Below are 72,089 nucleotides of genomic sequence, written 5' to 3' on the forward strand. Positions count from 1 at the left end.
TTTTGTACAGCGTTTTCCTCCACGAGTACTCGAGTACATCATGTGATCAATCGATCTGGATTATTTTTGCCCATCCCTAGTTTATCCTGTGCTGAAGTCTCCATTCCAATAGAGATAGTATATATATATTTTGGTGTTTATTTGATTATTGTTTCACTGCCTTTTTATTTATTACGTTTCCAGTTTTTTCCTCACACTTTATTAACATTTTGTACATGGTACCGCGCGCAAGGTACATTAATAATACATGTACATGTTAAAAGGATGACACAAAAAGCCAGACAGAGGGCTTGTTTCCAGTTTCAGTTTGTTTTATAATAAACAATCAAACTGAGCATTTCTTTTATTTAGGATATTTAAAATGTCTTCCAATGTTAAATAAAAGTTTATTGCACTTTGAAACAGTGTCCTTGCATTATTATGCTATTATCATTATATTAGTGAATTTTTTAAAGAAAATTGAGAACTTTTGGGAAAAAAAATTATCCAAAAGAAAATTCTCTAACCGGTCGCAATAATATCGCTTATCGCGATATTTTCGGGGGAAATTAATCGCCCAGCAAAATGTGTTATCGTGGCAGGCCTAGAAGGGACCCTGTGTTTTCATGTTCAAATACATGACCAGCAGCAAAATGTGTATTAAAGGCTAATATCTTTCATCTCAGATATTAAACAGTCAACCTCACACCAGCAATAACGACCATCTATGACTGGAATTGTTTCAATACTCTGGCTAGTGGCTGACTGTAGATCTGAAATAAATCAACCACAAGGGGGAGCCAGTTTACCTGACATATTCTGCTCTTGTGTAGGAGAATGATGTTACTGCATCAAGTCATGGGCTTTTAACCCAATACTTCTGTTATAAACTAGAAGACTAAGAAAATAGTAATTGGTGTGACCAATGTGAAAATAGTTACCACAAGCTTATCACTCAAAAAGTAATTTTATAGGTACCTTTCGGAGTAAATATTTTGCCAAACTGGAGGGCCCAGGTCTACACACTATGACTTCTTGTACATTTTCACATTCCCTTTATCTCTGAACCTGTTCCAACTAATTAAACAACTACAGAGTTTCTCTCCAGTATGACTTCTCATTTACAGAACCCCTTTATCACTGAACCATTTCCACAAACTTAAACTTCAGGGTTTCTCTGCTGTATGAGTTCTCATGTGGCTCTTCAAACTTCCTTTCTCACTGAACCCTTTTGAACAAACTGAACAACTAAATGGTTTCTCTCCTGTATGAGTTCTCATGTGGCTCTTCAAACTTCCTTTCTCACTGAACCCTTTTGAACAAACTGAACAACTAAATGGTTTCTCTCCTGTATGAGTTCTCATGTGGATCTTCAAACGTTCTTTCTCACTGAACCCTTTTGCACAAACTGAACAACTAAATGGTTTCTCTCCTGTATGAGTTCTCATGTGTCTATTCAAACTTCCTTTCTCACTGAACCCTTTTGAACAAACTGAACAACTAAATGGTTTCTCTCCTGTATGAGTTATCATGTGGATCTTCAAACTTCTTTTATGTCTGAACCCCTTTGCACAAACTGAACAACTAAATGGTTCCTCTCCTGTGGGTTCCTCTCCTGTATGAGTTCTCATGTGGATCTTCAAACTTATTTTATGTCTGAACCCCTTTGCACAAACTGAACAACTAAATGGTTCCTCTCCTGTATGAGTTCTCATGTGGATCTTCAAATATCCTTTCTCACCGATACCTTTTCCACAAACTGAACAACTAAATGGTTTCTCTCCTGTATGAGTTCTCATGTGGATCTTCAAATCAACTTTCTGTGAAAACCCTTTTCCACAAACTGAACAACTAAATGGTTTCTCTCCTGTATGAGTTCTCATGTGGATCTTCAAATATCCTTTCTCAATGATACCTTTTCCACAAACTGAACAACTAAATGGTTTCTCTCCTGTATGAGTTGTCATGTGTCTCTTCAAATTACGTTTGCGAGTGAACCCTTTTCCACAAACTGAACAACTAAATGGTTTCTCTCCTGTATGAGTTATCATATGGATATTCAAATTTCCTTTCTTACTGAACCCTTTTCCACAAACTGAACAATTAAATGGTTTCTCTCCTGTATGAGTTCTCATGTGGGTCTTCAAATCTCCTTTCCGTGAAAACCCCTTTCCACAAACTGAACAACTAAATGGTTTCTCTCCTGTATGAGACAAACGTAATGTTTTTTGTTTCTTGTTTGATATTAGTGTCTTTAAACCTGACTGAGGTTCCCCACTCTCATTCCAATCATCACTGTCATCAGTCTCAGAACAGTCTGAAGAGCGAAGCTGGACATCTCTAGTTGGTTCTAAATCACCCGCTGGATCTAAGTTACTGGCTGGTTCTGATACACCACAGTCCTCCCCATCAGGTTCTGTTTTCATCTGTCCAGTTGAGGTGCTGGGTAAAGAGTAAGCTTCTCTGTTTTTCTCCCTCTGGGTTTGAAGAGGCTGGAAGGACAGAGCGTTCTCTTGACCATCTTCACATTTCACTGAGTCTACTGTGATCTTGGAGACATCAGCTTCTTCCAGCCCTTGATGTAGTTCATCTTTAATCTGTAGCTCTGGGTCCTGGGTTTGGCTGAGCAGTGAGGACAGAGTATTCTCTCCACCATGTTCATATTTCACAGGGTGTAAGGTCATCTTGGAGCCATCAGCCTGCTCTAGATCTTGACATAGTTCCTCCTGTTCCTCTTTAATCTGTAGGGACTCTGGGTCCTGGGTTTGGTTAAACCACGAGGACTGAGGTTTCTCTTCATCATGTTCACTCTTCACAGAGACAGGATTGAATGTGACCTTCATGATGTCAGCCTCCTCCAGTCCTTGAAGCTGCTCTCCCTCCTGACTGCTCCAGAGTTCCTCCTGTTCCTCTTTCATCTGTAGGGGCTCTGGCTCCTCCTGGCTCAGACTGGGGCTCCTCTCCTGCTGCTCAGGGGGAACCTCCTCTTCACAGACAGAGAGCTGTGGGGGGTCTGCAGGGAGGAATAATAATAATATGAATAACAAACATTAAGATGCAGTAGATAACTTTTCAGCATTAAGTGAAACTCTGCAACTGAGAGTAAAAACACAAGTGCTTTCAATCAATTACTGCTTGGCTACAGAATTAGCCTATTTAATACAGTGAGGACATGTCCTCATCACACTGTCAATCACAACTTGGAGATTGATCAGATGTTGTCAGGAGGTGAAAATGTAAACAAACAGAGTGAGACTTGCGGTTCTCCAAACTAAACAAGGTAACTATGGATAGCTGAAATACTTATGGATTGTTAGCTTGACCAATTACTTTATTTTCTTTATACTTGAGTTGGGGCACATGTAGAAACTCCTACACCGTTCACCTGATTTGGTGAATACCTTCAAATTAAATCTGAAAGTCTGCACTTGAAGCACACCTTGATATCATTTGAAGTCCATTATGGTGTTGTACAGCGCCAGAATATAAGCCCCGGATGTATAGAACACACAAGCATGATATGGCACCAGATTCAATCAGCCAAGATAGAGAAAAGAGATTTACAGGTGGTATTTTTAGACCTGGCAAATGCGTTTGGCTCGGTACCGCATAGCCTTATTTGGTGCCTGCCGTGATTGTAAACTTGATGAAAGCATACTTCCAAGATATTATAATGTGCTTTAGTACTACAGAGTTTACAACAGCATGGCAGAGACTAGAGATAGGCATTATGGCAGGGTGTACAATTTACACGCTAGCGTTCACAATGGCGATAGAAGTAATAATTAGAGCCTCAAAATGGGGGGTGGGTGGGGAGAGACGGCAGGGCGGGCTGCGCCTCCTGGTGGGGAGAGAGGGCAGGGCGGGCTGCGCCTCCTGGTGGGGAGAGACGGCAGGGCGGGCTGCGCCTCCCACCTATTAGGGCGTACATGGATGACATGACATTAGTGACCAGTGCCTTGTACAAAAAGGTTACTAGAGAAGTTAAATGATAATCTCAAGTGGGCTAGGATGAAGATTAAACATAGTAAATCAAGAAGCATTTCATTGACCAGAGGGAAGGTAGTAGAGAGAAAGTTGTACGTAGATGAGGAGGAAATTCCATCTATAAGGGACAAGCCAGTGAAGAGTTTTGGTAGGTGGTATAGCGAGGAGTTAAATTACACATTTGCATAATGTATATAGCATATTGGCATGCCACTGTCTACAGATGTATTTGTATTATTTATGTATGTTACATTGTGTATATACCTTTTGTACAGTTTGATGTGTGGATTGGAGATTATTGAAGAGAAAATAAAGTCACCAGTATCTGAAGAACCATGGCGTTGTGTGTTACCTGGGGGGAGTGAGTCAAACTCTGACCTGCGTGAACCATACCTACCTACCCTGCTCATGCCGACAGCTCATCAAGACGTGAAACACAGATAAGCCACACACAACACAAGTTTATGATGAATACAGAAGAATGGACAGCCCAGCTCTTTGTGGATCTAGCCCTGAGAGTGAGATGGACCCTACTTACTATAAGTTGTAATGAATCCTAGACTAAAATGCTCAGACCTGTAGTTGACTAAAACGAAAAATAAATGAAGGTGACTAAATATGATAAACGAAAAAAGGAGCATTTTACACATGACTAAGACTAAAACTAAAATAAATATAGCTGACAAAATGAACACTGCACCAGTCAGGACAGCCGAATCCTGACCAATCTTTTGCTGTCGACTAAAAACACACTTCTTCAATCAATATCTGAAATGAAAAAAAAACGAACCTTCTTCTATACTACCATACACTCCTCCTACTATAGTAATATGTCTCATGTCTATGCACTCAATACTGCAGCACCCAAGTTTCAAGTTTGATCATTGGGCCTCATTCACCAACATTGCCAAAAGATTTATCTTAGATTTCTCAAAAGGCCTTCGACACTGTCAATCACTCCATTCTGATTGACAAGCTAAAAGCAATTGGTTTTGATAGTCGATCAGTGAACTGGATGCAATCCTACCTGGAAGGGAGAGAACAGATGGTGGAGGTAAACGGTATCCTACCCCCCCCCCCCCCCCCCCCCCCAGTGAGCTGTGGTATTCCACAAGGAAGCATACTAGGACTGCTACCGTTCCTAATTTATGCAAATGACATGTCATCAGCTTGTGACTGCAACTTGGGGTGTTTTCTCACTCACCATTCGGGTCCGTTCCGGTCCGTACGTCCTCATTCCGGGTTAGGGTGCGAACTTCCCCCCTCCCTCTCCCCCCTCTAGTTTGCGTACACACTGAGTCTTGGTGCGCTCTGGGTTTTGTTTACGGTTTGAGCGTGTAAGCTTGCCGTAGGCGATGTCACGCTCGAAAACGTAAACACAGGAAGAGTGTTAACACGGCGGTGGAGACTGGATTGCTGATATAAAATAAACAAATAACCAATAAATATGAAGTTATATTTGAACCTCTGTTGTCAAGCCTTGTCAATATAACCCACCCCCTTTTCTCACGAATGGAACTGGTGTTGTGGAGTCCGCTTTTGAGCGTTTTGCAGGGTTAATGCTAATGCTAAGCTAACGGCTAATGCTAGTTAGCTTAGCCTATTACTAGTAACATTGCTCGCATCAATTATATTGAATGTCATTGATCTACCGGTCGATCACGGCCGACTGGTTAGGCACCACTGGTCTAATAGAAATAAATGCATTCGAACAAGAAACCAATGTATAGACATAGCAATGGCAAAAGAAATTACCAGGCCTAATGCGAGCCAGGGAAGTGTTGTGCTTTGTAACGTGGCTGGTGGCTTCATGTTTTCATCCACTGAGCTGTGAGGCTCCACATGCTTGTTTGGTTGAGGTCTGAACTCGCAAATTGCCCATAAATATCGTTTTTGTGGGTATTGTCCAGTTGTTGCTGCATGGGCTTGAACTATGACCTCTGCTAGTGGGTCTTGGACTTCCTGACTGGCAGACCCCAGGTGGTGAGAGCAGGCAACTGCACCTCCTCATCCATCACCCTCAACATAGGGGCCCCCCAGGGCTGTGTTCTGAGTCCCCTCCTCTACTCCCTGTACACACACGACTGTGTGGCTCAGCGGAGTAGCAATACAATCATCAAATTTGCTGACGACACAGTGGTGGTGGGCCTGATCTCTGCCAACGACGAGAGGGCCTACCTGGAAGAGGTCAAGGTCCTGGCGGGATGGTGCCAGGAAAACAGCCTCTCCCTGAACGTCAGCAAAACAAAGGAGATGATTGTGGACTTCAGGAGGTCGGGGGTCAAGGACTACAGCCCCCTCAGCATCGACGGGGCACCGGTTGAGAGAGTCAACAGCTTTAAGTACCTCGGAGCCTACATATCCGAGGACCTGACATGGACCACACACATTGACAGTGTTGTGAAGAAGGCACGACAACGCCTCTACTTCCTCAGGCGCCTAAGGAAGTTCCAAGTCAGTCAGAAGATCCTTAAGAACTTCTACTCATGTACAATAGAGAGCATCTTGACCGGCAACATCACCTCCTGGTTTGGGAATAGCACTGCACAAGACCGAAGCAGACTACAAAGAGTGACACGTTCAGCCGAACGCACAATTGGAGGGGGGCTCCCCACCCTCCAGAACATTTACAACAAGCGTTGCAAGGGCAAGGCTAAGAGAATCATTAAAGACTCCAGTCACCCGAACAACTGCCTCTTTGAACTGCTGCGGTCAGGCAAGCGATACCGGAGTCTCAAGGCGAGCACAGAAAGACTCAGAAGAAGCTTCTATCCCCAGGCCATCAGGCTGCTAAACGAACAATGAATGAACACTACACAACAACAACCACCAAACGCACATAGCACACACATCCACACGCACACACTCACTTTAAACAAACACACTGTAGCACCCACTCCACACACTTTATAGCACACACCCACTTTAAACAAACACACTGTAGCACCCACTCCCCACACTTTATATTTATTGATGAAGGATTGCACTACAACTCGTACACCTTACTGTAAATTGTACCTAAATTGTACCTCATCCCATTTCTGCTTTGCACTAGATAGTACTGTACATTAGTACACTGCATAGTATTGTATATTATATGGTAACTCAGAACATTGTACATATGTCTATACCGAACACTGTGACCTCATTTTCTTCTTCTAAATTACATGCTATACTATGTTATTTGATACTATCTTGTCTAGCACAGTCTCTGGAGCGTAACAGTAAGAAGCATTTTGTATGAAAGTATTCTGTACTTCTGTATGACAACTATTAAAGAAACTTGAAACTTGAAACTTGTTTTTATCTGTAACAACGTTGTGTGTGTCAGCAAGTTGATACAGAAGCCCCGTGTTTTGGTACAAGCTACGCCCCCCGCTCCCACTGGCGCGCACCCGGAACCACCTATTTCAAGCGGTCCAGGTTCAGCGCCCCCGGGGACGAATCAGCGTCCCCGGGGACGGGGGACAGGGAGCGTTCTCACTAGGACAGACACACCCCTTTTGGGTGCGAAGCGGCTCTGATTCGACCCTGAATGGTGAGTGAGAAAGGGCCCTTGTTCCTGTTCGCGGACGATTCAGCCCTGCTGGTCTCTGACAAGAACAAGTTACAGGTTGAAAAAACCCTCAGCTCAGAACTCGGCAGAATCTGCACCTGGCTCGCTGATAACAAAATATCATTACACCTGGTCCATTCTCTTCGGATCAAATAACAAACTCAGCAAGACCGAGGGCTTCTCAGGGTGTGTTCACACCTGAAAGTCCGGGGATAGTCCTTTCTGGTGGACCAAATGTGAAAATGATACATTGTTTGATTTTGGTCTGCGTTCACACTACCCTGTTTGGTGCGGATCTAATTAGTAAACAAAGGACATGCTGTCGCCAAGTCGTTCATCTATTGGACTAGCACTGACAAACGTAAACAGTTGCAGACAGCGTCTCTTGTGATAAAGCAGAGATACTGTCATTACGAGCGTGGCGCAAGTCGACTAGAGAGTAGAGATATAGAGAGGCAGAGAGGCAGAGAGGCAGAGAGGCAGAGAGAGAGGCAGAGAGAGAGAGAGAGAGAGAGAGAGAGAGAGAGAGAGAGAGAGAGAGAGAGAGAGAGAGAGAGAGAGAGAGAGAGAGAGAGAGAGAGAGAGAGAGAGAGAGAGAGAGAGAGAGAGACTGCGGTCATTCATTTGAGTTGGGTCGCACGACCGCCGCCACTAGACACCTGTCACTCATTTGCTCTAGATTAGATACTATATAAAGTTCGATCTCGTTCACACCAACAGCAAACGAACCATGGTCCACTTTGAAACGAACCGAGTCCCAACTTTTCAAGAGGACCATGGTTCGGTTGTTTGGTCCCTTTGCCCCTTTAATTGGCCGTTGCGATTGGTAAATATTATCTGGGGGCGGGCTTGCGAGTAGTGCTTTCAAGCCTTGCATTCGCATTTCACTCCTAAATTATCCAAGGCGTGTGATGACGCGATGACGTCACTCACGTGAGCTGAGCAGTGAGCACTCAGCAGGTATGATCAGCGGGAACAATCGACTGAGCACTCACTCTGATAGACTGGCTGACTGTCTGATTTAGCTATGAAGAAAAGTAAAGTTAGTATTGCTTCATATTTGACGCGTTCGACCTCCTATAGTGAGCCGAACTGAACTGAACTCAGACACACGGAGAGAGCTGCGGCGTCTGCTGCTCCTCCTCCTCCAGCCCTCCCGCACCCGTGGCTGTTGTAAACACTAGTCTCTAGTGGGACACTGGGACCTCGGTGAGCCTGCCAGCCGGCTAGCTACTGATATCAACAAATGCTCCAGCAAGTCTAGTAGTGCATGATAGCTCGCATTAGCTCACTGTTCAAAACGAAACGTCCCATTAAACTAAATAGTTCACTGAGGAGTTGTCTTATATAGCAGTAGCTACAGATAGCTCCTGATATCAATGTCTTATGAGTCGATTCGTATTCGAGCTGAGGGCACGCTGAATATAGTCAATAGGGTCCAGCTGCAGCGCCGGAGAATCCTGGCCGTAGCTGGAGGCTACAGTATAGGGTCCAGCTGCAGCTCCGGAGAATCCTGGCCGTAGCTGGAGGCTACACGAGTACACACAGACAGTGGAGCTGGTTGCATATAGCGAGCATTTTGACTTGTTGCGTGGTGGCGATGTCTCGCAGATAATACAACTACAAGTATGATTATATTATATATATATTTTATTAAATTAGTAAATTGTTATTAAAAAATTTGCCCCTAAAAAATATTTTTTGCCCCTAAATTTCTCATTTAGGGGCAAGTGTGCCCCTAGTGAAAAAGCTTAGCGTACAGCCCTGGGTCCACTTAAAGTGGACCAAACAGGGTAGGTGTGAACGCGCCCTCAGTTACAGTGGGTGACAATATTGTCACAAGGAAAGATGAAATTACATACCTGGGTTCCATCCTAGAGGCAAATCTTTCCTGTGACAAAATGGCATCCAATGTAATAAAAAAAGTCAACCAACGACCTGATGCTGCTCTGTGTTAAGGAACCTTAGAGGAGCTCATATGACCTGATGCTGCTCTGTGTTAAGGAACCTTAGAGGAGCTCATATGACCTGATGCTGTTCTGTGTTAAGGAACCTTAGAGGAGCTCATATGACCTGATGCTGTTCTGTGTTAAGGAACCTTAGAGGAGCTCATATGACCTGATGCTGCTCTGTGTTAAGGAACCTTAGAGGAGCTCATATGACCTGATGCTGCTCTGTGTTAAGGAACCTTAGAGGAGCTCATATGACCTGATGCTGCTCTGTGTTAAGGAACCTTAGAGGAGCTCATATGACCTGATGCTGCTCTGTGTTAAGGAACCTTAGAGGAGCTCATATGGTCTGATGCTGTTCTGTGTTAAGGAACCTTAGAGGAGCTCATATGGTCTGACGCTGTTCTGTGTTAAGGAACCTTAGAGGAGCTCATATGACCTGATGCTGTTCTGTGTTAAGGAACCTTAGAGGAGCTCATATGACCTGATGCTGCTCTGTGTTAAGGAACCTTAGAGGAGCTCATATGACCTGACGCTGCTCTGTGTTAAGGAACCTTAGAGGAGCTCATATGGTCTGACGCTGCTCTGTGTTGCATCTTCAACTTCCAGTGCTAGACCTCCAGGCTCTAGCGCTCCACGTCTACTTATTTTCACTCTAATGTATCCTCAGTCAGAAGACAAGAAGCTGCTGCAGAGCACGTGGCTACAAGCTGTATTGAAGATAATGGAGCAAGATCACCAACAAGAACAACTGCAAAGACTTGAAGCTGAAAATAAGCAGATAGTAGCAGAACAAGAAGCAGCTGCATTAACTTGACGTATTCAAGGAGAAAAAGAAGAAACTGAACGAAGGATAAAAAAGGAGATACAAGAGGCTGCTCTCTTAACACTTTGGATGCCAGCGACGCGTTGTCGTTAGTTCATGCCGCCAGTTGAGTGCCGGCAACGCTATATAGCGTTTGTTTGTCGTATTTTTTTTTATTGGAGATTTGAATTCATATTTCATCAATCGAGCCTCACACTAGTGTTGCAGAGTCTCTCTGAGCTCAATTGGGAAGATACCGCCCCCTATCGTCTCTCCCTGTGTAACTGCACCCCATTAGTTTAGACTGATGAAGGGGGGGGGGGGTTTCCTCATTTAACTTTTCCGTCAAGCCAACTGAAGAGACCAAGTGATCGCCGGCCCTCAGAACAGCGTGGATTATGTATTTCCAGCACCCAACGCTGAATCAATAAACGCGATCGATATTTGGAATGGCGATCAGGAATTGGAATCATCTTTTTGGATAACATCTGATCTGAGGTAAGGAATCTATTTGACCAGTCTTGGGGTAATCAGAGCTTTTTTCACAGATATATCAACGTGTCCCATATGTGTGTGTGTGTGTGTGTGTGTGTGTGTGTCTGTGTTCGCTGATCAGGAAATGAGAATATACTTTTCAGATCGCTTCTATAGCGTGCATAAGTACACATACTATCGCTAATCTAGCGTTTATTTGAAAACGATTCATAAATAGGCAGAAAAATTACAACTAGGGATGCTCGATATTGGCTTTTTTACCGATACCGATATTCCGATATTGTCCAACTCTTAATTTCGATACCGATACCGATACCGATATCAACCGATACCGATATATGCAGGGTTTCCCCCCAAAAAAACTGAATAATTTCAGGTAATTAATAATTTCACTGGATGCATTCAAAAGGCTTTCTAAATGTAAGCATTATCTGTGCAAAATATGATAATTAAAAAAGTAAAAATTAACATTACATATCTCTTGTTGTTGAATTAAACCAACATGCATACTTTTGACAATAAATAAAATAAGAATTGGTTCTTACTTGCTTGCCTGGGTAAATAAAGGTTAAATAAATGTAAAAAAGAAAAAAAAAAAAAAATCCCGATACCGATATTTTCCGATATCACATTTTACTGCCGATATCGGCCGATAATATCGGTCGGCCGATAATATCGGACATCCCTAATTACAACGTTTGTGTATGCCAGAATATTCCAGTAAATGCCGTTTATCACGGAATCTATATATTTTCCTGAAAAACAAGGGCTTTTCAAAATGCTATAAAATGGAAATGAACTGATTAAAAAAACAATCAGTTTCGACAATGTTGACTGCAAACAAGTCATTGATAAGCGACAGGCAGATTAGACACATAGCCATAATTTAAGACAGAGATTATGCTTTCACAACGCTATCATTGAAGTGGGTGCTGGCATTTAACCACGTTTTACCATGTTCACCAGTGGTAATCAAAGTGTTAATGGCCAGACCCGAGATATCTCGCCATGCGTCGGCTGCCAGACCAGAGATATCTCAGGTTTTGGTAGTTTATTCTTTTATTTGCTATTTTTATTAATTATTCATCCATTGACCTCGGTGTTGCTATATGAAAGGATTTTGAGATCGCCAAAGTTTCAAGTTCAAGTTTCAAGTTCAAGTTTCTTTATTAGTTGTCATACAAAAATACAGAATACTTTTATATGAAATGCTTTTTTCTGTTCTGCTCCTGAGTGTGCTATATACAAAATAAAATAGTATAAAATAGAAGTCAAAAGTACGTAACAAGTGTAAACAAAAGTGTTCAATATACATATATACAATATACAATACAGAGTAGAACAAAATTAGTAACCGAGTTACAATACAATATACAGTACAATGCAGAAATGGGATGAGGTACAACTTAGGGTAAGGTGCAATGAGGTATTAATTGTAGTGCAAATCTCTTTACCAATAAATATAAAGTGTCTAAAGTGGGTGCTACAGTGAGTTGTTTATTTAAAGTTAGGGTGTACGTGTGGATGTGTGTGCTGTGAGTGTATTTGATGGTTTGTTACATAGTGTTATTGTCGTTGAGCATCCTGATGGCCTGGGGATAGAAGCTCCTTCTGAGTCTCTCTGTACTTGCCATGAGACTCCGGTATCGCTTGCCTGACCGCAACAGTTCAAAGAGGCAGTTGTTTGGGTGGGTAGAGTATTTGATTATTCTCTTAGCCTTACCCATGCAACGCTTGTTGTAAATGTCTTGGAGAGTGGGAAGCCCACCTCCAATTGTGCGTTCGGCTGAATGGGCCACTCTCTGTAGTCTGCTACGGTCTTGTGCGGTGCTATTCCCAAACCAGGAGGTGATATTGCCAGTCAGGATGCTCTCTATTGTGCATGAGTAGAAGTTCTTAAGGATCTTCTGACTCACTTTGAACTTCCTTAGGCGCCTAAGGAAGTAGAGGCGTTGCCGTGCCTTCTTGACTACACTGTCAATTTGTGTGGTCCATGTCAAGTCCTCGGATATGTGGACTCTGAGGTACTTAAAACGGTTCACTCTCTCGACCGGTGCCCCGTCGATGCTGAGGAGGCTGTAGTCCCCAACCCCCTAAGGTCCACAATCATCTCTTTTGTTTTGCTGATGTTCAGGGAGAGGCAGTTCTCCTGACACCACCGCACCAGATTCTCTACCTCTTCCAGGTAGGCCCTCTCATCGTTTGCAGAGATCAGGCCCACCACTACTGTGTCATCAGCAAATTTGATGATTGTGTTGTTGTTCCGCTGTGCCACACAGTCGTGTGTGTACAGCGAGTAGAGGAGGGGACTCAGAACACAGCCCTGGGGGGCCCCTATGTTGAGGGTGATGGATGAGGAGGTGCAGTTGCCTGCTCTCACCACCTGGGGTCTACCCGTCAGGAAGTCCAGGACCCACTGGCAGAGTTCATAGTTCAAGCCCAGGTCCCTGAGCTTGGCTATGAGTTTTGAGGGGACTATGGTATTGAATGCTGAGCTGTAGTCGATGAACAGCATTCTCACATACCTGTCTATGTGTCAACGCCAACTGACTCAAATAAGGAAGTTCTCGTCTATGCTGGATACACAAAGCGACACTTCATTTATTCTTGAGGAGGTGGCAGATGTTCTAGATACAAACAAACAGCAAGTGAAAATGAAGCGGTCTACAATGTCATCAAAAACGACAGTTGTACCATGTCAAAGACTCAAAGGCCTACAGATAAGAGGGCTATTCGGCACGGTTATATAGCGGCACGGTGGTGTAGTGGTTAACACTGTCGCCTCACAATAAGAAGGTCCAGGGTTCGATTCCCGCTTGGGGACCAGGTTTCCATGATGCCAGGTACTCAGGTGGGGTATCTCCCAGGCCTTTCTGTGTGGAGTTTGCATGTTCTCCCCGTGCTCGCAAGGGTTTCCCCCCGATAAGATAAACCCAATGGAAAAACATGCACAACAGATCGCTAACGCTGTGGCGTCCTTGACGAAGACGGACAAGAGCACTTGGATTGGTCCCCGGGGCGCGGCTCACGTTGACGCCGTATCTGCTCCCGGCTGCCCATGGAGGGAAGGACAACGGGATGGGAAAAGTGCAGAGAGACATTTCATCTGCAACTCAGTGCATGTGTGTGTGTTCCTGTGGGTCGCCCATCTCACGTGAACACTTTTAATGCCAGCCACAACATAACTCGTTTTATCAGCCCCCCCCTTGAGTGCCGACCACGACAAAAATCGTTTTATTTTTTTATTAGCGGTCTGAATTCATATTTCATCAACCGAGTCTCCCGTTGGTACAACAACCCCATCAGGAGCGCAGATTTGGAAAAAGCGCCCCCTATCGTCTATCCCTGTGTAACTGCAGGTCAGTCGCTTAGACTGACCTGGGATCAGTTAGGATCTGTAGATCTCTAGAGGTGGAGCCTTGAGCTGCCGTCTGATCAACATGGCAGTGATCGCGGGACGGAGATCGGCCTGGAATATATATTCACAGCAGCCAATAATCAATCAATAAGCGTGATCGATATTTGGAATGGCGATCAGGAATTGGAATAATCTTTTTGGATAACATCTGATCTCAGATAAGGAATCTATTTGACCAGTCTTAGGATAATCAGACCCGTTTTCACGGAGATATAAGCTTTTTCCCTATGTGTGTGTGTGTGGCTGTGTGGCTGTGCAAGCGATCAGGAAATAAGAGAATCGATTTTTCAGATCGCCTATATAGCGTGCATACGTACACATATACTATCGATAATCTAGCGTTTATTTGAAAACTATTCATAAATAGGCCGAAAAATGACAATGTTTTTGTGTATTCTAGAATATTCCAGTAAAGGGCAATTATCACGGAATCTTTATATTTTCCTTGAAAACGAGGGCTTTTCAAAATGCTATAAAACTAAAATGAACCGATAAAAAACAATCCGTTTCGACAATGTTGACTGCAAACAAGTCATTGATAAGCGACGGGCAGATTAGACACATAATTTAAAACATAGATTAGGCGTTTTTAACGCTACATTGAAGTGGATAATGGCACGCAACGGGGTTCCGGGGCACCAAGCTCCGGCATTGAAAGTGTTAAGGCTGTCAAAGTTAACGCGGTATTAACGCGGTATCGCCAGATTCTATTAGCGCCACTATTTTTTTTAACTCACGATTAACTAAAAAAAAATATATATATATATATTTTTTTTAACTAGACTTCACTCAGGTGTATTATTGATGCTCTCATTGATACTATGTTTGTTTCTGAAGTGTGTGTGTGTGTGTGTGTGTGTGTGTGTGTGTGTGTGTGTGTGTGTGTGTGTGTGTGTGTGTGTGTGTGTGTGTGTGTGTGTGATATAGAGAGAGAGGGGGTGAGAGAGATGAGGAAGGGGCAAGAGAGAAAGAGAGCTGGGAGAGTGTGTGTGTGTGTGTGTGTGAGAGAGGGGGGGGGTGATAACTCAGCCCTTGTGTGGGTGAATGTAACAAGCTCCTAATGTTTTCTTCCCCTATTATTTCATGCACACTTTATTCATTGTTTTAAATTATTATTTTCTTAAAGTTATTTTGTGCATCACTCTGTTTTGAATTTGATGCAAATTTGCAATGCATGAGGGTCTTCCTTTTGTGTTAAATGGCTGCATAAAGTAGGCATTTGTTGACTCGCATGTTAATAAGAGTATTACAACTTGGAACTTGAAAAAGATCTGTTTAAGGTAGAAAAAAATGCGATTAATTTAATCGTGAGTTAACTATGGACAATCATGCGATTAATCGAGTTAAATATTTGAATCGATTGACAGCACTAATTATTATATATTCTCCTCTAAGAAGTGCCAACAGCATACACTGGTGAATTCATCCCTGCTAATCGGACACACATTCCAACTCCTGAGACTGCCAAGGCCTCATCTGGAGCATCTTGCAGGACACATTGCCCCGCAAAGGGATTGTGAAATAACAACACCAGCCTACAAACCACTGCAATAGAGGGGGGAGCAGGGAACAAAATAAGTACCAGCCAACCGCCAATGGCTGGTAAAAAATCTGCCTGGCTGGTAGTTTTTAAAATCTACCAGCCAAATGGCTGGTAAGTCAAAAAGTTAAGTTTGTTCCCTGAGAGCAGAGCTACACAGCAGTGCGCCTATTTTGCGAGCCGAAATAAGTCTGTGGTTTTTTCTTCTTCTCACAACGGGTCAAATGCATCTAACATGCATTGCATCGTCGCCATTCCTTTATGCCCACATCGCTCGAAATGAACGTTATGTTAGCGTAAGCTAACAAGCTAATCCTGATCAGCGGCAGAGCCATAGAGAACAGCAGACAGTGTGGACTGGGGAAAGGGAAATGGGGGGGGCACTCTCCCTTTCTCTGTGTGTGCATGCGTTTGGAAAGACGATGAAGTCACTAGTCAGGACTCAGGAGAGGAGTATATTGTAGTAAACTGAGGATTACTGAGGATGCACAGATAATGTTGATATTCAAATATAAAAAGGTTTCGAGAGGAGTGGAAGTTTGAAGACAGACTAGACTACAATATGATGCGGGGGTGGTGAGTTGAAACAGTGTGTGTGTCCCCGACCCCACTTCTATGTTTCAATAAATTATTTGCATTTAAAACTAACGCTGACTCATTCCTTCAGTCCACTCAAAATTATGCTAATATTCCTTATGTTGTTTATGATATTAATTGAAAATAGCATATGAGAGTATTATATAGTAATAATAACACATGGCGATATACTAAAAAGCTATTTTTAATTTTTGGCTGGTAAAAAATCTGCCTGGCTGGTAGTTTTTAAAATCTACCAGCCAGGCTGGTAAGTCAAAAAGTAAATTTTGTTCCCTGGGGGGGAGCCACTGTCGATGGAGACTCATGCTGCATCCCATTCCTCCCCCTGGCCCTACCCCTTGGCCCTACCCCTTGGCCCTACCCCTCGAGTCACCCTTCAGAGCGGAGCCACAAGCGGTGAATTATGCTACAAAATGGGACAGCACTAGCACTCAGTTGCCGACAGCATAATGACGCAACTCACCCACACGCTGACTGTTTACATTACTTACAGGCAGCTACATCAGAAGGACCATGAAGCTTGCTCTGCATACCATGTAAATTATAACAAATGTCTTCAGTGTTTATGCTTGTATATAAAAAGGTTTTTGGTATCAAACTCTTGACATTTTGTGTTGTTATTTTTAAGTTTAATCAAATGTTAGTCGGGTTCTTTATATTCATACAGTATGTCAGTAAATTAATGGGTGAGACTATAATAAAGCATACAGTAGTACTACATGGTATTGCATGGTACTACATGGCAGTATAGCGTACTACATGATACAACAGCAGTGTTTCCCACAGGATTTAGTGAGACTGGTGGGTGAACCTCGGCCCCTCTAGGGGGGTCCGGGGCCATCCCCCTTAACAACATTTTCTTTTTAAAGTTAAATGCATCAATCTGGTGCACTTTGAGAGCAAAATAAAGAGGCTAGATCTATGATGAACTTTGTGCTCAAAACACAAAATCGACTAGAGCATACATTTGAGCCATCAAAGAAATGAAGCAAAAGTGGTTACCTGTGTTAAACTGGTTTATTTTTTAGAAAAAAAGAAAAAAAAATTGTCGGCTGGGTGGCGCAGCGGTCTAAGCGTTTGTCACCAACGCAAGAGACACTGGTATCGAATCCGGCTGTCAGCGTTGCCTCCGGCTTGGCCGGCCGTCATAATGGCTCAATTGGCAGAGTCAGCGGGAGGGAAGCCGGTGGGGTGGTATTCTGGTCGTTGTAAACAGCGACTCCTACAGGTCGGTCAGGGTGCCTGCACAGCGAGGAAGGGAGATGGTGAAGGTAGTGTGACCTCCCACACGTTACACCTCACCAATGAGAGTCTGCGCTGGCAGGTGAAAAGATGCTGCTGGCTGTCTCCTATGTCTCGGAGGAAGCATCCGATAGACTTCAGGGCTCCCTAGACCGACCAGTGGGGGGCACATGTGAGCAACGACCAGGAAGGGGAGGGGGGAATTGGCATAACGACTAAATTGGCATGGGAGAAAATACAGAAAAACAGAAGGAGAAAAAGTAAAAAAAAATATATATATATATATACTGGATTACTATTACGACTACTACAGATACAGCTGGGAAAAGTCCAGGAACAGCTGTTTGCCTGCTGTTATGACGTCGCTTGGCATGGTTAATGTTAACAATGACCAGCGGGGGCGCTCTCATACAGCTGGTGACAACTGCCCGACGCGCCGGCTTTTGTTCATTCATTGGAGGAGCTCCGCGCTGGACTAAGCTTGAGTTCCATTCAATTCCATTACAGCTGGTGACTTCATTCATAGGATGCTACAACGTCCTACAGTATGTCTACAGACTGCATGAATGAATGTTGCTGAATTAAAGAATGAATAAGTTAAACGTGTCAATTCAGCAGTCAAAGTGTATAATATTAAAACGTGTCAAATCTAACTTCATTAGATGGCCGACGTACGGCTCTCTTGTCCATTCATTTCATCAAAAGAAAGCGTTAGTGTAATGCTTCTTGGTAACAATAAGTTTGTGTACGCAATGTTGCTGAATAAAATAATGAAACCGTTAAGACCTGTCGAATTAGCAGTGGAGGTGCCAGGTGGGCTCTATTTATAATGATATATTTTGTCTAGTACCGTGGTCTAGTGGTTTATCCCCATTCCTTTCAAGCCGACGCCCGGGGTTTGATTCCCAGCCCTTTCTAATATTTATATATTTTTTTATTATTTATAAAATTAAATTGCCCGCAACGATGTGCATAATACAATAGTAATAATATATAATAAGAATCCAACCAATAGAGCGACATTGTGCAATAAACAAGTAAACAAAGTAGGGCATATCGGCATTTGTACATGAGTTAAGAGTGTTCTCACGGCGCGTCATCAAACCGGAAGTCGGCCTACTTGGCGATAAACTTGGATGTAAACAACGCGTGATTGCATCGAACTAGCAACTCTTCAAGTTCATTTTTGCTCAAAATGGTCAATTATTGCCGTGTTCTTGGCTGTACTAATAGGTCGGATAGGGAAAAGCATTTGGAGTTCTTCAGATTGCCAATTGTCATCACAAATCAAGGAGAAGAGGGCAAACAATTGTCTCAGGAAAGGAGACGTTTGTGGTTGGCCAAACTGAACCAGGATTTCCATGGCAAGACTCTTGTCAACATTCGAGTTTGTTCTGCGCATTTCTTGTCAGGTAATGTGAAATATATTCTTGGCTGGATATGATTGTTATCTCATTTCATAACCTACTACAGTAGTAGTGTAAGACTCAGTTTACGTTATGGTAACGTTACGTCAGGTAACGTTATGTGAAATATTAATAACAGCAACTATCATTTTACAGTGGAATAGTATGATGCTGGATATGATTGTTATCTCATTTCATAACCTACTACAGTAGTAGTGTAAGACTCAGTTTACGTTATGGTAACGTTACGTCAGGTAACGTTATGTGAAATATTAATAACAGCAACTATCATTTTACAGTGGAATAGTATGAGGCTGGATATGATTCTTATCTCATTTCATAACCTACTACAGTGTAAGACTCCGTTTCTGTAAATGTTCCTAAAATGTAGTGTCAAAACAAAGTGTTTCTTGTCAGGTAACGTTATGTGAAATATTAATAACAGCAACTATCATTTTACAGTGGAATAGTATGAGGCTGGATATGATTCTTATCTCATTTCATAACCTAATACAGTAGTAGTGTAAGACTCAGTTTACGTTATGGTAACGTTACGTCAGGTAACGTTATGTGAAATATTAATAACAGCAACTATCATTTTACAGTGGAATAGTATGAGGCTGGATATGATTCTTATCTCATTTCATAACCTACTACAGTGTAAGACTTCGTTTCTGTAAATGTTCCTAAAATGTAGTGTCAAAACAAAGTGTTTCTTGTCAGGTAACGTTATGTGAAATATTAATAACAGCGACTATCATTTTACAGTGGAATAGTATGAGGCTGGATATGATTCTTATCTCATTTCATAACCTACTACAGTGTAAGACTCCGTTTCTGTAAATGTTCCTAAAATGTAGTGTCAAAACAAAGTGTTTCTTGTCAGGTAACGTTATGTGAAATATTAATAACAGCGACTATCATTTTACAGTGGAATAGTATGAGGCTGGATATGATTCTTATCTCATTTCATAACCTACTACAGTAGTAGTGTAAGACTCAGTTTACGTTATGGTAACGTTACGTCAGGTAACGTTATGTGAAATATTAATAACAGCGACTATCATTTTACAGTGGAATAGTATGAGGCTGGATATGATTCTTATCTCATTTCATAACCTACTACAGTGTAAGACTCCGTTTCTGTAAATGTTCCTAAAATGTAGCGTCTAAAGTGTGCTATATTTTTCATTATTGTATTCCAGGTAAAAAGTGTCACCTGTACAAGAAAGATGACCCAGATTGGGTGCCATCTGTAAATATGACCGGAAAGCAACAGCCTTCTTCTCTGCAACCACCTAAAGAAACACAATACCAACGGCGTGTGAATCGTACCCAGCAGAAACTGAAGGTGGATGCTGCCCATGCCTTGCTTCTTATGGACATACCAGCTGCTGCTGATGATTCTGCTGCAAGTGATAATGTGTGCAGTATAGGTACTCAAACTGATATGACTGGTGATTTTATTTATTCTATGACCAATGAAGTTATAAATCTGAGAGCGGAAAACCTTCAGTTGCGTTCTGATGTGAAACAGTTGTCCTCTACCTATGACCAAAGTGCATTTGTGGGTAAAGATGAGAAGGTTTTATTTTTCACTGGTCTACCTACATTCCAGATTTTGTTAGCACTCTATGCATACCTTAGTCCCCACCTTCCTGTGAAGAAGTCGCTTAATCCATTCAAGATGCTGATGCTGACATTGATGCGACTAAGGCTTAATGTTTCTACAACCTTCCTATGTTATGCATTCAATGTGTCAATATCCACTGCTTCTAGGGTATTTACTTATTGTATTTTGCACAATCACAATGTTGAGTTTTTTTGTGGAGGACATCTTCAGTTTTGCAGGATTTTGAGAAAGCATGGCACTTGAGACAAAACACACTATATCCTATATAATTGTATTTTAATTCCTCTTGTTTCTTTATATACATTGCGTACAGCTTGTTATATTACATTTTATTGTATTTTCTTGTTCTTGTGGCCATCTTGGTCGACAGGTCATTTGTCAAGTAATTGGTCAAACGTTTCACACCGAAACGTCATGATATGATTTCAGGCTGCCAATAAATTTGGAAAAACCTGGAGTGCGTGCCTGGACATTGTTTTTCCCTATTTTTATGTGTGGTACAATACACCATTCCCATCAGAACACTTGAATAACAGAAGAGACAGTTTTGTATGTAACGTGTTTAATAATTGTTTAATAATTTTGTCACAGGAGAGATTAGCCTCTAGGATGGAACCCAGGTAGGTAATTTCATCTTTCCTTGTGACAATATTGTCACCCACTGTAACTGAGAAGTTACAAGTTGTCGAACAGAACTTGTAAGTCGCTTTGGATAAAAGTGTCAGCTATTTTCTTTTCTATTTTTTTTTTTATATCCTTTATTTATCCAGGAATGTCCCATTGAGATACAATATATCTTCTTCCAGGGAGTCCTGACCAACACGGCACACAACACGTTTCAACATAAAAACAAGGGCATTAAACAAAAAACATACAAATCAAATATGTGATAGTGGCTTAGCCACACATTTTGCAGAGATTTGTAGCAGTGTTCCATTCAGATTATCAACACCGCAAGGTTTATCTGGTTTAAGTGATAGGAGGAGCTTTTCAATATCATTTGGACTTGTGCATTTAAATTTAAATCGGCATTTCTTGTCATACATTATATGTTTTTTAATTACAGAGTCTGACAGCTTACCACTCATTGGCAACATTTGATTTATAATTGTGTTTACCTTGGAAACAAAGTAATTGTTGAAATGAGTTGCAATGTCAAATGGTTCATTCAATGTTTTCCATAGTCTCTTACTATCCCCTTTACACTCCTCCAATCTGGTTTGATAATAATGTTTTTTCTTCTGTAATTGTATTCATTTATAAATGTATAACTGTTGATTGATATGCACTGTCCCTGATCAAATAAACTGAGTAAACTCAAACGAAACTATTGTTTTATTGCACAATCGTAGCGGGCATTGTAACGTTTGGGGTTTTGCGAGAGAACCAGTGTTGCAGTGAAAGATTAAACAAGTGAGAGAGACAGATGGACAGAATGAATTAATGAAAACTTTATTTAACTGATTGCAGAATGGGTACAATACAGTATGGCTCAATACACACAAAATGTTTAAGGGGGTGCAGAGCAGAGAAAGACTAGCCTGTGAAGGTGTCACATTGGATTGGCAACCCCCCACACACACCATTGAAATGCTAATTGTTGGGGGACCCTGATGTAAACAAGACGAAAGTATTTCTCAGGTCTGCACCCCCTTAACAATTGTATGTATTGAGCTGGACTAAGCTCATTGAGCTGAGTAATATTATTGGCAAAACTTAGCCTGAAGTATATAATTAGGTTGCTGTATATCAAAAAAAATAAATAATAATAATTGTTCTTGTTACTGACTCGTGTCAATCTTCCATGTTTTCGCTATAGTGTGTAGACCTTGCTACACATGTATTTCGTTCATATTGTTTATGGACAATGAGATGGGAGTGGAACTTTGTACATGCCCTTTGGGCTTCGTTCCCTCCTAGCACTGTTTTTTTAAATAATGTGCTAAATAAATAAAATAAACTAAACATATGAAGCTAAATACTCTGCTCTCACATTGTAGCTTCCTGGGGGCTTGTTCAGAGGAGGCTGAACTCACATTTCGCCGTGAACTCAGCTGTAACTGACTGTGGATCGCTCGTGCTATCGCGCAACGTGATTGGTTGTTTCAAAACAAAGTGGGTCTGGGAAATGAAGTGTGGATTCGCGCAAAATGAATTAATATATATACATTTAATAACGTTAATTTTTAATCGTTGGGCATGGGGGGAGGTATCAAGTCTTTTCAAGTCAAGTGAAGTTGCGTAGCAACAACAGACAATAAGTTGACTCAGAATAACTCATGTACAAATGCCGATATGCCCTACTTTGTTTACTTGTTTATTGCACAATGTCGCTCTATTGGTTGGATTCTTATTATATATTATTACTATTGTATTATGCACATCGTTGCGGGCAATTTAATTTTATAAATAATAAAAAAAAATATAAATATTAGAAAGGCCTGGGAATCAAACCCCGGGCGTCGGCTTGAAAGGAATGGGGATAAACCACTAGACCACGGTACTAGACAAAATATATCATTATAAATAGAGCCCACCTAGCTATCTACACAAAATATATACATTGACTGCTCCATTCGACAGGTTTTAACTGGTTAATTATTTTATTCAGCAACATTGCTTTAGACATGGTATGGTATTTATTTTAGACAACAAAACATACAGATCGTTATACAGTATACTGTGTAGGACGTTGTAGCGTCCGTCTAATGACTTTGCGCCTCCTGGCGGCATAAAATAGAACAGCAGCCTGGGTTCCTAATTCATTTCCACGACGTGATATAACCGTGCTCACGTCGCGGCAAAGCGCCCAGGAAAACTAAAAGCTTCATCTGTACCACTGCCAATACTACTGATACATCCCTATTGGCAAACTTTGTATTGAAAAAAATATTGACAAATTATATTATATATATTTACGCAATTATCAGAATTTTTATTTCTGAACATACCTGTAATGCCTTCTGTATTGTTGTTGAATGATGTTTCGCAGTTAGCAGCCTCTATACAGCTAAAGAGACAAATTTTGTCCGGTCTTACGGCTGCTAAAAAGTTGATAGCATCACGATGGATTCAACCGGATAAAATGTGCCGGAAGGTATGGGTTCTTACCTATCTCGATGTGATTTATTTAGAGATATCTACAGCAAGAATTTTAGGTGTCAATGAAGCCAGCATTGCAATCTGGTTAGAAGTGGTGGAGAGAATAAAGGTTAGCATATGAATTGTAATCTCTGGTTAGAAACGAATAATGGATGAATTATCCAAGGGGGGTCCTGAGGGGGGGGGGGGGGGGGGGGGAGAAGAACGAGCAAGAGCATATGTATGTACTGTATTGTATAATGGGGATTATGTATATATCTCACAACCTACATTTATTGATTCAAATACAGAAATGTATATTCCTGTGATTTATTGAGATATTTACTGTTAATGTTTGTCTTGTCAAAAAAATTATAAAAAAGTGTTAAAAAAAACAAAAATTATTAATACATAAAACTCGCCACAGTCTAGGTAATTAATGGGAAACACTGAACAGAATATGACCATGGGTACAACATGGTATTGCAGGTTAATACAGTGTATTACATGGTACTGGTAGTGGTAGTACATATTCACTTTTTACTTCTAGGTTCTTTGATATAAATTCTAGTAATTTGCATATATATATGTAAAGAGAATACAAATCCACTGCAAATATTAACAATTGTAGAACATACATTTTAATAAATTAATTTACCCCCCCCCCCCCCCCCCCAATACAGTACCCACACTATTGTTCTGGCATTTTCTCAACCATGCGTTGAAACAGGGCCAATCTGTTTCCCCCCCCCCTCAAATGTATATACTCTCTTTTAGAAACTCTGTCTCTTAAACAGTACTGTAAATTTGTATGTCATAAATATCTGGATGTAACAGTAGTGTTTATCTGTATGTCATAAATGTTATGATGAATTGAAAATGGGGGAGCCTTATGTAAACAAGACGGAAGTCTTTGTCTGGTCTGCATCCCCTTAACAATTGTGTGTATTGAGCCGTACTGTATTGTACCCATTCTGCAATCTGTTACGTTAGCTAGAATCCAAATCGAAAATCAAGAATCCAAATCAAAAGTCTTATATAAGGTCATGAAATGAACAAGAATGTGATCAAATATGTAATAAAAACGCAGTTCAACGCATACATTTGATCTAGAAACCCGTTTGTTGTCCCCTAACTGTTATACGAAGATGGCCGGCGGTCTCGTGATGACCAGAATACAAAACATTACCTGTTGTTATTGTTAAGTCACTATCTTGTGATAGTAACATGGTCGTGGTGTGAATTACCTCTAAATTAAAGTATTTTTGGATTACACAACACAGTAATAAGAAGGATGGCAAGTGTATGATGGCATATGTACAATAATGCTGTGTATACCCTAATTATATTTATTCTTAATGTACTGTATATATATCCACATGTGTTTGTACATATAACTGCATATAATCCTTTTACATATCTGTAGATACTACTATATCTATATCTGTACATATCCCTTACCTACTCTTACTAGTTACGCTGCTGGCCAGTATGACTACCATAGTGTCTTTATACCTGCTGTATCAATGTACATAATAATACTACAACTCTGTACATCTGATTAGCATTATTACTCAGTAGTACTGATTTATATATTTTAAACAATATAATGAATTAAGGTTTTATTTTATTTGTCACATAAGGTACATGTACATTACAGTGAAACACTTGGTTCTGTATGAGCCTCCTGAGATTGTGCTTCATATAAGTTTTTCTAGAAGTTAGACATCTCTTTGATCCAATGACCTGAGTCAGGTCTCTGAATCTCCTTCCATTTTAAAGCAATCACATGTTTAGCTTGTAGTAGACAGAAATCTATTTGTTTGTTTCTTCATATCACAGTTTACAATTTCTTTTCTTTTTGCAGGCATGACTTCACCCCAAACTGTAACTCACGGGTCTGTGGGTGGCATTTTCCCAATGGCAAAGCAGCTGGGCCAACACTGCTTTCCCCGACCACATCAGCTATCCCATTCCCACCAAACGGAAAAAACAAATGCTCTGTGCGAGTGTGAAGGATGAAGGAAGAGCTGAACCAGGCTCAAACCACCTTGACATTGCTACACAGACCCCTAGTACTTCATGTGTTGTGGTGCTTGAATTATGCCTCTAATCGATCAGCTACTCCTGACTTTGATGAAGCTCAGACTGAATTGTGGCATCCTAGACCTTGCTATGAGGTTTCATTGCTGCCGTGCCAGTCACCAACATCTTCACCACCATCAGACTGGACACCCAGTCATCTGTAGTCATTACAAAGGATGCACCACACTTATGGGCACTATTCAGGGCAACCTGCACCTGACTCTCTTTTCTGGACTATTTTTGTATCACAAACAGTACTGTATTTGCAAATCTGGTATGTCATAAATGTATAGATGTAGCAGTACTGTCTATCTGTATGTCATATATGTCCTGATTAATTGAAAATGGGGGACCCTGATGTAAACAAGATGAAAGTCTTTCTCTGGTCTGCATCCCCTTAACAATTGTGTGTATTGAGCTGTACTGTATTGTACCCATTCTGCAATCTGTTACAATTAACCTAAAGTTAGTTTAGGTTCGTGTTAACGTTAGATAATGTACAAACTACAAAATAAACGTTTTCCGCTGCTATAAACGTTGCACTTTTATTTTGACAACCCCAGAAAGGAAGTCATTATATATGCTTTGCGATCCTGGTCTGTGTTAGCTCCGGTTAGCTCAGAGCGTCCGGTATATAACAATACCAGCCATTGGATTACTGTTTTCTAAATTGGGGAGGCTTTTAATCGTCAAGGTAAGAGGATTTCAAGTCATGGTATCCATAAACTTCAATCGGTTCGGATCTTTTGAATGAATGAGAATGTAAACAAACACGCCGTCACGTTGAAATCACTGGCTGCGCTCATACAGTAGTGGTTGGGCAAAAAAATAGTTCCGAGTATATTTGCTTATAAAACGTAATTGTCTAATTCAATTATTTTTTATTTCTCCATGTGGTGAATACACAGGTCACAACATGTTTACATGAACGTTTGAGTTGTATTTGGAGTGTATTCTGCAATCTGTTAATAAACTTTTCAATCAATCAAACTATACACTGTAAGGCTCCGGATCTGCCTCACTTCCAGTGATGAAGCTAAGCTATGCTAACGGAGCGACTGTTCCCTAAGCTAAATGCACGCACAGAGACAAAAAAGGTATGTATCTTCTTGTCTAACTCCAGGAAAGATGTTAAATAAGCTAATTTCCCAAAATGTTGGAGTTTTCCTTTAACACACTTTATATTTATTGGTAAAGAGATTTGCACTACAATTCATACCTCATTGCTCCTTACCCTAAGTTGTACCTCATCCCATTTCTACATTGTACTATACTGTATTGTACTGTAACTCAGTTACTCTTTTTTCTACTCTGTATTGTATATATTAGGGGTGCACCGATGTATCGGTCGGGTATCGGTATCGGCCGATAAGTGCCTTGTTGACTGCAATCGGCCTGTCGGCCGATAAGCTCGAATGTGCCGATGGCAGTAGCCGATAAATTCAGTCGCATCCTGCACAACGCCGGCCCCGCCCCAGTCCCCCACACACACACACACAAGCTACTGCATCAAAGTTACTACTAAATATTCAACATTCTCTTTTGAGACTCCGCTTCAGACTCTTATCATTTGGCACTAAAAGCTAAACATTGTCACCGATATGGCTGTCCGCAACATGTCATTAATTGTGTACATGAGGTGATCGCTCAGTGACGACGCTAACATGAGCTAGGTTAGCTAGCATTAGCTACCGGGAGATGCAAGACTAACGTTACTGGTGAAAATGTGATTTGCGTTGGAATACTCCTTTCCCAACTTGCTGTACTTTGCTTGCAGGTCTGCAGCCATTATTGCTGGATTATGAATAGCCCCAACTTTAGCCAAGGTAACGTTATGGCTAAACCTTTAACAATAGTTAACGCTAGCTTTCGGTTAGCTGTTCAATGCTATTAATAACAACTCCCCGTCAACACCCTCTCTCGGGAAGATGGCATTTAAGAAAGTATCTGCTGTTAAAATGACACAAACATTCGTTTTGTGGCATTAACGTTATATAGTTAGTGTTACACGTTCAATAACAAGCATATTATTTACCCGAAGATAGCAGTAAGCAAGGCATTACTCCGTTAGTCCGTTCATAGCTCAGTTCCATTCCGTTGCTCATTCCGTACCCAACTACCCATTTTGCAATCTGTTAATAAAGTTTTCAACCAGACAAATGTATAGAAAGGCTTTGTTTTATTATAACATTTGTTGCAGTAAAATCATTATGTCTCATTTGGTCATGCTGTGGAGCGATGGTCGGCGGGCAGCTAACGTAGCTACGTTAAGTTTGTTGTGCTCTCGCAAACAGAACAATGGCGGCATGCCCGAAAGTAGAAAATGAATAAACGCTTGCCGATTGGTGGTAAGGACAGCAGGAGGTGGGTGCTAGCGGTGTGGCGTAATTGGCCGAATCGACTGTCAATCAAAATGGTTATATTGCATTGGCTGAGAGCTCTGGTTGAGAGAACAGTATCCATCTGCAGGCTGCCAGACGATACTTGAACTGATACAGGCTACTGGGAGAGGGATAGTGCTACATGGCATGGTGGAATTAATACCATAAACATATTTCTTGATGTTTCCTTTTTTTAAGTAAGTAAAGAGGCCTACAAATACAAACATACACATACAAATATACAGTAGTTTCATTAAAAAAAAAGATTACAAAAAAAAATATTAAAGAGTAAAAAATATTAAAAATAATTACAAATACTATACAAATAATACACAAATATCGGTATCGGTATTGGCCGATTGTGTTACTTGAACAATCGGTATCGGTGGCCAATTTTCATATCGGAGCACCCCTAGTATATATGTATATTGACCAGGGTTCGAAATTAAATTACAAACTCGGTAGTGCTTTTTTCGCTCTGCTGCTAATCATTCAAAAACCCAGTCCCACATTCCACAAGCCGCATAAACGTTCCAATCACAGTGTGTGTGTGTGTGTGTGTGTGTGTGTGTCTGTGTGTGTGTGTGTGTGTCTCGCTCTCTCTCCCTCTCTACATCTCTCTCTCTCCTTAACCATTTTCATTCAAAAGGAAGATATTGATGGACAGTAGCTATAGTATAAATTATAGCTCAGTTGTAGCTGTAACAGAATAATTGTATTAACTATTATTCAATAGCGTTTCAATTATAATGAATTAAATAATTGTATAAAGAATTTTCCATGTTCTGTCATCTAATAATATATTCCATTACCTTTCCTATCTGTATCAAAGTCCAAATGTTGGTATCGTGACAACACTACAACATACAAAAGCAGCTTGACAACCAATATCCTTTGCGTCTAGTAGGCATGGGCCAATGTGTGATTTTGGTGTTATGTGCACAGATGTTTGGTCCTTAGTATGCACACGCACAGGGCCGCCGCAAGGGGCGTGCGAGAGGTGCGGTCGCACAGGGCCTCGCACCTAGGAGGCCTCACGGAGAAGAAAAACAAATATTATCTTTTCTTTTTATATATAAAAATAAATAGAATGTTAACAATCACTTTCCATCACAGACCAAATATATATTATTTGTTTTCCATTTAATTATTAAATTAATCATATTCAATGTGTAGCCTATTTGGTATAATCATGACTAAACTCATAATGAAAACAACACTTTAGGACCCGCGGTCTGTGACCGCATTTTCGCTCCTTCAGTAGTGGCGCGAAAAGTATAGACCATTAATGGACCATCCATAGGGGTGAATTTATTTTATTGTAATTAACTAGCCTATATATTCTTACTATGGTTGTTGTGTAGGTGTATAGCCTTACATAAACCAATTGTTCTAAATTGAAATAAGCTAATAAACTAGCCTAAATAAATACAGGCTTCTGTTGTCCAAGTGAGATTCCAATAAGTTATTTTCATTCACCCTTCACTCACTCTAGAATGGTAATGTCGCTGTGAGATGAAGAGAGGAGCAACAGCTCTCAACCCCAAGCACAAGACATTCATGGACAAAGATAGCCTTTTGCCAAATGGAGGAAAACATCTCTGCAGAACTTCACCAGGCAAAGCGACTTATTGAAAGGAAAAAACAAAGTGGAGCTGTCGTCAACACCACCCATGAAAATACGGGTTTATCGCAACAGGTGACTCTCACATGCCGACGTCCTCTCTGCATAATATGTGGTGACAAGCTAGCAAACGAGGCAATGAAGCATGACAACTGTGTTCAACGCTACCTAACGTGAGCTAACGCTATTTAATCAAGCTCACAAAGAGAGATAAACAGCGGATAGTACAGGTACAAATACAATAAAACAGCAGGTGGGGGCTGTTGTGTAAACATTGTACTCTTTAGTTCACATATAATAAGAGACGGAGTGTTTGTTTACAAGTCTGTACACTGTAAGCCAGGAAGTACCGTGGTGGTGCAACATACAAATGTGTCCGTGTAGCAACACAAGCCAATACCTTATAGGACAGGGGCCCGGGGAGGGAGCTCTGTGTGTGTGTGTGTGTGTGAGACAGAAGTCAGAGGAATAACGACCTGTTATTCAATAGATTAAATTAGTTTAAGAATAAAAAAATAAATACATTTTAAGAGAATCTCAAATACATTATTTTATTTAAGTGTAGGCTATAGTTAATGTTTTATTTTTTACAGTTTTTGTATTTTTCTGACATGGGGGCTCAACAATAAATGACAATCAGAAATGTCAAGTTGCATGTTGTTATTCTAACCAGCTTAGACCCCTACGCTCTGCATCTTCTGGCCGCCTCAGACCTACTCATATCCAAGCTCCGGGAGGGTCATCAAAGAGAAGTCGCCTATTCTCAGTCCTTGCCCCACAATGGTGGAATGAACTACCCACCCCAGTTAGGACAGCCGAATCACGTCCAATATTTCGCCGTCGACTAAAGACGCACTTCTTCAACCATTATCTGAATAAAAAAATATATATCTAACCCTAACTAACCGTACTGTCATGCACTTGTCCTAATAAACTAACCTACACTGTAGCACTCAACACTTTGATGAACATTGTTGCTCAGCTGATAGAGTTGTGCCCTTCCTGATGGCTTGTCGTACAGAACTTGTAAGTCGCTTTGGATAAAAGCGTCAGCTAAATGACTAAATGTAAATGTAAATGTAGTTCTGTTGCATTTCCAATTTATTTATGTAAATTATAAATTGATCAGGTATCAATAAGGGTATCGATAAAGAATCGAATCGATAAGCAGAATCGATAATGGAATCGTATCGATAAAATCCTATCAATTCCCATCCCTACCCGCGGCCAAACCTAATTGCCGACCCCTGATGTAGGCTATGGTTATTGCAGAAAGTGTATCTTGGGCGTGGGGGTAGGGCATTCAACTGAGCACCGGGTGGCTGGGTGGCGTAGCGGAGATTGCGCTCGTCACCAATGCAAGAGACTCCGGTATCGAATCCCAATCTCAGCATTGCCTTCGACTTGGGCCGGCCGTCGTACTGGCTCATTTGGCAGTCAGCGTGTGGAAAGTCGATGGGTGGGGATTGGACGTTGTGGACAGCGACTCCTACAGGTCGGTTGGGTGACGCCTGCACAGGAGAGACGGGTAGTATCGGGGGCAGCGTGAGCCTCCCACGCATTACTCCTCGCCACTGAGAATCCATGCTGTCTGGTGAGAAGATGAGACAGGCTGCCTCCTCGTGTACCGTAGGGGACACGTGATGCAAGGCTTCTATCCTCACTACAACCGACCAGTGGGGGGCATAGTCTAGCAACGTTCAAGACAGGGGAGGGGAGAATTGGCAAATACGAAATTGGGATGAGAGAAAAATAGAAAATTAGGAGAAAAAGTGGATAGAAAAAAACCTGTTTTGAGCACCCACTGCCAGAAACATAAATCGGCGCCTATGGAGATGACAACCTGGTTTAATATTTTTTGGAAATTTAAGGCAAAAATAAGTATTAATTAATTAATTAATTAATTAATTAATTAATAAAAACATTTTGAACAGGGCCTCGCATTTAAATTTCGCACAGGGACTCGCATTTCTCCCAGAGACGGCACTGCACACGCACAGTATAATATGCATGTAATAAATAGTTTGTTAATAAACTCTGTGTTACTTGAACAATTTTCACTGTGCTCCTACATTTTTTTTTTTTATTTATCACAAAAATGCTGTGCCCCCGAAATACAAAAAAGCCCCAGAAAATCAATTAAGGGGGACAAAAAAGCCCTGAAAAAAGTTTATTTCTAACCCTGAATTATTGACTGAACCCTTTTTGTTTACGTACTTTTGACTTTCTATTTTATACTTTTTATCTATTTTTATCTAGCACACTCCCAGGAGCTCATAACAGAAAAAAGCATTTCATAGAAAAGTATTCTGTATTTTTTTATGACAACTAATAAAGAAACTTGATTATGGGGGACCCTGATGTAAACAAGACAAACGTCTTTCTCAGGTCTGCATCCCCTTAACAATTGTGTGTATTGAGCCGTACTGTATTGTACCCATTCTGCAATCTGTTAAATAAAGTTTTCATTCATTCATTCATGTTTTTTTAAAGTGACCTTTTTTTCCCTAAAGTGACCTGTTGTTGCTGTTTCATGTGTAATATTGTAGGAATTGTATTTTTGACATGCATAGTGGGTTCGGCGTGTGAATATCATGGAAAAGTGGGAGCTAGCATGGAGGGGGTGGTTCTGGGACGCTGGAACTAACCACTGAGCCTGTGGTCGTGGGCCTAACTTGAAGAAACACCAGTGAAGGGGGGCGCCCACTTGATAACCCTGGTGATATGCTGACTCTGGCTACTTTTGTTGAGCCTTCCTGAGGTGTCGTGGGCCTAACTTGAAGAAACACCAGTGAAGGGAGGTGCCCACTTGATAACCCTGGTGATATGCTGGCTGTTGCTGCTTTTTATTTATTTCTTGCTGGCTCTTGCTGCCCATCTATCTGCATGCTGGGTTGCGACGGCCATTGGGTTTCTTCATTGAGCGTTTATCCTTATCATTAGGGCACAAGTATCTTGTGTTTTATTATAATATAAATAATGTTTAGAGATTAACACTTTCAGTGCCCAGCAGGGGGCGCTCATTTAGTGCTTGAATGCCCAGCACCACTCCAATGTTAACGTTAATATCGCCTAATCTATGTTTTAAATTATGGCCTAATGTGTCTAATCTGCCCGTTGCATTATCTATGACCCATTTCCAGTCAACATTGTCGAAGCGGATTGTTTTTTTATCGGTTAATTTCCGTTTGATAGCATTTTGAAAAGCACTCGTTTTCACGGAAAAAAAGAAGAGATTCCATGATAATCGCCATGTACTGTAATATTCTAGAACGTTGTAATTTTTTGGCCTATTTATGAATCGTTTTCAAATAAACGCTAGATTATCGATAGTATATGTGTACGTGTGCACGCTGGTGCCGCGCGCTGAAAATTGATTCTCTCAGTTCCTGATCGCTCTTAAGAGTCAAACAGCCATATCAGATTATAGGGGAAACGCTTATATCTCCGTGAAAACGGGTCTGATTATCCTAAAACTGGTCAAATAGATTCCTTACCTGAGATCAGATAGTATCCAAATGGATTATTCCAATTCCTGATCGCCATTCCGAAAATCAATCCTTTTATTGATCCAATGCTACGTACTGTAAAACACAGTAACCACGCCGTGCTGAGGGTCCAGCATGATTACATGCGTGAGAAGTAAAATGTGGAGTCCAGGTTTTTTTTTCTCATGCTTTTTCATTGAGTCCAATCCAAAAACTACCATCTGGGAGACGATAGGGGGTGCTTTTTTCACATCTGAGCGCCTGAGGTGGACTCGGTTGATGAAATATGAATTCAGATCGCCAATAAAAAAATAAACGAGAAAAAACGAATATTCTCGTTATGGGCATTCAACCCGCGGGGGGTAAACCCGAGAAAACTCGGGTTGGGCATTCAAAGTGTTAAAGTAAACATTTATAAAGTCAGAATAAAGTCATAATGTTTAGAGATTTGATTTTGATTTTTTGATTTGAAGTCTTTATTTCGAACATGCAATGAATACAACAAATAACAAAAAAAGAAAAACAACTCAATCTGCATGTTCGAAAAGGAGTAGGAAGAAGTATACACTTATTTAATCCTACCCCTTTTCCACTACTCAAATGAGTGTACTATTTTAAACATAAAAAAGAAAAGAAAAGAAAAGAAATATATATATATATATATGCAAAACAAAAACAAAAACTATATATGTATAAAATAAAATAAAATAGAAAACAAAATAAAATGTAAACACCCATGAATATCAAGTCCCTTCTTCATCCCTGTACCTTGTGAACATAATTTCCTTATACATCAGTTTGAATTGTCTCATGTTTGGACATTGCTTTAGCACCACATTTAGACTGTTCCACAGTTTCACTCCACATATTGAGATGCAGTGTTTTCTCATGGTAGTGCGTACGTTTAGCACCTTTAAATTGTGTTCTCCCCTCAGATTATAACCCCCCTCCCTATCAAAGAACAATTCTTGAATGTTTCTTGGAAGTGCATGACTTTTTGCTTTATACATTAATTGTGCCGTTTTAAATTCCACAAGATCATTTAACTTCAATGTCTTTGACTCCAGAAACAATATGTTAGTGTGATCACGATAACCTGCAATGTGAACTATCCTTATGGCCCTTTTTTGGAGTATAAAAAGTGGTTGTAGTGTAGACTTATAATTGTTTCCCCAGACTTCAGCACAGTAATTTAAATATGGTAAAACTAGTGAACAGTAGAGAATGTAGAGTGATTTTCTATCCAGGATGTGCTTTACTTTACTCATGACTGAAATGCTTCGTGAGAGTTTAGATTGGACATGTTTTATGTGAGGTTTCCAACAGATTTTATGGTCTATTATTACACCTAGGAATTTATTTTCATAAACTCTTTCAATAATCACATCATTTATTTTAACTTGTACCTGAGTATCCAATCTACAGTTTCCAAACAACATAATTTTAGTTTTGCTCAAGTTCAATGATAATTTGTTTCTATCAAACCATTCCTTCAATTTCTTCATTTCAGATGTGATGACCTCTAAAAGCTGCTGGACATTCTCACCAGAAAAAAAAAGATTAGTGTCATCCGCAAATAAAATACATTTAAATATATTGGATACTTTACATATCTCGTTAATGTACAAGATGAACAGTTTTTTGGAGATCAGATTAAAGTCAACATTTATAAAGTCATAATGTTTACAGATTAAAATCAACTTATAAAGTCATAATGTTTAGAGATTAAAGTAAACACTTATAAAGTCATAATGTTTACACATTAAAGTCAACATTTCCATACTTGTTTCCATGCAGTCCAAACAACTCTTCTCCTGGTCCAGCCAGCTGTGATGGTTCCATGCAGTCCACCAAACAGACAGACAGTTCTCTCAAACCAATCTTGGGGGAAAGGAAAGAAATATCAGTACATTTTACATTCATCCTAACAAGCAACATCCTAACTTTTCAGTTGAAATTCATCAGGAACAGGGGGCGGCTAAGTGGCGCAGTGGGCAAGGCGCTCGCCACTAACGCAGGAGATGCTGGGTTCAAGCCCAGCTGTCGGCGTTGCTACCAGCTTGGCTGGTCATTCATACTAACACAATTGGCAGTGTTAGGGGTGGGAAAACTGGTGGGTGGGGATCGGACGTTGTGGACAGCGACTCCTACAGGTCAGTTGGTGCGCCTGTACAGCAGAATCAGGAAGTAACGGTGGCAGCGTGAGCCTCCCACGCGTTACTCCTCGCCACTGAGAGATCGCGCTGTACAGGTGAAAAGATGCGACGGCTGCCTCCTCGTGTACTGGAGGGGACACGTGATGCAAGGCTTCGTCCTCACTGCAGCCGACCAGTGGGAGGCATAGTCTAGCAACGTTCGAGACAGGGGAGGGGAGAATTGAAGGGAGAATTGGCGAGGCGAAATTGGGATGGGAGAAAAATAGAAAAATGAAATTCCTCAGGAACACAGAAAACCAAGCAAGAACCACCAGTCCTTAACACTTTGATTGCCCATCACAAGTTTTCTCGGGTTTAGCCCCCGCGGGTTGAATGCCCCATTCTCGTATTTTTTTTAATTAGCGATCTGAATTCATATTTCATCAACCAAGTCTACCGTTGGAAAATCAGCCACTCCAGGCGCTCAGATGTGAGAAAAGCACCCCCTATCGTCTCCCAGATGGTAATTCATCCTTTTGGATTGAACTCAATGAAAATGAATGAGAAAAAAAAACCCGGACTCCACATTTTATTTCTCACTCACGCAGCCGGGATCAATCAGCTTCACTCTGGACCCTCAGAGCAGCGGGGATTATGTGTTTTTACAGTATACTCGTGGGATCAATAAAAGGATTGATTTTTTCTAATGGCGATCAGGAATTGGAATAATCCATTTGGATACCATCTGATCTCAAGTAAGGAATTTATGTTACCAGTCTTAGGATAATCAGATCGGTTTTCACGGAGATATAAGCTTTTCCCCTATGTGTCCCCCAGGCTGTTTGGCTGTGCGAGCGGTCAGGAACTAGGAGAATCGATTTTCAGCTCGCGGCATGAGCGTGCATGCGTACACATATACTATCGATAATCTAGCGTTTATTTGAAAACGATTCATAAATAGGCCAAAAAATTACAACGTGAACCAACTCATTGCCAGACGTGAGCGATTCGACTCACGCTCACGGCAATGAATCGGCTCTTATGAACGAGTCGCTCATGACCGACCCATCACTAGCGTCTGACTATTTCGCGCGTGCAGCATTGGAGCCTAGGTTATGCCAGCCAAGATGAAGAGGACATCGTTCGGCAGATGGACTGAAGATGAAAGTTGTTGCATGTTAGACAGTTCAGTCAGGCTAGCCATCCCGGCTAAAGACAGGGACAGCTAGTTAGCTTTAGCTACGTTATAATATTAAGTGTGGTTCAGTCGGGATATAGCCATGATGATGTCGGCTAGTAGCTAGCTTAGCTAAAGGCTAACTAGCGTTAGCTAACCTAGAGACAGCGCGTGCAGCATTGTTATGCCAAGATGAAGAGGATGGTCGTTCGGCAGATGAACTTCGTCAACTCCACGCGGTTGTCTCCATCCTCTTGGACGTTTGGTGAGTTTTTAATGCACTCGGTTCTATTCCCGCCGTGGATATCTCTCTCTCCCTCTCTCTGGAGCCAAACTGGCCGACTAGCTGTTGTAGTACTAGTAGCTAACGGTGTGTGGCCTGGTGTCAGCACCTGTATTGCTTTTCTCATGTTGTACAGTTTTTCAGTGGTAGCCGCATAGCTTGCTTCTGCGTTAGCTAATGGTTAGCGATAGCCGGGTTGAGCTAACTGTTAGCCAGTTAGCTGTTTAGCTACGACGTTAGCTGCCGGCTGCGCTCGGCTGGGAACGTTAGTTTGATGCTATCAGTTAGCCTAGAGTTAGCTGTTAGCTTGTGCTACGACCATTGACATTAGCCGTGAGAATAGCAGGGGGTTCTGGCACTCTGACTACGACATCATCTTTGACAGAAGATGTAGTCGGGCCTGCACCATGACAAGGCGCCGGCCATAGCTTCTTTTTGTCCCGCCAGCGAGAGGCCTTTCGTCAACGTGGAGACCTGTGTTGCGGCCTTTCGCCCTGCGTTCCTCGTGCAGGTAAGATGTCATGACATTACCCCACTCTTCCTTCCTTCCCCTCCCGAATGTTTTGTTAATAACGATGTTTTTTTCCAGGCAAAACATATGTTTTTTTATGGTGGCTCGCGTTTAAATCTCACACAGGGCCTCGCATTTCTCCCAGGCGGCCCTGTGTGTGTATCTGCGTGTGCAAACGGGAATGGGACACAGACATTTGAACTATTAAGTGATTAATGCCTACTGTGGCAAAGTTGTAGCCAACAACTAGGCCTAATAAGAAAGGCAGTGACATTGAACAAAAAGGAGACACTGGCATTACCACCAGGGCCATCAGTAGAGGGGACTGTAAGGTGCCCTTTCGGTATACTACCTTTGCTAAAACTCTGTTCTCTGTTAAAGGTGGTAACTACTGGAATAGCCTACCAGTTGTGATTAGAGAGTGCCCCACATACTCCATGTTCAAGACCCATCTTAAGGCAAACCAGAACTGTGATCATTTTTAATCTGATTTAGTTTATGTAACTTGTTTCTATTGTTGTTTTTATCATTGATTGTCACCATGCTTTTACCCTAAGCAGGCTATTTATTTATTTATTGAAAGAGTTTTGCTGTCTCCTGGTGTAAATTAGCTCTTGCTACAACCCTGCATGTTTACATTTTGTACTTGATGTTCATTAACATGTGCTGTCCCTATCAAATAAACTATCAAATCAAACTAACTTTAGCTTTTGCCCCTTTTATGCATACAATGCCTATGTTTTGGCTGTGTTGCTCTTCTAGAAAAATAATCCTTTCAGGGTTGCCTATTGAAATACTGTACACCTCCAGTACAGAAACATTGTTTATGAGTTTGCATGTCAGGTAGACCATTGATTGACAGTCGATTCTGCCAATTACGTCACACCGCTTGCACTCCGGACCCTATTGCCCACCTCTGCTGTTGATAACGCTAGCCAAGTTAGCTGTACACACATACACAGTGGGCCAGTTACTTTGGTGTAGGGGTGTAACAATGCATCGATCCTAAGGGATATGTTCAAAGGAAGCGCCAGTGACGTCAGTGAGCTAGCAGACACAGTGGTGAGCTACATCACAACAATAGCCGATGGTATTGTCCCCAGAAAAACGGTGCAGATTTTCCCAAACCAGAAACCGTGGGTGGATAGCACTATTGGAGCAGCTCTGAACTCTCGTACCACCGCCTACAACCTGGGTAGAGAGTCAGGAAACATGGAGGAGTATAAGGCTTCAGTCTATACTCTACGCAAGGCTGTCAAACTTGCTAAGAGGACATATGCTGACAAACTGGAGACACAAATGGCACAAAACGACACAAGAGGATTATGGCAGGGACTGAAGACAATAACTGACTATAAAGTCAGCGCCCCCTCAATGGGGAGCGACGACGCCTCCCTCGCGGACAAGCTCAACATCTTCGACGCTCGGTTTGGTGCAGACAGTGGCGCTGCCGGCTCTCCGGCTAGTGACGTCACTGGCGCGCCGGCTGTTGTGGAGGGGGGGGGGCAACCGCGGGGGGGCGGGGACGCTCTCTCGTTGTCGGAACACAGTGTGAGAAGAGCATTTATGCAGGTGAACACCAGGAAGGCTGCTGGCCCAGATGGCATAACAGGACGCATACTCAAGTCCTGTGCCAACCAGCTGGCCCCAGTGTTCACCGCCATATTTAATCAATCCCTGGCGGAGTCAGTGGTCCCTGCCTGCTTCAAGATGTCTACCATCATCCCTGTACCGAAGAAACCCTCCCCAACATGTCCAAATGACTACAGACCGGTGGCACTCACCTCTGTGGTCATGAAATGTTTCGAGAGGCTGGTCAAGGACCACATTTGTGCCTCCCTCCCCAGTGATATGGACCCTATGCAATTTGCATACAGGACAAAGAGGTCCACCGACGACGCGGTCTCCCAGGTACTGCACAGCACCCTCTCACACCTTGACCGTCAGAAGGGGGGCTATGTGAGACTGTTGTTCATCGACTACAGCTCAGCGTTCAACACCATACAGGGCTGTACACTGCGATGATATCATCGCGAATTGCCCCTTTAATTGGCCGTTGCGATTGGTAAATATTATCTGGGGGCGGGCTTGCGAGTAGTGCTTTCAAGCCTTGGATTCGCATTTCACTCCTAAATTATCCAAGGCGTGTGATGACGTCACTCACGCGAGCTGAGCAGTGAGCACTCAGCAGGTATGATCAGCGGGAACAATCGACTGAGCACTCACTCTGATAGGGCAAGTGCACCGGTGGAATAAGTCCCCGCGTCGGCAAAATGTCAGGCTGAACTCGCGATGCATCTTGTTGTAGCGTCTTTGCATCATCAAAAACCGATGCATTGATATAATTTCCTCTCATCCACTTGTCAGCAGTGCACTGTGACTGCACACACACACAGCAGATACTATTGCTTCGCTACTACATATAAGGCGAGAGCCGCGTCACAGTTATCAACAAACAGTGGAAGTCGAGGAGACATGAATAGAATTGCTCAACATGCTAACGCTAGTAGCCTCTGGCTAATGCCAGTTAGCCATTCAGCTAACGCTAAACTAGTGTCTAACTAAAGTGACTCTGCAACACCAGTACCATTAGTGAGGAGGGGGGGGTATATTGAAGACGCTTGACAACAGGGGTTCAAAGATAACTTCACATTTATTGGTTATTCATTTCTTAATTATATCGCTTCATGCAATCCATCCAGGCTGGCTGCCTCCGTGTTGTTGACATAATGGAGCTACGATCGGAAAGTATAGACGACGCATCCTAGTGACCTAGTCTAGTGTGTGACATCATCAACTGTCGACGACAGCTCAGACGGGGATGGGCTCTCTCTCTCTCTCTCTCTCTCTCTCTCTCTCTCTCTCTCTCTCTCTCTCTCAATTCAATTCAATTCAAATGGCTTTATTGGCATGACGTACTTCTACATGTTGCCAAAGCAATATTAAACATAAACATGGATTACAAACAGATATAAGTACATACAAAATATCATTGTAAAATATAGTATATACAAAAATGTTCATCATAAAATAGAACATAAAATATTACGGCATATCTCTCTCTCTCTCTCGTGTGTTTTTAGCTAAAGTGGATAGAAAAGACAGTTTATGCAAAAGTCTTCTTAGGCACCCAAGAGTTTTTATATAAATTGTCTTACAGTAGATTCTTTTATTTTTAATAATAATATAAGCTGCATATAAGGAATACAACCAAATCCTCTGTCATACCATAACATTTTATTATTTATTATTATTATTATTATTTTGCATCGTGTTGAATCGCATCGTATCGCCCCGAATCGCATTATGTTGAATCAAATCGTATCGAATCGTATCGTATCTCAACAGGGGGTGAATCATATCGCATGGCCCGGTGCTTCAAATGTATCGTTAATGTATCGTATCGTTGGCACCGTATCGAGATGCACATCGCATCGGCCTCAGTGAGGAGATGCACATCCCTACAGTATAGGGCCCAGCTGCAGCTCCGGAGAATCCTGGCCGTAGCTGGAGGCTACTCAGTACACACAGACAGTGGAGCTGGTTGCATATAGCGAGCATTTAGACTTGTTGCGTGGTGGCGATGTCTCGCAGATAATACAACTACAAGTATGATTATATAATATATATATTTTATTAAAAAAAATTATATAAATTTTTTTTTTTTTTTTTTTTTTTTTAAATCAAAAACAATCGATATAAATAATGGTAAATTGTTATTTAAAAATGTGCCCCTAAAAAATATTTTTTGCCCCTAAATTTCTCATTTAGGGGCAAGTGTGCCCCTAGTGAAAAAGCTTAGCGTACAGCCCTGCCATAGTCCCCACCAGACTGGTGGACAAGCTGATCGAGCTAGGTCTGAGCTCTGCCCTGAGCGCCTGGGTCAGGGTTTCCGTTAGAAATTTTTTTTGCAGGTCTGAGTGTCCGGTAGATTTCAATCTACCGGACAAATGGGATAAATTCCGGTCAGAGTTTATGGAGCTTAAAAACAATTGATAGACCTATATAAAGAATGACATCATCAAGGCATTTATAATATTTTAACTTAAAACTAGGCTACTTTTGCGTATCAGTCATTAATATATTCCAAATAAAATAAGTCCCTCGAGACTTCGTGCTGCTGCTGCCGACTTGAGGTGTCGGTGGGCAGTCTGCCCGACCTTAATAAACAGCAGTCTGTTATAATCACATTTTTATGAGCTAACTAATTCCGTTATATTGGACATTTGTATTAATTATATCAAGCGAAGAACTGAGAAATTTGGCACCGCTGTGTCAGCGCGAGCTGGCTGCTGATATATTTACGTGAAGCATGGAGCACTTGGAGCAGGCAGAGCAGAGCAGTGGTGTCAGCAGCGCCCCCACCCAACAGCTGAATTGCCAATGGCTGAATTGGAGTACTGCACCCTGCCAAGCCATGCTTCACGTAAATATATCAGCAGCCAGCTCGCGCTGACAGCTGGATGTCATTATTAGACCGGCTGCTTGGTGAGATTGTTTCGTTCATAGCATAGGCTATATAATTTTAGCCTATTTTAATACAATTCAAATAATCTAATTGTGTTTAGAGGGAATTATTTTCACCGGACATTATGACCGGAGAGATTAAATATGTCGGACTTCAACAGATTTTGCCAGTCAAATACCGGTAATTACCGGCTAACGGAAACGCTGGCCTGGGTACTGGACTTTCTGAGCGAAAAACCCCAGGCGGTCAGGGTGGGGGGTCAGACCTCCAACACCATCACCCTGAGCATCGGGTCCCCCCAGGGCTGTGTTCTGAGCCCCCTGCTGTACTCACTCTACACACACGACTGTGTGGCCAAGTTCAGCTCCAACTCCATAGTGAAGTTCGCAGACGACACAGTGGTGGTGGGGCTGATCTCGGACACTGTGCACGCTCACACACGAGCAGCCACTTAACACTTTAACATGAGCGGGCAGTGCCGGGCACACACTCATGTCGCACACACGCACACTTATGGCCAAAGGAAAGGACACTTTAAATTAGAATAACAGGAACAGTGTATTGCACTACCAAAGCTAACTAGCATATATAGGGATGCACGATATTGATTTTTTGACACCGATACCGATACCGATATCTTTATGCTCCTCAAGCCGATAACCGATATCAATAACCGATATTTATTGTATTATAATTTTTTTTTAAATGTATATATATATATATAATTTTTTTAATCAATTTTTATTTTTTATTTTTTAGTATTTATAAGCTCCGACGTCATCGGTACTGCTATCGGTACTCGAGAAATTATGGAGTTTTTTTTTTGAGGAATTTAAACGTTGCAAACTAATCTTGTTGGCCGTTTTCTATCTCTCCTCCCTGGGTCTCTCTCTGCCTACGCGAGCCAGCCGGCTGTGCTCTTACACACACTCACTCACTCACACACACACACACACACACAGCTCTGCTCTCGACAGCACCCGTGTGTGTGTGTGTGTGTGTGTGTGTGTGTGTGTGTGTGTGTGTGTGTGTGTGTGTATGTGTGTGTGTGTGTGTGTGAGTGTAAGAGCACGGCTCGCGCAGGCAGAGAGAGACCCAGGGAGGAGAGATAGAAAACGGCCAACAAGATTAGTTTGCGACGTTTAAATTCCTCAAAAAAAGTCTGGGTCTATTTTTACTAAAGTCGATGCTGACAACGCTCGTTGCCACAAGTGCAACAAGACATTTGCCAGTAATGTATAAGCTCTGGTACTTGTCAATGTGGCTGGCGGGGAGCAGCTAACGTTATAGCTCCGAGTAGAATAATGGCCGACAATCCGGAGGTAAATAAACGAACGAGAGCTTCTGATTGGTGGTAAGAAGAAGAGGTGGGTGCAAGCGGAGGGACGTAATTGGCAGATCGACTGTCTGTCTCCGAATGTAACGTGACTACGTCACAGCCAAGAAGGGGAGCGCTGGATTTGTGAAAAACTCCCTGTTCCTAAACCACACGCGATCAGTTTTACCACAGTACTGGCAAAACGGGAGGAGGCTATAATAAAAACAAGCGCCCTTCATCCAAATCCACCCACACCGGATTTCTTTTAACCAAAAAATGTATTATGTTATCGGAGCTATCAATAACGTTATCGAGTTTATCGGGATGACGTCATAATTGCTGATATCGGCCCGAAAATTATCGGCCCGATAATTATCGTGCATCCCTAGTCCCATATGCTCTGTAAATAACTATGTACAGATACCGAGATGTCACTCCATGTTACCTGTTACCTGTTTACTGCACAATGTTGTTTTCTTCTTTTGATTCTATTATATGTACCACTGTATTGCACATCGTTGCGGGCAAGACCACCCGCATTTCATTGTATACCTGTATGCCGTGACAATTAAAACTCTTGACTTGACTTGACTTAAGGGGAAAATTCAACTCTGTTAGAATCGATTATCGCAATTTGAATGTGTACACAGTGTTATGTTGTTATCCTGTCTGCTACAGTCAACACAACGACATACGCTACTGCATCAACGTTATGATTAACAAAGCAAGGCATTCGTTTTGTTGCATTAACGTTATATTACTATTGCTATCGCTAAATCTAGGTGTTCTAAAATCTATTGCTATTGGTAAGACTATAATAAATAGTCGAGCGGACTGTACTCTGACTGGACTCCACGGAGTTCTGCTGCTCAGAAAACGCTCGCATATCGCAATGGCAGACAAGCAGAAAGTAAACAAGCAAAATGAGAGCTTCCGATTGGTCATTTGCTTTATTTCCCATGAAACCAGTCACATCACTGTGATTGGACCGTTGGCTTGAGTGCAATGTGGGACTTGTAGTTTTTTAATGATTCTCAGCGGAGAAAAAAAAAGAACGACTGAGGCTGTAATCTGCACTCGCACACCGTGCGAGTAATTGATTTTTCAGGTTCGCACTAGGGATGCACCGATATGAAAATGTGCCACCGATACCGATTGTTCAACTAACACAATCGGTCGATACCGATTCCGATATTTGTGGCAACAAATCTTTTTTTTTTTTTTTTTTTGTAATTTTTTTTTTTTTTTTTTATGAAACTACTGTATATTTGTGTTACAAATTGTGCTCACCGATATGAACATGGGCCTCTTTACTTACTTAAAAAAAGGAAACATCAAGAAATAGCACTATCTCTCTCCCAGTATGTTCTGCAGGGCTGCATCTAGGGATGGGAATCGAAAACCGGTTCCGGTTGGGAACCGGTTCCTAATTGGCCGATGCCTGGAACCGTGTGGCTCCCGTGACTTTCGATTCCCTTATCGCTGCCAGGTTTTTCCTAGTTGCGTAATAATGTTAGCGTTAGCATGTAGCCATGGCAGACTCTATTTGATTCATTAAGGGCTCGAAATTGCCTGGGTTTTGGTAATATGCTCCCGAAATGCTCCCGCTGTTTGGCTACTTCTATGTGCAGTGAAAACTACTTGAATGCTTTATAACCTAGTCATTGATTTAGTTTAGGGTGAGCTAAAATTAGCCGCGGAGCTATCGCTAGCTAACGTGAGCTAACGCTATTTAATCAAGCTCACAAAGAGAGATAAACAGCTGACAGCGGATAGTACAGGTACAAATATAATAAAACAGCGGGTGGGGACTGTTGTGTAAACCTTGTACTCTTTAGTTCACATATAATAAGAGCCGGATTGTTTATTTACTAAGTCTCTACTCTGAGTCCGTCAGACAGGAAGTACCATGGTGCAACATACAAATGTGTCCGTGTAGCAACACAAGCCAATACTTTACAGGACAGGGGCCCGGGGAGGGAGCTCTGTGTGTCTGTGTGTGTGTGTGTGTGTGTGTGAGACAGAAGTCAGAGGAATAACGACTGTTATTCAATAGATTAAATTAGTTTAAGAATAAAAAAATAAATACATTTTAAGAGAATCTCAAATACATTATTTTATTTAAGTGTAGGCTATAGTTAATGTTTTATTTTTTTTACAGTTTTTGTATTTTTCTGACATGGTAAATGGCTGCTTTTTTATATAGCGCTTTTATCCAAAGCGCTTTACAATTTGTTCCTTACATTTTACCCAATCACTCACACATTCACACAACGACGGCGCAGGCAACCATGCAAGGTGCCAACCTGCTCATCGGGAGCAGTTAGGGGTTAAGTGTCTTGCTCAAGGACACATCGACACGCTGCCCGGGAGGAGCGGGAATCGAACCGGGAACTTCCGGATTGCCAGACGACTGCTCTACCTCCCGAGCCACTGTCGCCCCTGACATGGGGGCTCAACAATAAATGACAATCAGAAATGTCAAGTTGCATGTTGTTATTCTAACCAGCTTAGTTCTGTTGCATTTCCAATTTATTTATTCAAATTATAAATTGATCAGGTATCGATAAGAGAATCGATAAAGAATCGAATCGATAAGCAGAATCAATAATGGAATCGTATTGATAAAATCCTATCAATTCCCATCCCTAGCTGCATCTAGATACTAGTTCTCCCAGCATGGTCTACCCTGCTGGGCTGCAGCGAGATACTATTGTCTCAACCAATGAAATTTTGATTGACAGTTGATTCTGCCAATTACGTCACACACCGCTTGCACCCGCCTCTGCTGTTACCACCAATCAGCAAGCCGTATACATTTTTTACTTCGGCTTTTGTCCGCCATTGATTTTGAGTTGACGAGAGCTTTTAGCTCCGCAGGATGACTTAAATGAGGCATAATGATTTTACTGCAACTAATGTTATAATAAAACAAAGCCTTTCTATACATGTGTCTGATTGAAAACGTTATTAACAGATTGCAGAATGGGTAAAACTCAGGGCTCTGTGAGCAACGGAAGGAACTGAGCTAGTATGAACGCTTGCTACGTTCGGGTAAATAATATGCTGATATTATTGAACGTGTAACACTAACTATATAACGTTAATGCCACAAAATGAATGCCTTGTTAATCATAAGTAGTAACTTTGATGCAGTAGCTTGTGTGTGTGTGTGTGTGTGTGGGGGGGGGGACTGGAGACGGCGTTGTGCAGGTCGCAAGTAGGGTTGGGCACCGAAAACCGGTTCTAATAGGAACCGGTTCCTAACTTCCGGTTCTGGAACATATTTGAATTTCGATTCTAAATTTCGATTTATTTATTTTTTACTTTTTTTACTTTTTTTTTTTTTTTTACTTTGTTAATTAATACCATAGTTACAGTACAGCAACCAAATTAAACTATCAAGTCAACTGAAAATGTGAATAGTATGATTTTCTTTTTGAAATAAAAAAAAAATTAAAAATCTCCTTCGAAATAAGCTGTGACCTGTTTTGACCTGCACCTCAAAGAATCGGAATCGAGAATCGTTTAGAACAGGAATCGATGGAGAATCGGAATCGGAACCGGAATCGTTCAAATCCAAACGATGCCCAACCCTAGTCGCAAGTGAACTTTTTTTTGTCTTGACGCTACACAAATTGATGGATATTTATCGGCTACTGCCATCGGCACATTCGAGCTTATCGGCCGATACAGATACCCGACCGATACATCGGTGCACCCCTAGTTCGCACGCACATATTTTTAGGGGCATATGCAAGCAATATGGTCGCACTGTAGAGCCCTGCAGATAGTGCTCTTTTCCAAGGTTAACAGGAAGATTTTCATAAGAACTGAAATAAACATGGGTGTATATAGACGGATGCACTGCTATAGTTCTGATCTATGAATATAAGCCTATGATATTGTATTTAATTTGATGCAAAACTTCTGATTGGTTATTGATGCAGGCAGCTGTTGTTTTTGACCAATCAGATGTTTTTGTCTTCCAAGTGGTGTTTCCAGGGTCACATTGAACAAATTAAGACTACATCCTCATCAGAAACTACATTACATTAAATGAAAATACAACTAAATGCAATATCGTGGACATCTACAGAAGATTGAAAAATAATTGTTTGGTAAACTGTAGGGTTATGGTACACGTATCCGTACAAAACCGTTTCAGTTCAGTACGGCTGTGTACCGAATTAATACAATGGTACGTTAACTAGGGCTGGGCGATAAAACGATAATGATAATTATCGCGATATATTTTAATAATCGATATCGATTGATAATAAAAAATAAAGAAATCTAAAAAATATATATATATGCAACAGGGCAGTTTTAAAACCAGAGACAGTGGACAGACTTGTCTTTCTTGCCTGCAACTTAAAGTAATGGCTTTGCTTGTCCAAATGACAATACTGACCAAATTGAGATTTATTTTTCTCTTGTCCATTTATTTTGTTTGCTTTTTAATTTAAAATACAGTTTGAAACCGTCTGTACACAGTAGGCGAGTCACGATGCACATGTGCGGTGGTTTGTCCACCAAAAAAGTGCCAAAAGATAGAAAAGAAACTAGCAGAGCCAGACCTATTCAACTCCCCTGGAGCCACAATCAGCTGCAGCCTGAGAACTGGAGTGTGAGGGGCTGTAACACTAAAGATGGCGGCAACGACAAAGAATCAGGCCTGTACGCTGCGATGATATGATCGCGAATTGCCCCTTTAATTGGCCGTTGCGATTGGTAAATATTATCTGGGGGCGGGCTTGCGAGTAGTGCTTTCAAGCCTTGCATTCGCATTTCACTCCTAAATTATCCAAGGCGTGTGATGACGCCACTCACGCGAGCTCGTGGTGCTATGAAAGAATCTGTCGGCAATGAATGAACTTACTGCGATCACCGATAGCCTGAGTGAAAAAAAAGATTTGCGCGGAGTGAATCTGGGTCACGCTATATACTTGGAACTTGTAGTCTATCGTGCGATTAAAGACCATGTCCCTATCTGCGTAGTCTATACATCCAACACCAAATCCCATAATTCCTAGCGAAACGAAACTGAATGTAGCCGCTTCCTTTAAATAATAATATGGCTCTTGCTCCGCAAGAACAACGGAGTGGATAATGGATATCAGTCAATTTTATGACAACCACGTCCGATGTGGAGAGATGATAAGATGATGATGATTGACGTGATGATGTGATGATTGATTGACGGGGACACGGAAACTTCTAACGTTCAGGATCAGCCATGCATTACGTGAGTACCCCACTATTAGGACGTGAAATACTGTCTACTTAAATTGACACCGCGGATCAATAAAGTATCAACCTATCTATCTAATAATGAGACGATATGCAAATAATATAATACTAATAATTGTCGGTTCCCCATATATGAAATGAAATGACTGCTGGTAAAATCACTGTTTATTTCTCGTTTTGCATAGTATTACATTCCACTTCTATAAACAATCAAAGTCCTACCGTAAGAGCCTCATACGGGTCAATTAAACCTTTTTTATTAGTCTTTCCTTCGAGCTAAGTTGGACTGAACATTTCACTGTCAAAAGCGCAAATGTAAATAAGGTTGCGTTGCAACAGTTTTCAAAATAAAGGTCATATATACAAATACCTCTCAATTCTTATAAAAAAAAAGTCCCGGATATACATAAACATTAATTGGCATAGATCTCTATAAACGGCCCAACACATTGATCACTTTAGGCACACACTGAAACCAGTAACATCACAAATATGAAGCAGGTAATTACCCATACAAATAATAAACCTTTCATGAGGTTATTTACAATAATAATAATTCATTTGATTTCTAAAGCACTTTTCATTGTGAAACAAATGTATGCAGAGTTTCTTCTCCTCCTGATTAATGGTGTGTGTGTGTTGTGATGATCTCATTCAAGGAGCACTACACAAGCGCGCGCACACACACACACAGTTTGTTGTTTTTGTTCTATTAGTGATTTACACACTCTCAGTTGGTTCATTATAAAAGATACAAACCTGAAAACAAACGCACTTAAATGTTAAATAAAAGGACCACAGTAATGAGGCAGGAGGAACATATTTTTTTTAATAATGGTAAAATTGTTATTAAAAAATGTGCCCCTAAAAAATATTTTTTGCCCCTAAATTTCTCATTTAGGGGCAAGTGTGCCCCTAGTGAAAAAGCTTAGCGTACAGCCCTGAGAATTGCTGCAAAATAAACATACCGTAATTCCTCTAATAGTAACCGGGTCTCAAATACAAGCCGGGTTACTAATATACTGAGCTGCATACTGAGCTAGTTACTTGATTTCACTTTGAAAACGTTGAAATGACCAGTGACCACCTGTAATTGCACTGTTTACTATTTCATACAGTACTTGGTTTCAATAAATGAACCCAGTACATTTTACTGGGTTCAAACTGACACAAAATGTTGATTTATTCATTATGATCCGTTTGAAAATTTGAAATATAGGCCTCCCTCTTATACAGGCCTCCTCCTAATACAAGCCTGGTACCCGCTACAGTTGAAACAAATACAAGCCGGGGTTACTATTAGAGGAATTACGGTACATCTGTTTAAAAAAAGAATAAAAAAATACTTAAATAATTAGCGATATCGAGTGATATGATATCGTTATCGATATAGTTATTGTGATATCATTTTTGGCCATATCGCCCAGCCCTAACGTTAACCACTAAGGAACGCAAGTGCAGACATTTTCTTTTACGCATGGAATTTAATTCGAAACTCCAAGTTCACCCCTTCCCAAAATATAATTTGTGCAAAGGGCCGGTTGTTCATTGAAATTAACAAGTCGATTATTAATTTCAATATAGAATAATCGTTGACAGCCCTACAAGTACAATTAGTTAGTGCACACTACATCACCCCTGAGTGGAACATGGAAAGGCAAACTTTCCCCCACTGTACCGAAAACCCGTACCGAACCGTGACTTCAAAACCGAGGTACGTACCGAACCGTGGTTTTTGTGTACCGTTACACCCCTAGTAAACTGTAAGTAATACAACTTTACCATGGACTCCTAAGCCAAGCTAAGCTAGGATAATGTACATCAGATAAACAGACTCTTGTAGTGGGTGCTATGGACATAATTCACCATTAGATTGTTTTGATGTATTGATGGGGCACTGTCACTTTAATGAGGTTGGTTGGGGGTTGGGCTTAGAGAAGACGCGCTGGTGGAATGTCATTCATAAAATGTTTTTGGTGACGAGGAGCTGTCAGAGTTTAGCACGGCATAGATCTGACAGCTGTCACTTGTGCTAAGAAGATAATAAATGACACACTACTTACTTGGTGTGGTTGCAAGATAGAAATTGTGCGTCTCTCCTTTCCGACGATTTCTACAGTGGTGACCCTGTTATACGTTTTGAAGACGCTTCCGCGGCAACATGTCTACGAACGCAGTTTCACTGAAATTACCTGAGTTCTGGGAGTCGTCAGCCTCGGCATGGTTTGCGCAAACGGAGGCACAGTTCGAGCTGCGTGAGATTACCTCGGATACAACAAGATATTATTATGTGGCATCAGCCCTGGGAAGTTCGACAGCCAGCAGAGTGGTGAGCCTCCTAAAGAACCCTCCGGCTCGAGATAAATATCTCACGATCAAGTCTCATCTGTTAAAGACATTTGAACTTTCCGATACCGAGCGGGCCAGCCGATTGTTTTCTTTGCAAGGGCTCGGTGATAGCAAGCCATCGGAGCTCATGGATAGGATGCTGGATTTATTGGGAGAGCACAAGCCTGATTTCCTTTTCATGCAACTTTTCCTGCGTCAGCTGCCTTCTCCGGTTCGGGCCGCTCTGGCCAACACCACTATAGACGATTGCCGCGCGCTGGCCGAGGAGGCTGATAAGTTTTTTTTGGCTGGTCAACAGCACTGTGCAGCGGCAGTTTTCCCAACCCAAGCCTTTGTTTCACCGCCGGGAGACTGGAACTTCACCGCCGCAGCGACAGCCCCTCGCCAGCAGCGTGACGCGAACGCGGGGCTGTGTTATTATCATGCACGGTTTGGACCTAAAGCCAAGCAGTGCCGCCCGCCGTGCAGCTTCAGTGGGCCGGGAAATGCCCGGGCCGGCGCTCGTTAGTGGCCATGAGCGTCGGTCAGGCTGGCAGGCTGCTGTTTGTCCAGGACACCATCTCCGGGCGGCGTTTCATGTGCGACACGGGCGCGCAGAGGAGCGTCTTGCCGGCTTCTAGAGTGGACATCCTATCCGGCGGACACGGACCCCCCATCTACAGCCAAGCATGGAGTGGAACATCATATCGCCACGACCGGCCCTCCAGTCTATGCCCGGGCTCGGCGCCTCGACCCGGTCAAGCTCAGCATTGCCAAGGCAGAGTTCGAGAACATGGAACGCCGCGGCATTGTCCGTCGCTCCGACAGCCCATGGGCCTCCCCCCTCCACATTGTCCCCAAGCCGGGAGGCGGGTGGCGCCCGTGTGGGGATTACCGCCGGCTCAACGATGCTACGACGCCGGACCGGTACCCAGTCCCGCACATTCAGGACTTTTCTGCCCGCCTTTCAGGGAAATTAATGTTTTCCAAGGTGGACCTTGTGCGTGGGTATCATCAGGTGCCCGTCCAACCGCTGGATGTCCCCAAAACAGCAGTCATAACTCCATTTGGACTATTTGAGTTTCTGCGCATGCCATTCGGCCTCAAAAACGCTGCACAGACGTTCCAGCGCCTTATGGACTCTGTGCTACGAGACTTGGATTTTATTTTTGTATACTTGGATGATATCCTCATAGCCAGCGCCTCTAAGGCTGAGCACATGTCCCACCTCAGAATGCTTTTTGAGCGGCTAAATGAGCATGGACTGATAATCAACCCGGCCAAATGCCAGTTTGGGCGGTCGACCATTGACTTCCTGGGGCACAGAGTCACTAAAGAGGGAGCGGTCCCTCTTCCCATGAAGGTGGAAGCGGTGATGAATTTTCCCCGGCCGCCCACGGTTAGGTCACTGCAGGAGTTTCTCGGAATGATCAACTTTTATCACCGCTTTATTCCCCAGGCGGCTCGGATTATGCGGCCGTTGTATGAGGCCCTTAGGGGTAAAGCGCCAAAACATGCGGTCGACTGGTCTGCAGAGAGAGACAAAGCTTTTCTGGATGCCAAGGCTGCCCTAGCCAACGCCACCATGCTGGCACATCCTTCCTTTAAGGCCCCAATCTCCATCACCACCGACGCCTCAGATTTTGCCGTGGGCGCAGTGTTTGAACAGTGGGTAGGCGGGGCTTGCCAGCCGCTCGCTTTTTTCAGCCGCCAGTTAAGCCCCAGCGAGCGGAGGTATAGCACCTTCGATCGGGAGCTCCTCTGCCTCTACCTTGCCATCCGCCATTTTCGTTTCCTGCTGGAGGCCCGCCAGTTCACGGCCTTCGTGGATCACAAGCCGCTGACGTTCGCCATGGCCAAGGTGTCTGAGCCATGGTCCGCCCGTCAACAGCGACAGCTCTCATATGTCTCAGAGTTCACTACTGACATTCAACATGTGGCAGGTAAAGCAAACCTTGTCGCAGACTGCCTCTCCCGGGCTGTAGTGGGTGCCATGCACTTGGGGCTGGATTACACCGGTATGGCGGCGGACCAGGCTACCGACCCTGAAGTGCAGGATTTCAGGTCAGCCACCTCAAGCCTGCGGTTAGAGGATGTGGTTTTTGACAGTGCTGGCACCACACTCCTGTGTGATGTCTCTATGGGACAGGCCCGCCCCATCGTTCCCACAGGATGGAGGCGGCGTGTTTATGACGCTGTTCACGGCCTCTCCCACCCGGGAAAGAAACCTACGCAGAGGCTAGTGTCCGCCAAGTTTGTCTGGCCTGGGCTTAGAAAAGATGTAAGAGACTGGGCTGACTCCTGTTTGGAGTGCCAGCGCGCTAAAGTGTACCGTCACACCAAGGCCCCCCTGCAGCACTTCCCTGTACCTGAAAGGAGGTTCGACCACGTGAACGTTGACCTAGTGGGCCCCCTGCCCCCCTCACACGGCTTCAGTTACCTCTTTACTATGGTAGACAGGACTACCCGTTGGCCAGAGGCAGTTCCACTGTCAGGCACGACGTCCGCCGAGGTGGCCAGAGCCTTTATTGGAACCTGGGTCGCCCGGTTTGGCACTCCAGCCGACCTCTCTTCAGACCGGGGCCCACAGTTCACGTCCGAGCTCTGGAACACGGTCGCCAAGAGCCTGGGCGTGAAGCTACACCGGACTACGTCATACCACCCGCAGGCCAATGGGTTATGCAAGCGCTTTCACCGCTCAATGAAAGCAGCACTTCGGGCCAGCCTTACTGACAGCGGCTGGGTCGACCGGCTCCCGTGGGTCATGCTTGGTCTCAGGACGGCCCCCAAGGAAGACCTTCAGACCTCCTCGGCTGAGCTGGTTTACGGTCAGCCTCTGCGGGTGCCAGGGGATTTCATCCCTAACATTACTGCCCCCTGGTGTGCAGCCCAGCAGCGGACAGCACTTCTGGAGAAGGCTAAGGTATTCACGCCAGTCCCCACCTCACAGCACGGCCTTCCCCGGTCGCACGTCCCTACAAGTCTGCAGTCAGCGGAATATGTTTTCATCCGTCACGATGCCCACCGGGACCCCTTGAAACCTCCATACGACGGTCCGTTCCGTGTCCAGGAGGCTGGAGACAAGTACTTTGTTGTGGACATGGGCGGGAAGCTGGAACACATTTCCATAGACCGCCTTAAACCGGCTCATGTGGACTTGGGCAAACCTGTTGGACTGGCCCAGCCCCCACGGCGGGGACGACCCCCTACCTTGCCCCGTCTTCCGAGTAAGGCCCACGAGACCCCCTCGCCACCTATCCTGTGCCCGAGTGGCCGTAGGGCCCTTAAGGTTTTCCCTACAGCGGTGCCGGCCGCTACAGGGGTCAGGCGGAGCCGTTATGGCAGGGTTCTCCGCCCTCCTGTTCATTGACTTCTTTTGTTATGATGAATTCTGGGGGGACGTATGTAGTGGGTGCTATGGACATAATTCACCATTAGATTGTTTTGATGTATTGATGGGGCACTGTCACTTTAATGAGGTTGGTTGGGGGTTGGGCTTAGAGAAGACGCGCTGGTGGAATGTCATTCATAAAATGTTTTTGGTGACGAGGAGCTGTCAGAGTTTAGCACGGCATAGATCTGACAGCTGTCACTTGTGCTAAGAAGATAATAAATGACACACTACTTACTTGGTGTGGTTGCAAGATAGAAATTGTGCGTCTCTCCTTTCCGACGATTTCTACACTCTCACAGAATCTTTTTTAGGGGAACTTTTTTTTTTAAATAGCAATTTTACCATTATAGTGCAAAAGAATATGTTCCTCCTGCCTCATTACTGTGGGCCTTTTATTTAACATTTAAGTGCTTTTGTTTTCAGGTTTGTATCTTTTATAATTAACCAACTGAAGTATTACCACAGCTGCAAACATTTCTTCTTTCATTGATAACAGTGTATTAACAGTTTTCATTAGGGATGGGTTAGGATCGTTAGGATTTTATCGATACTACTACTCTTATCGATTCGATACTGCTTAACGGTTCTGTACTTTATCGATACTCTTATTGGTTCTTTGATTATTTTGCAAGGTTTATTTATTTTTTATTAAGAACATAATCGACATTGCTTTATTATTCTTTTATATAACTATTACTGCACATGGCTACTTTTTGATCAATTAATACAAGCAGTCAGATCAATTAACTATTTTGGGACTTTCTATTTTATTTAGAAAGTTCTTAAATCAGAATGTCCCACCCAATACCCAGCTGTTAAAAACGGTTCAATACTCCATTTTATTAGTAGAGATACTTTTAGAACAATAGCCTGATGATATATTTTCCATGAGTTGAGTGGATGCATGACCGGAGCTGTGTGTGTGTGTGTGTGTGTGAGAGTGCACGCTTTGCATAGTGGGCGTGTCAACAGTGTCAGCTGAACTCGCACCAAACAAGGCATAGGGAAATAGTCAGACATCCCAGAATTATTTCATAATACAAAGTTTCTGAATGGATATTTGGATTAAACCAAGTTGTATGCAGTGATGACCGGTCTTTCCCCGAGGAACACAAGTTACTTAACGTTACACGAGTCGCGCTATGCATGCTTAGCTTGCTAACGATAGCAGTGTAACTTAATGTTACACACGTCGTGCTATGCATGCTTAGCTTGCTAACGTTAAGATAGGAGATAGCAGTGTAACTTAATGTTACACAGGTTGCGCTATGCATGCTTTTTTCGAACGTTTCGTTCTGTCCGCTATGATGAGCTCTGCTCTGCATCAGCACGGACAGCACCTCTCAAGTACCCGTATGTGCATGTGTGAGTGTCAGTCGTGCGAGTGTGTAAGTAACAGCCCCGCTCCTCGGGCAGACGGAGAGAGACCAAGGGAGGAGAGATATAGAAAACGGCCAACAAGATTAGTTTGCAACGTTTAAATTCCTCGAAAAAAAGGAGTGAAATACGAATGAAAGGGTTGAAATTAGGGCTGGGCGATAAAACGATAACGATAACTATCGCGATAAATTATTTCCTCGAAATAAACATGAAACGTGGTCGCAAAGTTTCGATATATCGATTTTCCAAGCTTGGATATCAGCGCACACGCACTAACAACCAATCAGTGAAGGAGACGGCAAGAGCGAAAGAGACCCGCGGTGCACCTCTGGGTAGTAAACAAGGCTGGCTAGGATCATTAGCTTGCACGCCGCTATTTTATAGTTTACGTGCGGAGTGGGTGTGTGGCGTGAATTCTGAGGGTAACGGTTAGAGTAGTGTGGGGTATGCTGCGCCGCGGTGGACGTCGTTGCAATCTATTGGGGCGGAACAGAGTATTTTAGCCGGGTGATAGTTAGTACATTGGAAACAAGGCTGGCTAGGATCATTAGCTTTTTGATGGTAACGGTTAGAGTAGTGTGGGGTATGCGGTGGACGTCGTTGCAATGTATTGGGGCGGAACGGAGTATTTTAGGGTGATAGTTAGTACATTGTCGTGGGATACACCGCTTGCTCTGGCTAACCGTTAGTTCCATTCTTATAATGCATATGATGAAGTGGCGGTAGGTTGCCCCCTGGTGGAATATAATAATCTATGCACTGGTGTGCGCGGACTGATGACGACATCAACTCGAGACATTCGCAGCAGCAAAACAAGTGAGTCTATTAATAGCCTGTCCGTCTGCGCCGGGCATAAGAAGTTAATTAAACTTGACAGAAATTATATCGACGATAATTATCGATATCGAGTGATATGAAAATAATTTTATAATTTTATCGCGATAATGTTTTTGGCCATATCGCCCAGCCCTAGTTGAAATCAGTACTAGCAAGGGTGCCCCCAAATATTTTTTCTACTAGGACAGGCTATTTTTAGGGGCAATATGCTACGCCCTCGTAGTATTGTACAGCCCTGACAGATGAGAAACACTGCTAAGATAACGTTAGTTCTGGATTTTTGCTAATGAAGGGCTAATATCCGAGGCTGCCGCGGCTAATAATAATATAAAAGAACAGCCATTGATCGTCACCAGTTATTAAACAGCTGGATAACAGATTTCTACCACTACTGAACAAGCCCGGATCACCGTCAGATCCTCCTCACCTCCACACCGCTCGGTAAGGACTGGAGCGCTTTCAAAACACCAGGCCACAGCAACAGAAAGCAAGCTGGCACTAACGTTACTAGGTCAATGAACAACGTGTGTGTCTGTGTGCCCGTCTGCCAGTTCTTCATGCCAGTGGCCATCAGGCTCCACAACCGGGGGCACAGACTGCTGCACGAAACACTGAAATAGTGTTTGAGTAAAATTACCAGTAGACACTAAACAGTCAACATATAAACGGTAACCATGGTCAAAACATTTACATCATCCGAGTATACCTTTTAACGGTATCACAATTGTTGTATTTTTTATGTATGGTCATCACATTTACAGTTATATTTGTAGTCAAGGAGTAGGAGAACACATTCAGTTGCATTATTATCCATGGGATATTGGTTATAATGGTCATATTGCCTTTTAAATTAAGATGATGTACCAGGCGAGGGTAAAAATATGATGTTTTCCTTCATTGCATTTACTCTGGAATGGTAATAGATGTGGGTTTACAGTAGCTTGTTACCTATCAAAGGAGACCAGAAACATGCATATAGGCCTTATGGTTCAGGAGCTATCATGATTCATTTGGGGCATGTAATTTCAGACAGGAGGCCTGAACAATATGCTTGGTAGTGTTATAAAATATGTGATGGCACACATTTGGAGGCAACTGCTGCATTGCTATCACATATTTTCTAGCAGTAGGGGTGTATACCTTCCCAAAAATCACTATGAAAGTTAGTCCCCATGTATGTATACCTGTATGTCCCTATGTCATAAATGTCATGAGATGTGTATGTGATAAATGTCACTATGAATTGAAAACGGGGGATACTGATGTAAACAAGACAAACGTCTTTCTCTGGTCTGCATCCCCTTAACAATTGTATGTATTGAGCTGTACTGTATTGTGCCCATTCTGCAATCTGTTAATAAAGTTTTCATTCATCATCCCCCAAGATGGTACCTGTGGTCCAAATGTGGGGCCCTGGCTCACGGCGAAGCATTTTAGCAGCATAGCATCTCAAGTAAAGTGACACAGTGGCTGAAACGCTGAACAGTTGAGATGTTCGGTCATTATTAGTAACGAGCTGAATAAACGCACATGTCTCTCTCTATACAGAGAGTCGCACCAGTTTCGGACCTAACGCCACATGTCCTCCCAAACTCATAACGTGGTGGTAACGTAGCATTAGCATAGCCGCTTAGCTTGTTAGCTGGTCCAGCTACCTCTGGTCAAGGCCAAGTCTGCATGGAAAAGTGGCAGAAACGCCCAACAGATCAGATGTGCGGCCAGTAGATGAATAAAAGCAGATATTACTGTAACAAAACGGAGAGGTGGATATTAACCTAACGTACCTTTGTTTACCTGAACGACGAGGCTCCAGGGATGACGCAGGGTGACGTCAGAGACGAGCGTCAAACTCGAAACTACATTTCCCTCAAACCTCAGAGTACAATGCACATACCTTATTAGGACTGATCAGGTCAAAGTGTTCCCACATTTGAGAACGGCGTCTCTTCTTAGCTGCTCCGTGGTGATCATTCAAAACAACTCTCCGAGTCCTACTCTTCTTCTTCTTCTTCTTCTTCTTCTTCTTCTTCTTCTTCTTCTTCTTCTTCTTCTTCTTCTTCTTCTTTTTAAGGTTTTACGGCGGTCAGCCACCAACTGTTTGGGGCATTACCGTCATCTTCTGGTATCCTTTACCTCCTACAATGTCCATTTCCTTCACCATAGACCACTACACTTCCGCGTTACATTGAAATCGGGGAGGAGATTGCGAGTAGGGTCGAGCTGCAGCCTCGGAGCCTCGGTCCAGATTGGAACTTCCGCCCTGCCACAGGATTATTACTCCTTTGACAGGGCAATGCGCTGATTGGCGGAAAGTACGGAAGTATCTCGAAGTACGTCTGACGTATCTCGAATTACGTCTGACGTTTCTCTACGTTAGCGAACGTTAAACGTTGTATTCATAAAATAATATAAATTCAGCAGCATGGGGAGGGCCGGGGGGTGGGGAGGTACATAGTAGAAGACATAGAGGTACAGGTCACATAATTATAGTACAGTGGAGAAGTAAAAATAGAATAAAAAGGCAGTGTAAACAATATACAATATTATTAACTCTAATCATAACACGACTCGCAGGCTCATTATAATACGAGAGCCGTGGGTCTGCATTGTATAGAGCGGATCCCCCGGCCGTATTCAAGCGCTGGAGCGCTTTGCGATGGATCAAACTATTAATATAGTAGTAATAATAGTAGTTGGCTAGTTGCGCGCTTCTGGCCACCTCCCGCAGTGCGCGCATACACACATACTGTCTGTAGCCTATACAGTACGTGCAAAATTTGTTGTCAAGAGCCAATCGCACAGGTTGCCTCATCTCATCTGGCTCTGCAAATAGATCTAGAGTCTGAATATCATATATAGCCTGCTGATGATCTGAAATCCATTCTGAGAACGGAATGCAGTGCCCGCGACGAGGGTCTTGATTGATTGATTGATTGATTGATTGATTGATTGATTGATTGATTGATTGATTGATTGATTGATTGAAAATTGTATTAACAGATCATGCTGGACCTACAAAAGGCCTTTGACACTGTCAATCACTCCATTCTTGATTGAACATTTTATTAACAGATTGCAGAATGGGTACAGTACAGTACAGCTCAATACACACAATTGTTAAGGGGATGCAGACCAGAGAAAGACTTTCGTCTTCTTTACATCAGGGTCCCCATTTTCAATTCATCATAACATATGACATACACGACATACAGATAGACAGTACTGCTACATCTATACATTTATGACATACCAGATTTGCAAATACAGTATTGTTTGTGATACAAAAAGAGTCCAGAAAAGAGAGTATATACATTTGACGTAGAAACTGTACATTGGAGGAGGTTGGGTAGTGGGGGGGGGGGACTGTACATTGGAGGTGGTTGGGTAGGAGGGGTGGGTGGGTGGGGGACACTGTACAACTGTACAAGCAAAACTGTACATTGGAATATTGACAACCATACTTGGTCATTTACTGTACATTGGAGGGGGTTGGGTTACAACACAGGAGCAGAGTATAAACAACAGTACAGTACTGTTTCTCATTCCTGTACTGTTGTTTATACTCTGCTCCTGTGTTGTAACCCAACCCCCTCCAATGTACAGTAAATGACCAAGTACGGTTTTGTCAATATTCCAATGTACAGCTTTGCTTGTACAGTTGTACAGTGTCCCCCACCCACCCACCCCTCCTACCCGACCCCCCCCCCCCCCCCCCCCCCCCCAAGGCGAAAGTCTTTCTCTGGTCTGCATCCCCTTAACAATTGTGTGTATTGAGCTGTACTGTACTGTACCATTCTGCAATCTGTTAATAAAATGTTCAATCAAGAATGGAGTGATTGACAGTGTCAAAGGCCTTTTGTAGGTCCAGCATGATCTGTTAATACAATTTCAATCAATCAATCAATCAATCAAGACCCTCGTCGCGGGCACTGCATTCCGTTCTCAGAATGGATTTGACTCGAGAGAGATCATCAGCAGGCTATATATGATATTCAGACTCTAGATCTATTTGCAGAGCCAGATGAGATGAGGCAACCTGTGCGATTGGCTCTTGACAACTAATTTTGCACGTACTGTATAGGCTACAGACAGTATGTGTGTATGCGCGCACTGCGGGAGGTGGCCAGAAGCGCGCAACTATAGCCAACTACTATTATTACTACTATATTAATAGTTTGATCCATCGCAAAGCGCTCCAGCGCTTGAATACGGCCGGGGGATCCGCTCTATACAATGCAGACCCACGGCTCTCGTATTATAATGAGCCCGCGAGGCGTGTTATTATTAGAGTTAATAATATTGTATATTGTTTACACTGTAGTGCCGAGAGATGGGAGTCGGAGACGGTAGCTCGAGTTAGAGCGAACAGCATTTATTCAGTACACAAATACAACATGCTACGGCTACGTTGCGTGCAGAAGACTGACTCGTGGTGGCAGGTAGTGTCACCTCCTATAATGTCCGGGCGGAACTCTTGTTCCTAACAATAGTTCCGTGGGTGAATTATGTACCATTAACAATCACTACACAAGCCCCCCCAGAATTCAACCATGGTCAAAATCTCCACGGCGGGGAGAGACCACGACCCGGCCGCGGCGTGAGCGGACAACCCGGGGCGTGGTGCAAGCGATTGCGCCCTCCACGGCGCCCGGGGGCATGAACCGGCCACGGTGAGTGCGGAAAGCCAGGGTCGGGGAGGTAGGGGCGGCGCAAGCGCCCGTGTCCTCCCCGACACCCGGGGGCACAGACGTCGACGAGGCCAACGGCGGCTCCGTCGTTGGCGGGTCCCGGGGTAGCGGCGGACGGCCTCGGCGGGGGGAGAGGGCCAGCTCTAAGGGCTGGGAAATGTCTACGTGGGCGGGTTCAACCTTGTGGTGGTTGTACCCCACCTCAAAGGCGAGCCTTCGCCAGTCCTCAGGGGCCTGTGGGCTAGGGTGTCCGGTGGACAGGTCACCCAGCAGCGTCGGACCCGCGTGACCAATCGCGACGTCCTCCAGGCGTAGCCTGGAATCTGCAGTCCCGAGGGCCTGGATGTCGTGGTCGGAGGCCTGTTCCGAGCCCCTGTTGACGTAGTCGAGGTCCGGCTGTACAGCTACGATGACGACGTTGGGCTTCTCGGCGACGTGTCTTGACTCAGAAAACGTGAGGGGTTCGTGGTCGGTGAAGGCTGTAAGAAGGCCGCCGTATGTCGCCTCATCGCGGACACATGCCAACGAAGCCCGTGTCTGTGCGTTTATTAGGCGGCCATGTCTAATGTCCACGAGGAGACCGTGTGCACCCAGGAAATCTGCCCCCAGTAGTGGGAACGAAATGTCGGCCGTGATGCAGTCCCACGTGAACCGCTGGCCCCCAAAACACAGTTCCACGGTCCTTGTACCGTAGGTGCGGATAGGGGTATCGTTGGCGGTCGTCAGGCGTGGACCTCTATCATCGCCGGCGATGTCCTCTTTCGTAGCTGGCAGGACGCTCCTCTGAGCTCCGGTGTCGCAGAGGAATTTGCAACCGGAGAGTGTGTCTCTAATGAAAAGCAGCCGGTTCGACATACCCGCGCTCACCGCTGCTACTGGGCGCAGGTGTCTGCGTTTATGCGTTATGCCGAAAGTGCAAGGGGAACGGCATCTTGTCGCCCTCGCGCCGAAACGTGCGTGGTAATAACACCGGCCTGCGGCAGCGCTGCTCCTGATCCTCCTCGCCCCTCCCCCCTGCGGCGTGTAACCGCATGTCGAGGCTATTAGCCCTGGGGCAAAGTGTCGAGTGGCCAGGTAGAAGCGATCTGCCTCCTCTGCCAGAGCACGGGGATCCACAATGTTTGTATTGGCCAGTGCCGTCTGTACCCGTGGCGGCATGTGCCTGAGGAACAGCTCTTTAAATAAAAAGTTCGGCTGCTCGGCGCCCAGCAGGTTCAGCATCATCTCCATATGCGCCGACGGCTTGCTGTCTCCCAAGCCACGTATATCCAGCAAGCGTCGGGCCCGCTCAGACGGTGACAACTCAAAAATCCTGAGTAGGTGCGTCTTAAACGCCTCATATTTATACCGGGCAGGCGGAGCTGTTATGAAGCCTACCGTCCTCGCCGCTGTCGTGCTCCCGAGGCTCGAGACGACGTGGTAATATCTCGCGGCGTCGTCGTCAACCCCTCGTAGGGCGAACTGCGCCTCTGTTTGCGCGAACCACGCCGCCGCAGAATGCTCCCAAAACTCCGGCAATCGAATAACAACGGCATCGTTTGCCATGTTCGGTTCGGTCCCTGATACTTCAGCGAGACCCACGTCAGGGTCACCAGTGTAGTGCCGAGAGATGGGAGTCGGAGACGGTAGCTCGAGTTAGAGCGAACAGCATTTATTCAGTACACAAATACAACATGCTACGGCTACGTTGCGTGCAGAAGACTGACTCGTGGTGGCAGGTAGTGTCACCTCCTATAATGTCCGGGCGGAACTCTTGTTCCTAACAATAGTTCCGTGGGTGAATTATGTACCATTAACAATCACTACAACACTGCCTTTTTATTCTATTTTTACTTCTCCACTGTACTATAATTATGTGACCTGTACAGGCCACGTGAGCGGATCGGCGCGGCCGAGAAATCCGCTCTTCGCTCTTTAAAGCTTGGTCCGCTCCGCTAAACGATCATGTTGACCCCGCCCCCAAGTCGCTCTCCGCTCGCTCCCCGCTCACCTTGAATCGAGCCCCGCGCCAGATCGCTCGGCAGATTTTTTTTTTTTTTTGGAGCATGGTGTAAATTAGCTCAAACTACAACAGTCTACACCCCCTGGGCCCCTTAACAATTGTTTGTATTGAGCCGCATTGTAATTGTACCCATTCTGCAATGTTAAATAACGTTGTTTATCCATTCACTAGCTATATTAAGCGATGATAGGCTAGCCGAGCCACAATGCTATGGTCGCTGCCATTAACGTTAGCATGTAAGCTAACGTCAACAACAATGGCGTCGATACGTTTTCTAACAGGAGTGAGTGTGGGCGTCTCTACAGTGACAAAGCCTGAACCGGATATCACAGGTTCACTCTTTCATCTGTTGCTTTGGCATTGTACTGCATGTATATTACATCAACAGTGTAGTTAAACCACTGTGAGCGACCTGGAGTGGATTGGAGCGGAGGAGAACTCTCGCTCCGGACGTCGCGCCGACCCATTTTAAAACCCACTCCTCGCTCACGTCAAAACCGCCCGCTCCGCGCCCCGCGCCGCTCACGCTCCGATCCGCTCACATGGCCTGGACCTGTACCTCTATGTCTTCTACTACCTGTACCTCCCCTCCCCCCGGCCCTCCCCATGCTGCTGAATTTATATTATTTTATGAATACAACGTTTAACGTTCGCTAACGTAGAGAAACGTCAGACGTAATTCGAGATACGTCAGACGTACTTCGAGATACTTCCGTACTTTCCGCCAATCAGCGCATTGCCCTGTCACAGGAGTAATAATCCTGTGGCAGGGCGGAAGTTCCAATCTGGACCGAGGCTCCGAGTCTGCAGCTGGACCCTATTGGAGATTGCGGGGGGAGCATATGAATGAATGTGGACGAGAGCCGTGATGTAAGTGGTTGCCGATACGGCTGTGGGGGCGCTAGAGACATGATCGAATAGACGTTTATGCGCCTCGCTCTCCTGAACACGGCGTGACCCATAACTAATCGATCAGAACTAAATCGGCAGAGAAAAAGCCCATTTTAAAGCACCTATTCCGCATGGACATGCGCAGAGTGCCCATGGAGTCTGGACGACGCGAGATGACGCTCAAATGAATGTGGACTGTTCTATCAGAGGGGGGAGCTGTGATATATGGTACTCGGGTTCGATTAAGAGGAGCGTGTTGAAGAGTGTTGTGATCGACTAATGATGTCTGTAGTGCATTGCATTCCTGACCTGACGCTCACTAAACCTGTTGCTGTGGCTACCAACTGAGCTTGTGTGTGTTGTCCAGTTATTGCTAGTGATGGCGAGATGAAGCTTCATGAAGCATCGAGGCTTTCCATCCAATTGTACCACACATGTGTCGAAGCTTCATGGTGCATTTGCTCTACTGTGCCATCAAGTGGACAATAAATGTAGAACAGGCAGAGTGATGATGATGCCAATAAACAAATAATAATGTGTCTGTTTATCTAACAGAATGATGGCAGGGACAGAGGAGAAAGTGCTTGTGTTACTACAACATTCTATAATTTAATATAGTGTGTTTTTCTAACAGAATGATGGCAGGGACAAGTGCTTGCTTCATTAATTTTTATTCAGAAAAAGCAACTCAAAATCGACATGCCATCCTGCATTTGGATCATACAGATGTGATCAGATTAGGCACAGCAATTTAGACATTACAGCAAGTTTATATGTAACGGAGATGATATCATATGGTCACCTTTTTTGCGTTGTGTTTAACTTTCTTCGATGCCCCGAGGGAGTTTAGAACCCGGGTCTGCCGTGACACGGGCGACAGGTGACAGCACAGACCGCTACACCAAGGTGAATTCACTCTTCATGACGTGTAAAGTGTGTCTTTTTAAGTGGAGTGAGTTTAACTCGCAGTACCGCTACTCGCCAGTCACTTCACAACGCTTGAAGTCCATCGTGACTGACAGTGCCTCGCGCTACCATCTGTTATATATATATATGTTGGGATTATTAGGATACACATTTATTTGTCTTTCCCAGTACTCCACGGGATTCTCCAACGCAAAGAAACTCGTAATGAATTCCTATGTCGACACTTGTGTTGCGGGGATGTTCCGGGGAACATAGGGATGATCCCGTGTTGGAGACGCGTTGCGCACCAACCCCGAAGCCATTTCCTGAATCAGTGACGCGGAGTGGGGCTTCGGGGGCGGTACCCCCCGGAGTGGGGCTTCGGGGGCGGTACCCCCCGGACCGAGGCTTCGGACGTCATCAGTACGTCACCTGATACGCGCTTCGATACAGGCTCCACTTAAAAAAAGCTGGATTGCTCAACAAGCTCCGGAGCCTCGCTTCAAACGTCACATCACTAGTTATTGCTATACGGAACCCAGCCAAAACTACAACATGGTGTCAGAAGCGGCTGAATCTTCACTCTACGCACGTCGATCTCACGGATTATAAAACCCAGCGGATTTGCGGAGTGAGTGATGAACTTTTGTTGGGCTAGTTGTTGCTAACGCTAGCAACAGCGTCTGGACGGCGCAGCAGAGCACAGAACAGAGGAGATGGAGCAGCTCAAACCACCGTCCTCGCTGCTACTCACGGGAAACCTGGCAGAGAATTGCCGCAGGTGGGAGCAGCGTTTTCAACTGTATATGACAGCCTCTGGAGCAATTGCAAAGGATGAAAAAATTAAAGTGGCCATACTGTTACACACAATTGGTGAAGATGCTTTGGATGTATTCAACACATTCACATTTGTTGGGGGTGACGAGAAGAAAGTGGATGCAATCCTCAAGGCTTTTGAAACATATTGCAGCCCACAGAAGAATATTGTTTTTGAACTTGAACGCACGGCACAAACAACAACAACGCCCCCCCTCCCCCCACCACAGGACAGGACACAAATGAACAGAGTTACCTCCAGTGTGACAACATCGATCAGATTACCAGCAAAAATGGACTTCACATATTCCACATTAATACAAATAGCCTGAGACCTAAACTGGCTGAAATCAAACAGTTGTTTTTAAACGGTAAGGCTAACATATTGTGTTTCACAGAAACAAAATTAGACTCATCTGTACAAGATCCAGAGATTGAAATTGAAAACTACTCAATAGTCAGGAGGGATAGAAACCAGTATGGAGGTGGCGTCTGCGTGTATATACACAAGGATACCAAATACATCAACCGTACTGACCTTAACCATGATGAAATTGAAACTGTTTGGATTGAAATCTTATTAGACAGGGCGAAACCAGTACTAGTAGGCACAATATATAGACCGCCAGAACAGAGTGGCTTTTATGACACACTTGATGGGTGTTTAGCTGGGGTGGAGGGGGTAGAAAAAATTCTTATTGGGGACTGGAACACGGATATGCTGCGTAAAGCAGCACCCGTCTTCAAGGCCTTCAGTAGATTTTCTGATCTGCACGGTTTCAGCCAGCTAATCACCCAACCCACAAGAGTATGTGATTCGACACAAACCACCATTGACCTCCTTTTGACCTCTGACAAGTCCATGATCTCCAATAAAGGGGTGATAGCATGCGGGTTAAGTGATCAATATATGATTTTCTGTACACGCAAAAAGCTAAAACAGAAGGCCGGCTGTCACAAAACAGTCACATCTAGAGACCTCAAAACTTACTCTAGAGAGGCCTTTAACCTAGAACTGGGGAGCTTGGACTGGTCAGATGAACTCAGTGGTACACAGGTTGAAGAAACATGGCTTGGATTCAAAACCAAATTCACAGCAATACTCAACAACATGGCACCCATAAGAACCACCAGGGTTAAAAATCGCGCTGAGCCATGGATGCACACTGAAATACTGGCCGCTATGAAAACCAGAGAAAAAAATGCTCTGAACTTCATAAAAGTCAGACAAAGCTTTCCAAAAGCTCAAACAGTGAACTCCAAGCCCACGTGGTTGAACAAAAAATTCAAAGAAACAGACTAAGAAATGACGTAAACACCATGATCAGAACCGCAAAAAGAAATTTCATCAACGACAAAACTGAGGAAAACAAAAACAAACCCTGCGAACTTTGGAAATTTCTCAATAATCAACTAGGCTGCAGTAAAAAACTTAAAACCAGATTCTCAAACATAAACAAAGACGGACAACACGCTCATCACAGACAAGCTGGATGTAGCCAATTACTTAAACATCTTCTTCACAAACATAGCCACAACACTGGTAAACAAACTACCCTCCCACTCAGGGCATTATGGTCTAGAACACATAGTAGAATACTACAAAAACCTAGGGGTCCACAAAGATGACTTCAAACTTGAAATGGTAACAACTGATGAGGTACTCAAAAAATTGAGCGCCCTCCAACCTAACAAGGCCACTGGCCATGACAACATCCCCTCCAAATTCCTCAGAGACGCAGCAGCCGCCATCACCCCAGTCATCACACACATAATAAACCTCTCTATAAAACAGGGACACGTCCCCAAGGACTTCAAAATTGCGAGAGTGACCCCTCTGCACAAAAAGGGCAGCAAATTAGACCCAGGCAACTACCGCCCTGTTTCTATTCTTACCTCCATCTCGAAAGTCATGGAGAAAATAGTCTACGAACAGGTCGAAAAGTACCTGGCGGAAAAAAATCTAATCTACGAATTCCAATCTGGCTTCAGAACGTCCCACTCCACTGACACATGCCTCCTCTATTTGAACGACCACATCAAACAAGAGGTGGACGCGGGCAAATACTGCGGCATGGTCATGCTGGACCTACAAAAGGCCTTCGACACTGTCAATCACTCCATTCTGATGGACAAGCTAAAAGCAATTGGTTTTGATAGCTTATCAGTGAGCTGGATGCAATCCTACCTGGAGGGGAGAGAACAGATGGTAGAGGTAAATGGTACTCTATCCCCCCCCCTCACAGTGAGCTGTGGTGTTCCACAAGGAAGCATACTAGGACCGCTACTCTTCCTAATTTATGCAAATGACATGTCGTCAGCCTGTGACTGCAACTTGTTCCTGTTTGCGGACGACTCAGCCCTGCTGGTCTCTGACAAGAACAAGTTGCAGGTTGAAAAAACCCTCAGCACGGAACTAGGCAAAATCTGCATATGGCTCGCTGATAACAAACTATCATTACACATGGGCAAAACAGAGTCCATTCTCTTCGGTTCAAATAACAAACTCAGCAAGACCGACGGCTTCTCAGTTACAGTGGGTGACAATATTGTCACAAGGAAAGACGAAATTACCTACCTGGGTTCCATCCTAGAGGCAAATCTTTCCTGTGACAAAATGGCATCCAATGTAATAAAAAAAGGCAACCAACGAACTAGATTCTTGTACCGGATCTCCTCTCTGGTAAACAAGAATACCCTGAAGACTCTGGCAGGAGCACTCATTCAAGGGTACTACGACTATGCGTGCACCTCATGGTACCAAAGCACCTCAAAGGCGATTAAAACAAAATTACAAACATCACAAAACAGTCAGACTACTACTTGACCTGAACCCCAGAACCCACCTCACCCCTGCCCACTTTGACAACCTAGGATGGCTTAGAATAGACGACAGAGTACAGCAACTTGCAATGGGCCTGGTCTACAAGATACACTATACGACCGGGGTACCCATGTACATGTCAAAATACTTCCCAAAGGTCAGTGAATACCACAACCACTACACCAGAGGAAGCTCAACAAATCATGTAAAACCCAGATTCGTCTCAAACAAGGGACTAAACACGTTTCGCAATTATGCCACAACAATGTGGAACGCCCTACCCAAAGCTGTAAAGGAATGTGAATCTCTACCCACATTCAAAACCGCTCTTAAAGAGCACCTACGGGAGGCTGCAATTCGAAACTGGCCACCGTAAATGCCCAAAACCCCCACCACCTCCTAATAGACAGTCTCCTCCCCACCGCATGTATATATTCCCTCCCCGCCGTATGTATATTTCTCTCCCACCCACCCACCCCCTCCTAATGTACAGTCCCCTCCCCATCATATGTATATACTCTGTCAGGATCTAGGGATAACAGTACTGTATATTTGAATACCGTTATGTCACAAATGTATCAGTACTAAATACCCATATGTCCCTATGCCATAAATGTCATGTATGTTGTGTATGTCATAAATGTCTATATGAATTGAAAATGGGGGACCCTGATGGAAACAAGACAAACGTCTTTCTCAGGTCTGCATCCCCTTAACAATTGTATGTATTGAGCCGTACTGTATTGTACCCATTCTGCAATCTGTTAAATAAAGTTTTCATTCATTCATTCATTCATTCAACGGTACCAGTTCTGGTCCCATTCTATGGCTGATGGGATGACAGTGGACAAGTTTGTCACGGAACTGCGCCAGAAGAGCAGAAACTGTGAGTTTAAAATAAGTGAGAACGAAATGATCAGAGATAAATTGGTGTTCAGCCTGAATAATGCTCCTCTGAAAGAAAGGCTACTGAGGGAGAATAATTTAACCCTTGAGAAAGCAGTAGATGTGTGCAGAGCATCAGAAGCTGCGAGGAGCCAGTTGCAAGCTATGCAAACAACACAGGCTGTGGGGGAATCATATGTGCAAGCCATAAGTAGAGCTCCAGCTCAACCAGAGAGGGGAAGATTCTACAAAGACAGGAGGACAGAAAAGAAAAACAATTGCACAATGCAACAAGTGTGGGAGAACACATGAACCACGCCAGTGCCCAGCTTATGGTGCTGTATGCCACAAATGTAACAGGCAAAACCATTTTGCGAGGATGTGTTCTACACCAGCTGACAGGACAGGCACCCAAACATACAGAACAGTAATAAGACGTGGTGTCCACGACATTGAGACTGAGGTAGATGTAGATTCACTGTTTATAGGTACTGTGTCATGTGTGGAAGTGGATGCAGTCACTAAAAGTAAAGACACTGCATGGTACACTGTGGCCAATGTGAGGAATGTCCCGGTCAAATTCAAGATTGACACGGGTGGATGGAAACGTGCTGCCTATGTCCATTGTAAAGACATTTCCAGGTCGTATCCAGCTACAGCCCACAAGAACAGTGCTGGTAGCTTATGGAGGGAACCGTCTGAAGCCTGAAGGGACCGTGACACTGATGTGTGAAACTGCTAAGGCTAAAGCCAAGCTTGATTTCTATGTGATCAACCAGTCAACCGTGCCGATCATGGGCAGAGAGGCAAGTGAAGTACTGCGGCTTGTGAAACGAATTGATGCACTTGAGAAGACACCTCCAGCCACAACAGAGAAGCTGAAGAGACCTCCAGCCACTAAAGAGGAGTTGCTGGAGATGTACCCATCTCTCTTCTGCGGGCTGGGTGAGTTCCCGGGTGTACATCACATACACATTGACCCGGCAGTTACACCTGTGGTACATGGGTGCAGGAAGATTCCCCTTGCTGTCCTGGACAGGCTGAAGGTCACCTTGTGGAAGCAGATGTAATAACCCCTGTGAATGACCCAACAGCATGGGTGAGCAGTTTGGTGATCACAGAAAAAAAAAATACTCAACTCAGGGTGTGCTTGGACCCCTGTGATCTGAACAAGGCCATACAGAGGCAACATTACTCCATTCCCACTCTAGACGATGTCTGCTGCAAACTGGCAGGGAAATCTATCTTCACCTTTCTGGATGAGAAGGATGGATATTGGCAAGTGAAACTGGATGAGCCATCATCTGAGCTGTGTACATTCAACACACCATGGGGCCGCTACCGCTTTAAGAGATTGCCATTTGGCATCAAGTCAGCCAGTGAAGTGTTTCAGCAGAAGAACAGTGAGACCTTCGGTGACATAGAAGGTGTACATATCATAGCTGATGACATGATAATCGCTGCATCCTCAGACCAAGAGCACGCTGAAATTCAGGTCATGAAGAGGGCACAAGCTGCCAATGTCAAGTTCAACAAAGACAAAATCCAGTTCAAAGTCGACACAGTGAAATACATGGGCCACATCATCACACCAGAGGGTGTTAAACCTGATGATGCAAAGGTGATAGCCATCGCCAACATGCCGGCACCGGAAGACAAGAAAGGCCTCCAGAGATTGTTAGGCATGACAAGATACTTGGCCCAATACATTCCAGGGGAAGCCACAATAACGGCTCCTCTGAGACAGCTGCTGAGAAAGGATGCAGCATGGCAGTGGGCCCATGAACATGATGCAGCGCTGGAAAGCCTGAAGGCTGCTCTCATTCAAGCCCCAAGTCTCAAGTTTTATGACAAACACAAACCCTTGACGATCTAAGTGGATGCGTCTAAAGATGGATTGGGGGCGTGTCTTCTACAGGAAGGCTACCCGCTGAGCTATGCCTCCCGAGCATTGTCAGACACAGAGAAAAACGATGCTCAAATAGAGAAGGAGCTGTTGGCGATTGTGTTTGCAGCCAAGCGGTTCCATCAGTACATATATGGGCAGACAGTGAGTGTGCAGTCAGATCATAAACCTCTGGAAGTCATCTTTAAGAAACATCTAAGCAAAGCACCAGCTAGACTACAGCGGATGCTTCTCCAGCTGCAGTGCTATGATCTTGAAATCACATACACTCCAGGAAAAGACATGCATGTTGCCGACACTCTCTCTCGTGCAGTGGTGAAAGGGCGCGTTGGAGATCTCACTGAGAATCTGTTTGATGAGAAAGTGGTGTATGCGATGGAGGCCACAGATGCGTTGAGTGAAAACATGCTCAAGCAACTCCAGCAAGCAACTGCAGCAGACAAAGTGTTGCAGGCAGTGATACAAGCACACCAAAAGGGCTGGCCAGAAAGGAGACAACGCTGTGATGGCATATTACACCAATACTGGCCGATGCGTCACACAGTGAGCATCAGAGATGGTGTAGTAATAACGGAAGACAAGATCATCATTCCTCAGAGCATGAGAGCAGTAATCATGGATAAATTGCATCTTGCACACCAAGGTGTCCAGCGAATGAAAGCCCATGCCAGGAAGGTCCTATACTGGCCAGGAATGGCACAAGACATAGAGAAAAAAGTGGAAATGTGTGCCACATGTCAACAGATGCAGCCACAAAATCAAAGAGAACCTCTCCAGTCACATGAGATACCAGAACTGCCATGGATGAAACTGGGGACTGA

The 72,089-nt window shown here is 43.5% G+C and overlaps 1 long non-coding RNA gene across 1 annotated transcript; it reads right to left on the bottom strand.

The window, feature by feature from the left end:
- Positions 1-2,869: 2,869 nt before the first annotated feature.
- On the bottom strand, positions 2,870-58,464 carry LOC311237768. The gene is made up of 3 exons (XR_014620312.1): positions 58,245-58,464; positions 35,050-35,147; positions 2,870-2,992 (listed from the first exon to the last, which is right to left on the bottom strand). It is a non-coding gene; the product is annotated as an uncharacterized lncRNA (long non-coding RNA).
- Positions 58,465-72,089: the final 13,625 nt, after the last annotated feature.

This window comes from Notolepis coatsorum, assembly GCF_963971535.1.
Source record: "Notolepis coatsorum genome assembly, chromosome: 12".
Lineage (NCBI taxonomy): Eukaryota > Metazoa > Chordata > Actinopteri > Aulopiformes > Paralepididae > Notolepis > Notolepis coatsorum.